General features: G+C 38.8%; 1 protein-coding gene across 1 annotated transcript; it reads left to right on the top strand.

Annotated features, from left to right (window-relative positions):
- Positions 1–19,609: 19,609 nt before the first annotated feature.
- On the top strand, positions 19,610–61,880 carry LOC103018798 (mitochondrial adenyl nucleotide antiporter SLC25A24). Its single transcript, XM_007169493.2, has 10 exons — positions 19,610–19,977; positions 31,982–32,108; positions 35,375–35,462; positions 40,037–40,148; positions 42,112–42,270; positions 44,539–44,691; positions 51,126–51,233; positions 52,721–52,888; positions 59,926–60,076; positions 61,353–61,880. Exons 1-10 carry the CDS (start codon positions 19,795–19,797, stop codon positions 61,535–61,537), a joined length of 1,434 nt encoding a protein of 477 aa, XP_007169555.2. The 5' UTR covers positions 19,610–19,794; the 3' UTR covers positions 61,538–61,880.
- Positions 61,881–72,089: the final 10,209 nt, after the last annotated feature.

Raw genomic sequence — 72,089 nt, 5'->3', positions numbered from 1 at the left:
TTGTGTGTGGATGATTTCCTACCTTTACTGTATGTTTGCCTTTACCAGTGAGCTTCCCCATTCATAATTTTCTTGTTTCTAGTTGTGGCCTTTTCTTTTCCTCCTAGAGAAGTTCCCATAGCATTTGTTGTAAAGTGGTTTGGTGGCACTGAATTCTCTTAGCTTTTGTTTATCTGTAAAGCTTTTGATTTCTCCATTGAATCTGAATGAGAGCCTTGCTGGGTAGAGTATTATTAATTGTAGGTTTTTCAATTTCATTACTTTAAATATATTATGCCCCTCTCTTCTGGCCTGCAGAGTTTCTGCTGAGAAATCAGCTGATAACCTTATGGAGATTCCCTTGTATGTTAGTTTTTGCTCTTCCCTTGTTGCTTTTCATTTTTTCTCTTTGTCTTTAATTTTTGTTAATTTGAGTAATATGTGTCTCAGTGTTTTCCTCCTTGCATTTATCCAGTTTGGGACTCTCTGTGCTTCCTGGACTTGAGCGTTTCCTTTCCCGTGTTAGGGAAGTTTTTGGCTATTATCTCTTCACATATTTTCTCAGGCCCTTTCTCTCTGTCTTCTCCTTCTGGGACCCCTATAATGTGAATGTTGTTCCATTTAATGTTGTCCAAGAGGTTTCTGAGGCTGTCCTCATTTCTTTTCATTCTTTTTTCTTTATTCTGTACCACAGCAGTGATTTCCACCATTCTGTCTTCCAGCTCAGTTATTCGTTCCTCTGCCTCATTTATTCCGCTATTGATTTCTTTTAGTGTATTTTTCATTTCAGTTATTGTATTGTCCATCTCTGTTTGTTCTTTGTATCTTCTAGCTCTTTGTTGACCATTTCTTGTCTCTTCTTGGTCTGTGCCTCCATTCTTTTTCTGAGATCTTGCATCATTGTTACTGTCATTACTATGAATTCTTTTTCAGGCAAATTGCCTGTCTCCACGTCACCTAGTTGTTCTTCTGGGGTTTTATCTCGTTTCTTTGTCTGGAACATATTTCTCTGTCATCTCATTTTGTCTAACTTTCTGTGTTTGTGGTTTCCTTTCCACAGGCTGCAGGATCATTGTTCCTCTTGCTTCTGGTGTCTGCTCCTTGGCGGGTGAGATTCGTCCAGGGGTTTGTGCAGGCTTCTTGTTTGGAAGGACTTGTGCTTGCCCACTGGTCGGTGGAGCTGGTCTTGTCCCTCTGGTGTTCAGAGATGTGTCAAAGTGTGTGTTTAGAGGTGGCTGTACATTCAGGACTTTAGGCAGTCTGTCTGCTGATGGGTGGGGCTGTGTTCCACCCTATTGGTTGTTTGGCCTGAGGTGTCCCAGCACTGGAGCTTGCAGGCTGTTGGGTGGGGCCTGGTCTCAGTGCCAAAATGGTGACCTCTAGGAGAGCTCACGCAAATGAATATTCCCAGGGGACTCCACCACCAGTGTCTTTGCCCCCACAGTGAGCCACAGCTGACACATGCCTCCTCAGGAGACCCTCCAAGGCCCACGGGTAGGTCTGGCCCAGGTTCCTATGGAGTCACTTCTTTTCCCTGAGTTCCAGTGCACGTGAAACCTTGTGTGCACCCTCCGAGAGTGGAGTCTCTGTTTCCCTGAGTCCTGTGGAGGATCTCATGCACTCAAGCCCCACTGGCCTTCAAAGCCAGATGCTCTGCGAGCTCCTCCTCCTGATGCCAGACTCCCAGGCCGGGGAGCCTGACATGGGGCTCAATACTCTCATTCCTGTGGGAGAACCTCTGTGATATAATTATTTTCTAGTTTGTGGCTTGCCCAATTGGTGGGTATGGTATCTGATTATATTGTGAAGGCTTCTTGTTTGTCTTTAGATGTAGAATATCTTTTTTGGTAGGTTCCAGTCTTTTCTGTCAATGGTTTTTCAGCAGTCAGCTGAGATTTTGGTGTTTTTGTGAGAGGAGGTGAGCTCAAGCCCTTCTACTCTGCCATCTTGTCTCCTCCAGCCCTCAAGTTTTATTCTTTAAGAAATACATTTCATAAAGTTATAGCTGCCATAGATGGTGATTCCTCTGATGGATCTGGGAAAAGTAAATTGAAAACCTTCTGGAAAGGATTCACCATTCTAGATGCCATTAAGAACATTTGTGATTCCTGGAAAGAGGGCAAAATATCAATATTAAGGAGAATTTGGAAGAAGTTCATTCCAACGCTCATGGATAACTTTGAGAGGTCCAAAACTTCAGTGGAGGAAATAACTGCAGATGTGGTGGAAATAGCAAGAGAACTAGAATTAGAAATGGACCCTGAAGATGTGACTGAACTGCTGCGATCTCATGATAAAACTTGAACAGATGAGGAGTTGCTTCCTATGGATGAGCAAAGAAAGTGGTTTCTTGAGAAGGAATCTACTCCTGGTGAAGATGCTGTGAAGATTGTTGAAATGACAACAAAGAATTTAGAATATTATATAAACTTAGTTGTTAAAACAGCAACAGGTATGAGAGGGTTGACTCCAATTTTGAAAGAAGTCCTATTGTGGGTAAAATGGTACCAAACAGCCTTGCATGCTACAGAGTAATTGTTCATGAAAGGTGGAGTCAATCTATGTGGCAAACTTCTTTGTTGTCTTATTTTAAGAAATTGTGACAGCCACCTCAGCCTTCAACAAACATCACCCTGATAAGTCAGAAGCCATCAAGATAGAGGCAAGACCATCCACCAGCAAAAAGATTATGACTTGCTGAAGGCACAGATGATGGTTAACATTTTTTTAAGCAATAGAGTATTTTTAATTAAGATATGTACATTTTTTAAGACATAATGCTACTGCATACTTAATAGACTACAGTATAGTGTAAACATAACTTTTATATGCACTGGAAAACCAAAAGACTTCTGTGACTTGCTTTATTTCAATACTTGTTTTATCATGGTTGTCTGGAACTGAACTCACAATATCTCCAAGGTATGCCTGTAATACCTTAGTCTAAATGCTGAGCATATTCATCTTTGTTAATCATAGTTGAATGAGATGGAAATTTCTGGATTAGAATTAGAAGTCCCAGTGGGGTTGGTAGGGGAGGCCAAGGTAACTTTCCAAGCTTCATAGCTCAGGGGAACAACTTAAAATACCTGCCTTTGTATAGTCATATCTCCTCTTGCTCTTAGAACCCAGCTTAGTTTAGGACCCCTGGGCCTCCACACATTCTTTATAGGTTTCCATCACCAGGAAACAAAGTAATCACCTTCCAAGATGCTGCACTCACTTTTAGAAATTTTGGTGTGTGGGAACTTTGTGAGATCTGCCCCTTCAGAGCCTCAGTCCACCAGCATTTTCTGAGCATTCTCTCTTCGCCTCTCCCCCTGGTGTCCTATCTAGTTTCAGTCTTGCTCACAATAGTTTATTCTACACAAAGGGCCCTCTCTTAGAATACAACATTTTGTGGAGATTTCTGATATCTCCTACTGCTGAGTCCTCTGTTCTTCCCTAGGACATGTGTTACAAACACCTATGCCAACTTCTTAGGGAGCTTAGGGCAGCACTCATGCCCATTTTTTTTTTTTCTAAATCAGTCATCAGTTTTATACACATCAGTGTATACATGTCAATCCCAATCACCCTCATGCCCATTTTTGAGTTTTCAGATTTTTGCTGTCTCCTATTTCACTGAAATGTATTTAAGGGTTTTTATTTCCTCTTCCTTTTCCTCGGGTTTCTAGGAGAAATAGGACAACTAAAAACTTAGTATCTACCTCATTCCAGGGGAACCCAGAACTCCAAGTAAGACAAAATATATTCAGTTGAACATTTAGACAGTTTTTCCTTGTATTTGATATTTGAAATAAAGGATAAATAAGCATATTTGTTTACATACATAGAATTGTGCAAATGTGATAACAACAGATGCAGAGTAACACAGAGATGTTGCTTTGGCAGCTCAAATACCACAAGCAGTGCTACCATCAGTGACATTATTTTCCAAAATGGTAAACATTGCTTGGTAACATTCTGAACAAAAGAAGTATAATTTTTCCTTGATTTACATAATAGTTACATTCTTGAAATGTTTAATGAAAATTATAACTGTAAAAATAGATAATAAACAGGTTTTACTTGAATAGATGGTCAGTGGGACATTTAAAAGTCATATATGCAATATTTTGTGAGAATTGTGCATCGCATTTCAGGACATTTAGCATTCCTGAGTCCTTCCTTATAAGGTCAGAGCCACCCTTACAAACATTATGACAATCAAAGGTGCCACCACAAGTCTGTTAAGACTAAACGCAAAAGGAACTGCACATGAGCACAATATTATAGTTGATGACAGTTGCTTTCCACAGGGGTACAGTTTAACAATTCTGAAACCACTATACATGTATACTGAAATTTAACAGTTAAGTAAATGATGGCAGATGGTGGGAGCTACCTTTGTCACTGTTGGAGTGAGAGGTTACAGAAAAACAAGGGCAGAAGGCCTTGTACTGTGCAGTAAGGACTACTGTTGGAGACATCAGTAAGAACTCATGCTTATCTTAATATAGATAGAGATAGTTACATATAGGGAACATTTGTAGTTAGGTGTATTCACACAGGTCAGCATACACATATATATTTCTTTGCATTGTCAGCTGAAATGGCCTCAAAGAAACAACACCCCAGTAGCAGTGAGCACACCTTATGCCCAAATCTTGGTTTCTAATACCATTCTCCAATAAAGGAAGCAGGACTCCTTGTGGAATTAACTGATTCTAGGACTGGGGAAGTAAATACCTATGATAAGCCTGAAGTGTCTTGTAATGCCAGAAAGTAAAGTGCTCACAAATCCAAATAAAACAAAAAACCCACCCACACACACACATTGAAGGAGATGTGTCAAAGGGGCACAGGAGCCCATAGAAAGTGTTCCAAATCACCAAAGCTGGAAAGATTTGAGCAACAAAATGAAGTAGTATTGGATTATAACCCAATATAAGATATTCATGAGTCCATACTAATGTAAATTAATGATTGAATAAATACATAAATGGGGGAGACTAGACAAATCTCCTTTGCAGAAGAATTCCACATAATTTATGTAGATACTTCTCCCTCAACTCCCCACTCATTAAGTGTGGGCTATGCATAGTGACGTCCAAGGAGAGTAATATGGAAAGGGGGAAAAAGTTACTTAGCTTTATTGGAGAAATCTGACAAACATTGTCTCAGCCAGGTAATCAAAGTCAATATAGACTAAGTTATATTGATAATATGTACTACTGATACCACGTGATGAGAATGGCACTTTACCTCTGTGTCTTCCTTCCAAAAATCCCATAATTATGAGAAAAAACATCAGCGAAATCCCAATTGAGAGGCAGTTTGCAAAATTCTTGGTTAGTACTCCACAAAACTGTCAAGGTCATCAAAAACAAGGAAAGTCTGAGAACTCTCACAGCTAAGCCAAGAGAAAGTTAAGGAGACATGATGACTGAATAGAATGGTATCTTGGGTGGGATCCTGGAAACTAAAAAGGACAGTAGGTTAAAAACTAAAGAAATGTGAATAAAGTATGGGTTATAGTTGATAGTAGTTTATCAGTATTTCTTCTCTGTGACACACGTACCTTACTAATTGCAAATGCTAATAATAGGGGGAAACTGGACATGGGGTACCTGGGTATTCTCTGTATTATCTTCACAACTTTCTTGTAAATCAAATCCTATTCTAAAGTTAATTTTTTATTAAAAAATAATTTTAAAATTCTCTCACAAATTTCCAAGTTTCTTCCTAGGAGCTGGTATTACTCTTATTGAACACCTACTGAGTTAGTCCCATACTTTAAGCTCTGATGTCTTCCCTCTCCGTGCTCACTTAGAAAATTTGAAGGTAAGATGGAATGCATACACAGTTTTTAAAGGAATAGCTAAGGACACTGTTTCACTTGCCATGGGGTTTGTGTGAAATATTTTTACTAGATAATTTGATTTTCTGCCCAGTACATAATTGTAGTGATGATACTATTAATTATATTAATAATATTGATGATGGGATATTAATAACAAACGACAGAGTGGGGTAGGGAGCAACTCCTGAATAGTTGAGAGTAATACACTTGGGGTAGGATTTTCAGACCTATTACTGGAAAGACAAGGGAAAACTGTCATTGGTGTGATTTTCCTGTAAGCAATTAGTGTAGTTGACTTTCCTTGCTATCTAGAGTAGGAACTGAGCTTTAAGAAAAGCAATATTGTTCTGTTAGAGTACATACTGATGCCAGCCCCAGCAGATTTTTTTTTCTTAGCAAAGGTAGTTGATCTATAATCAGAGAGGAAAAGCCTTAAGAGGAAGGAATGAATTTCTGACCTGACAGCTGCTATATCTCCTTTAAAATAACTATAATCACTGAAAATATCAGGAAGGAAAGGATATAAAAAAGCCCCTTCTATAAAAGCTATGGGTTCTGTGAATGACTAAAATAAGTCTGGTTAAGGAAGACACAGGGCTGTTTGAAAATATCAAATTTCACCTTATCACTGGAAAAGTCAAACCAATAGAACACTGGCATAAGAAAGTAGAAGATTATGCCAACGGAAGGACCATATGAGTGTAATAACCTCATAGTACAGTAGCCACACCAGGGAAGGATAGAATAAGCATACCAAGAAGTAGTGGTGCAGCAGACACACTATGAAGCAGAAGGTAGTATAGAGACTTCAGTGGAACAGCTCATACAGGTGATCCTAGAAAGAAAAGCCTACTCTAAATTTTGTGGGTCTCTAAAGTTTTTTTAAGGCATTGCGGCACTTTAGCCTGCTATAATTTTTCTTTTGCAAAAATATATATTGCTTAATGCTTTTTTTAAAAAATAAAACTTCCTACAGATTTTTGCTCGTAAATTAAGGAGTTAATTTCAGAATATTGAACTATCCAGAGGAAAAATTTTCCTCAGGTTTCTTCATAGTACTGAGTTAGAGATGTCTAGCTGTCCAAAAAGTATGCAATCTCCCCTTCTTCCTTGAAATACACCTAAAGATTTCTCAGCACCCCTGGTAATTAGGTTGGACATGTGACAAAGTTCCAATGGAATGTGAGTGGAAATGATGTGTACAATTTCTGGGCCTGACATTAGATTTCCTGAAACTGCATGGAGGAGAGCTACCTGTGACTGGAACACCTGTGTAGTACTATTACGTGAGTGAGAAATAATTACTTTTAAATTTGGGCAGTTACAGTTTTGGGCCTATTTGTTAATGCAAGATAGCCTATCAATACATGTTTGTTGTTGAGTATTTAGTGAATTAATGAAAGAAAAATCATATATAGGGCTAATACCCTTTTAAGATGTGGGCATTTTATGTAGGAAATATTCACTTAATGCAAGACAAAGCAGTAAAGGAAGAGAGGAACAAAAAGGACACAAGACACATAGAAAACAGAAGTGGTAGGTGTAAATTCAGCTCTATCATTAATAACATTAATGTGAATTAAACAATCAAAGCCAGAGATTATTAGACTGAATTTTCAAAAAATATCCAACTATATACTGTCTAAAAGGAGACATGCATTAGAGCAAAAGATAACAAATAGGTTGAAAGTAAAATAATGGAAAAAGGGGCATTATATAAATGGCAATCAAGAAAGCTAAAGGGGTTATACTAATATCAGACAAAATAGACTTTAAAACAACAAATATTAATAGAGATAAAGAGGACCATTTATAATAAATAGGTCAATTTATCAGGATGCTAGAACAATCAAAAACATATATGCACCTAACAACAGAGGCCCAAAAGATATGAAACAAAAATTGTCAGAACTGAAGAGACATAGGCAATTCAACCATAATAGATGGACACTTTAATGCACACTTTCAATAAAGGATATAAAAACTAAACAGATCAACAAGGAAACAGAACACTTGAACATTATACACAAACTAGACCTAACGTACGTAGAACACTCCACTCAAAAACAGCAGAATACACATTCTTTTTTTAAAAATTTACTTATTTTCTTAATTTTTTTGGCTGCATCGGGTCTTAGTTGCAGCATGCTGGATCTTCGTTGAGGCATGCGGGATCTTTCATTGTGGCGCTCAAGCTTCTCTCTAGTTGTGGCACACGGGCTCCAGGGTGCATGAGCTCTGTAGTTTTGTGGCACAAGGGCTCTCTCGTTGAGGCGCGCGAGCTCAGTAGTTGCGGTGTGTGGGTTTAGTTGCCCCGCGGCATGTGGGATCTTAGCTCCCCAACCAGGGATCGAACCTGCATCCCCTGCATTGGAAGGTGGACTCTTTACCACTGGATCACCAGGGAAGTCCCAGGATACACATTCTTAAGTGCACATGCACCTTCTCCAGGATAGAGCATATGCTAGGTCATAAAATAGGTCAATAACTTGAAATAACTTGAAAAGGATTAAAATTATACAAAGTATGTTCTCTGATCTCAGTGGAGTGAAATTTGAAATTTCACTCCATTGTGAATATCCTAGGCTATCCTGAATAATTTTGAAGAACAAAGTTTGAGGACTCATACTATATGATTTAAAAACTACTCTAAAGCTACAGTGACAAGACATAGTGGTATTGGCATAAGGATAGGTATTCAGATTAATGAAGCAAATTAGAGATCCTAGAAATAGACCTACACATATATGGTCAATTGACTCTTGATAAAGTGCCAAGGTAATTCAATGGGGGAAAGGACAGTCTCCTTAACAAATGGCTCTAGAACAATTGGATATTCATATGGAATAATATGAACCTCAATGCCCCTACCTTACATGATACACAAAAAGTTAGTTGACGTAGATGACAGCTTTATGTAAAAGCTAAAACAATATTACTCAAAGTATTGTGGATTAAAGTAAGACACAGATTTCACCTCTTTAATTACGGAAGTTTATAATATTCTAATACCCAGTACTTGCATTTTTTAATTAAATAATCTCATACAGTGTCTATGGAAATGTAAATTAGTCCAAACTTACTGAAGGACCATTTGACAATACTTAGCAAAAGCAGAAAAAGCCATAACTGAGCAATTTCATTTCTAGAAATTTATCCTAAGGAAACCATCATGGCTGTTAAAAAAGATTTATCTTTTAGAGTGTTTATATTTTCCATTGTTTATAATAGTGAAGAATTGTAATAATGAATATGTTTAACAAAATATTAGTTTAAATCTAACACAGTACAGTATTAAACAGTTCTTTGAAATAATGATATAGGAGAATGTTAATGACATGGGAAAATGTCTCTACTATATTAACTAGGAAAAGCAATATTCAAAATAGTATATATAATCTGAGATTATTTTAATAAAAAATGGAATATGCAGGCACTTCCCTGGTGGCACAGTGGTTAAGAATCCACCTGCCAATGCAGGGAACACAGGTTTGAGCCCTGGTTGGGGAAGATCCCACATGCTGCAGAGCAACTAAGCCCCATGCGCCACAACTACTGAGCCTGCGCTCTAGAGCCCGTGAGCCACAACTACTGAGCTCATGTGCCGCAACTACTGAAGCCCGCGTGCCTAGAGCCCATGCTCTGCAACAAGAGAAGCCACTGCAATGAGAATCCCTCACACCGCAGCAAAGAGTAGCCCCTGCTCACCACAACTAGAGAAAGCACACGCGCAGCAACGGAGACCCAATGCAGCCAAAAATAAATACATTTATTTTAAAAAATGGAATAGGCAATAAAGCAGTTATACAAAAAAGAAGAGAGAGAGAGAAAGTGAAAGGTTTCACATCTAAATTAAATCTCTGGACAGTGAGATCATGTGTATTTTTTTTCTTCTGTGATTTTCTGTATTTTCCATACAATAAACATGTATCATTTTGTATTCAGAAATCAAAGTGTATAGGTCACTTAAAAATAGCAAAAGAAATTGGTATAAAGGAGAGAATTTTAAGATGGTTGAAAAAATTTTAGTATAACACAGGTAGCTAATGAAGCTTTGCATTTAAGATTAAATGCCTTAATGCATTTAAACAGAATAAAAATGTAAGACTAAAATAGGCATATTTTAATACATTTTTTAAAACTTAGTAATTTTATAATAGTTGATTTTCTTAGTCATCCTCTCTTTCTTATGAATAACCTTTGTTTTCCTAGGGAGAGGATGGTAATGCCTCAATGCAAGTTGAAGTGTTGTTTATAATGTTGTTTAGTTACTCACCCTGTCAGATCACAAAAGGCTACCAGGAAGTCAGTGCAGGATGTTGTGTGGACAGCAGGAAGTTCTTCTGAGGTTTAACAAATTTGGCCAAAGAAAATTCAAACAGGTGCACATAGTGGCCAGCCTTACTCCACTTCATTCATGTGCAATCTGGATTACTTCAGCCAAGATAATTAGGTTGGTCATGATTTGTATAATCCAAATGCATTTTTTGATTGAATGAAACAAATGAAAAGGAATGGTTTCCATTCTCTACTTTTGTTTTTTACTGGTAGTGGTGTTATGTTTTTAGACCAATATATTTATATTTAAAGCAAGCATTTCCATTTTGAAATTTTTTTGAGAGAAGATATAATGACTTTTAGTGTAGTATATCACAAGCAATTTATGAGTATGATTTATGATCCCCCCATATGATTACCTCCAATACAATTCTTCTGTCTGCAGAAGAAGGAACAATAATGTATTGTTCCTCTCCTCTTTGTAGTGTATTATCTCATGATTCTTCCAATAACCCTGGAAGGAGGGAGAACAGACATTTTTAATCCAATCCTGGCCACAAAGAAACTAGAGATCAGATATTTCAGATAAATTTGCTGCAAGTTAAAGACGTTTCTAAGATGCATATGGGAACTAGGGTGATATTTAGAAAGGACATGATTGTTGGAACCAGATAAACATGAATATGAATCGTGACTCTGTTATTTGGGAAAGTCACTCAATCTTCTTGATAGTCAGGTTTCACATATGTAAAAAAAAAAAAAGGGGGGGTTATTAATTCCTACTTTGGAGGATTGTTATGAGACTTAAATGAGAATAATATATGTAAAGCATCTAGAATTTAGGATGTTTCTCTAACAACTGCCTCCATTCATTTTGAAACCAAGCAGGACCCTGCAGGGCCCTCCCAGGTACAGCCCTTCCATGTCCCCTGACTCTTATTTGTAAAAAATCTGTAGTGTCCCAGGCCTCCTCTGAGTCACAAAAATCAGGCTCAAGCAGTTAATGATTAGTCAATAGAGTCACAGACTCTTTAGTTCCTCCCTGAAGGACATAGATAACAGTGTCTGATGCACATTCCTGCGTTGCTTTGCAGTTACTATAACTGCCACCAGAGAGAAAAAGCTAACTGCATGATGACCAGACTGTAGCCATAACATAAGCTTGTCCATCTTGCATCATTCCAAGAACTGGCCTCAAGAAAATGGAAACAAACCAACCCTAGAATTGAAGATTATGCTTGAAACAATCAGGGTGATGCTTATCAGACCACAGCATGACCAATTTCAAGATGATTGTTGGATCTGATTGTGCTGCTCTGCATGAAGCCCCCCACCCCACCTGTGCACCCCTGAAACTCCCCTTTAAAAGCCCTTGCCCCCTGATTGGCAGTGGGAGTTGGTTCTTTGGGACATGAGTCCACCTCCTCCCCAGGATTGTGGCTTCCTCAATAAAGCTATCTTTCCTTTCACCCAACTCTTGTCTCTCAGTATTGGATTCTTGAGTGATGAACAGCTGAACTTGAGTTTGGCAGCAATTTCTCTTAAATATTATACAGTCTCTGAGATAGTTGTAGCTGAATATTTTTAAAATTTATTTTTTATTGAGGTAACATTGGTTTATAACACTATATAAGTTTCATGTGTACAACATTATATTTCTTCTACTTTATGCACTATAATGTGCTCTTCATCAAAATTTAGTTTCCATCCATCACCATACAGTTGATCCCCTTTACCCATCTCACTCTCCCCACACCCACTTCCCCTCTGGTAAACACTACTCTGTTCCCTGTATCCATATGTTTTTGTTTGGTTTGGTTTGTTGAATTATTTTATTTGTTTGTTTGTTTACACTCCACATATGAGTGAAATCATATGGTATTTGTTTTTCTCTGTCTGACTTATTTCACTTAGCATAATACATCCATGTTGTTGCAACTGGCAAGATTTCATCTTTTTATGGCTGAGTAGTATTCCACTGTATATATATACACCACATCTTCTTTATCCATTCATCCATTGATAGGCATTCAGGTTGTTTCCATATCTTGGCTATTGTAAATAATGCTGCAATGAACATAAGGGTGCATATATCTTTTTGGATTGGTGTTTTTATATTCTTTGGATAAATACTGAAAAGTGGGATAACTGGGTCATATGGTAGTTCTATTCTTAGTTTTTTTGAGGAATTCCATACTGTTTTCCTTAGTGGCTGCACTAGTTTACATTCCCACTAATAGTGCATGAGGGTTCCCTTTTCTCCACACCCTAACCAACACACATTATTCTTGCCTTTTTGATAATAGCCATTCTAACAGGTGTGAGGTGATATTGTAGCTGAGTATTTTAAGTATGGAAACAAGCATAACTTGTGGGATGTAATGACTAGGGCTTTGTAACTGTTTCCCAGAGTCACTCTGAACTCATTTTGTGAGGCTGGTTCTTCCCTTGTTCTAGATGAAATTTAGGGCAGATCACACAACTGATCACTTTCAGTTAATGAAAGGTTCTTCAAGGAAGTAATTAGTATGTTTGGCCCAGTGTAGTCATCAAAACGTCAATCTCAATTTAAAGCTAAAATGTCTTCCTCTACCTCTGCTCAGGCCTGTTGCAGACAAAAGGTCTGTGAGGAGAGAGATGGGCATTTTTGGCTTTTCTTTTTTTCCTTCTAGGATTCATTTTCTCTAGTTTGCTAATCCCATCAGTCACAACAGAACAGAAAGGAGAGGAAAGGGCCAGTGGGCCAGTTCTTACCTAATACCGTTGTGAGCAGCACTGAGTTTTCTGCCTTGATATCTTGTGAAACTCTTTCTTTCTCTTATCAGGTCTTTTGCAGGTTCTTTGGAGACCCACCCAGTTACTAGGAAACTCTTTTCTGTAGTTTCTTGGTGGATATCATGTATTCTCCCTGGTTGATCACTTACGTCTCCTTCTTCAATCTCTAGACATCTGTTGGTGCCTCCACCTTTTTTTCTGCTGAAGTTCATTTATCTCTTCAGACAGCCCTTTAACCCTTTTAGACAGGATCTAAGACAACTCCACCTTGGCTTTCTTTTCACAGCCCACATCTTTTCACAGGGGAAATATTCACATATTCTTTGTTTCAACAAACTCTGAGAGTGTAACTTGCCTAAGGCAGCAGCTTCTCTTTCACTTTATTGTGAGAATGGTGAGCACACATTTCCTAAGCATGAATCAGATACCAGTTCACTGTGTCTTCAAAACCGATGAGATTTATATCAAACTTTTCAGGTAGTCTCACTAAAGTTCCTTGCCCTAGGCTGCAGGTGAGGGACAGGCACCCTTTTCCCTGGGTGGGAGGTGGGGCTGAGTCGAAGGGGCAGTGTAGCAGCAGCTCTCTCTAAAAATCCTCTTCTAATTGAACCCCTTTTACCCTCAATGTGCGTGAGAGGGGTTCAAGGGCCACAAAACTGACTTCTACTACTACTTCCTTTGAAAATTCTGCTTTATGGCCTTGCATTTCATTTTGTCTTAGGATGTATGCTGTCTTGGTATCTTAGTTAAATTTCTATTTAACAGCCTGTTAATTATGCATTACTTTATATAAAATGTATGTTCCTACAAAGTTGCTTATAAATTTGGTTTTTAATTGAATCCCATTTTGCCATTGACTTAAATAAGTCAGTTTCAGAGATGCTTTATTTTTCTGATTTGTTTTCAAATGGAGCTGACTTTTGAACATTTGACAAATTATATATAATCTGATACACTGAAACCTAAGTCAATTAAATTTAATAAGACAAATCTATTTGTACATCTAGATCCTCTTCCAGAAAATGCACTTCTCCACTTTCTTATTTGGATTCACTGGGAACTGCAATGCATTGACATAATCCTGGGCCCATGGACATTGTTAATTTCTCCAGTGGTGAGCACCTAACCTAACCTAAGTCAAGGAGTCCCTCATGAGGATTTAGAGAACTTAGTACCAGAAAGAGCATTACAAAAGGCTGTCTCTGGTGCCTGAGGTAGTAAGATATAAAACTGGGAGCTGTTAGTTACAACCATGTTTCCTACTATGTGAGGAAAACTGATCTGCAGTGTGGGAGAAGACAGAAGCAGGAGCACAGATGGGAGCAGAGACACAACATTCAGAATCTTGAGGCTGTTCCAGTTCATGTTTCTTGTTTTACCTGAGTTCCAGCTGTAGTCCTTCTCTTCTTGCATAAGTTAGCTCATACTGGGTTTCTGGCAGTTGGAGTCTCCAAACACTTTCTCTTTAGAGTCTACTAAGTTTCCTCAAATATTTTTTTTTGAAAATAGAAAATATGAAATTAGGGTATAATATGACTAAATTTATGTACACACACATAATATAATGACTTATACAGAGTCAACATCTAGAACACATTTGAAGACATTAAAGGGGAAGGTTAATTAAAATGAACAACAATAACAAAGAAGAATCAACATTACAACAACTTTAAAAAGCAGTACATTTTGACAACAGAAGGTTTCAAGGTTTACAAAATGAACTTTAACCATCCCTTGCCCTTTTTTGTGTAGCACAAAGTTACATTATATACTTCAGGGCTTAAATAGATGATTGAGTCACTGAGAAATCATTCACAGGGATTATAAAGTTCCTGACTCCATATGAAACTTTGATTTTGTTATTGATAGTAGGATGCTGATGCAATAAATTGTGTTTGCAACATATAATTTTTAAGATAACTATATTACATTTTTTCTGTTGATTTACTTTAGTTTTATTGGAGAGCATAGTGAGTGAATATGGAAAGAGAATATTTTTTAAAAAAGAAAAAAATATGTTGTGTTATACCCAGGTTTTAAATAATAGTTCTGTATTTTTTTGTGAGTATATTTTAGGAATCCATAACTATTATACTGATGACTAAAAAAATAAAGACCCACTAATCTTCCTTCTTTCCTTTGATCTCCTCCTGCCTGCATTTCCCTCTCTGTTTTTACTAGTATTTATCCCAAAGCTATTCTTCATCTTTAAGTTGCAGCACCCTCTACTGAGTTGGTAGCAACATTACATTGTGGCTATTTTTCCAATAGTGGATCCTTTTCCTTCGAAAGGAAAAATAACACTTTGAAAATGTACTAAAAAGATGGACTTTCTGCAAATTGAATTGCTTGCAGACTACTTCAAACTTATTAAAAAGATACAAGTACAGTCACATTACTACAAAGAAACAAGTGATCATGAGTTTGAAGGTATTATGAAAACACAAGCAAACAATGTAAAAGACATTTAATTTTTGAGTATATATAGCAATGAGGTATGAATGAAATAAAAAAAGCAAAAAGTCCCATTTTAAATATGAGTTATGAACATTTTAAAATGAAAAATGTGCATTTGAACTTTCTCTCTGCACAGTAAAACTGTTAAAATGAATGTTGGAGGAGCAAATTTTTATTGTTCTGTAGATTCTTAGTTTTATTGTTATTTACATGGCCCAAATTTCTTCCAGTTACAATATCCTGGAGGTATGGTTAAGTTATTTTGTCTCCTCTGACTAAATTGTACGCTCCGTGAGTACAGACACCCCTCTATATTTCTGTATCTAAAAATATTTAAAACCATGAATTCACACCAATACCACTAATTCAAATCCAACACTATAGCGTTCATTCTAGCTTTCCTCTTGGCGTATTTGTAACTCACTTCCCTGACAACAAGAAGCCTAGCTCTCATTATCCTCAGTATATTTATTTATTTGCTCTATCCTCTTGTATGTAACTAGTCTCCCAACCATTAGACTGCTGCCCTGCTCAGCTTCCTTTTTTCCTTGAGCTTTGATCCATGCTGGGCAGCTTTCCTCAAGGCTGCCTAATAGCTTTTAACTGGTGATACCAGGAGGAAGAGAGGGAGGGAGGGAGGGAAGTAGGGAAGGAGATGGAGGCTTTACATACAAAAACATAAGTATAGAATATTGATACAATTTCCATGATTATTGATTCTTCAATAGATGTGCAATTTTTTCCCCTTCACTTTCAATCTATTGGTCTTCAGGACAAAATTTACACAAATGTTCACAAACTGAAGATGGTCTGAACACAGTCTTTCACGTAATTATTTTCAAAGTGATGAGGTATGTGGTTTTGAATCCAGTTTGAATTTGACACAACTGGTTTGAAATGGGAATTATTTACATGATTTAATAATAATGGCAGTTTTTCAGTAATTAAGTGCCATGTTTTTGTGATTGAGAGTTGTCTGCATTTACCTTTTGGGGGATTGGAGATAGTGGATAGCCTGAGCAAGAGACAGAATTCACCTTCTTATCTGGATTTCTGTCTCCTAAATGCCTTGGAAAACCTGGGGACAATATCCACTTATCTTAATGTTATAAATGAGTCAAAACTTAAAATGATTATTGTTCCCCTAAAGACTACAAGAACATTCAAATGTAAAACTCATTGTATGATAAAATTGTCTTTCCAGTGATGGTTTTACAGTGAGCCAATCAAACTCTTGGCCCACTTTGTGATCACTTAAATTTGAGACAGCAATGACCAGGATTTTGAAATAGGATCAGGTCTTTGTGGACCAGCTGAGACTTTGGTCTTATTGGAACTAAGTGTTCCAGTAAATAAAAAGGGTAAACTTGTTTACCAGCTAAAACTCTGAAAATCTAGAATGATTATTCAAGCAGATCCCCCTAACTATATGGTATTCAAAGTAGGTGTTGAAAGAGGTCTTTGAAGACCAAAGTAGATGAAATTGATTAAGTTCAAAAGTTGTTCCAGTGGAAGACAGTAGTACTTGAGAAGGCTAGATGCTGGGAAAAATGGAAGCAAGCTGAACCCCAGACTTCTGTCCTGACCATGGAAATAAATTGGGCTAAGGAAGTGAATGAGTTCAGGGTTTCTGCTCTTGACCTGCGTAGGAACACTGGTCTTTGAGAATTACCAGCATACAAGTGGGTAGGGATGCCTTCTCTCATGCAGATGTTTAAATATCTATGTAACATTTTCTTTTCTCATGCTTAAAGTTGCTATTGTTAATTATACCTTTATTAGGTGTGGTAACAGTGTTTTCTTAACTCATTGCAGTTACTTTTATTTAAAAAATTAAAAATGAATTATTAGAAAATTGAAATAAAAAGACGAGCCATGAGGTTTTCTTTTTATGTACTAGATTCAACAAATAGGAAATTACTCTATCAAACTGCTGTAAAGTTTCTAAATGCTTCCTCTTAATCTCTGACTTACCTTGTTGTGAACAGGTAACAGCTTGCAGTCTGGCACCAGTGTGCAAACTACACTTTGAGTGGTATTACTTTACGCCAGCAGAGCTTCTTAAACCTGAATGTGTGAAAGATCACCTGAGGCTCTTGTGTAAGTGCAACTCTTATTTAGTAGACCTGGGGTGGTGGTGCTGAGATTCTGTATTCCTAACAAGCTCTCAAGTGATACTGATGCTGCTGGTCTGCAACCACGCTTTTGTGTAGCCAGTCTTGAAGTTTATGTACTTGATAAGCTACTTTGATTTTCACAGTGATCTTTTGAGCTAAGAATTCTTATTCCATTTTACTTATGTTTAAGTCAGATTTATTGAGGTATATTTCCAGAGAGTGCACAGTGCTGTGCATTTTAACAAGCTCATACAGTTGCATAAACACCACCATAATCAAAACACAGAACAGTTCCATCACTCCCTCCCTGCCCCTCAGCACCTGACAACCACTGATCTGTTTTCCGTCTCTAGAGTTTTGCCTTTTCTAGAATGTCATGTAATGTATGGTTGCATGCATCAGTTCATTCCTTTTTATTGCTGAGTAGTATTCCATTGTATGAATGTAACACAGGTTGCTTATCTGTTCACCCATTTAAGAAATTTTGCTTATTTCTGGGTTTTGGCAATTATGAAGAAAACTGCTATAAACATTCTTGTACAAGTTTTTGTGTGAACATAAGTATTCTCAGTCAAAAATTTGACAGGTAATTCCTCTATTTACTCCAAAGAAAGAAAAGAAAGAAAGAAAGAAAAGAAAAAGAAGAAGAAGAAAAGACATTTAAGTCTGAGATGACCTTTTCAAGCAGCTTCTCTTCAAGTACAGAGTGTTCATCGCAGGGATTGAAAGAGGTTTTTAAAGACGGATAGAAGATTTGATGACGTTTGAAAGCCTTTCCAAAGGAAGAGGATAATTCTTAACAAAACTAGAAATTGTTTAAGTAAAATAAGCAAACAAATTGGTTTCAAGATGATTTTACTAAACAAGCAGTCCTCAGTTTACAAACTCTAGATTTGCATATGTCTTAAATATATAAAATAGTATGAGGGAAAGTAAATTCAAGGTCTGAGTTCCTGGATTTTTTTGGAACTAGTTTTTGTTTAGTGTTTCAGAAAGCGTGGGCAGATCCTTATTTATAGTACAAATACAGATCTGTATCTCCTGCAGGTAACAGGAATACAGTGATAGTTTCTATAAGCAGCTGTGGATGAACAGAGAATTATTACAATTAATATCTCATCTGATTGGCACTTGAGAGTGTTAAGATCTTTCACATACAATATACAACCTTGTTGTTATGAGACAGATATTCATACTCTCATTTTACTGAAGAGAGAGGCTACCCAGGGAGGTTATGCCACATCTCCAAGTTTACACAGCTGAAGGATTAGGACCCTGTCTGGTATTTTCTTTGGAGGTCCACTGTTCCTTCGCTTATCCCATGTTATGCAGTAAGAAGTTCTGTCTTTCCTGGGCAATAAACCCCAAGCCTTGTAACTGCATCCATCTTGAGAGGGAGAGGCCTGAGGTTTTTCTAATATGTGTTGATGGCAGATGCTCCCTAAGATTTATCGGGGCAGATCACACTAAGCTGTAGAGCGAAGTAATCCCTCTTTTTACCGCCGCCCACCTGGATGGATGTTGATAGTTTCTGCAAAAGACCCTTGAGTGCCCCCCAACCTCGCGCCCAGTTTTGTTGAGCTATAATTATATAATACCGTATTAGTTTTAAGTGTTCCTTTTTGTTTCTTAATTGCTTTCAGATTTAACTCCTCTGCTTCTTAAAGCTTAATTCCCATCCCAGGTGAGCAGCCACCCAACTCTCTCATTTTTTGTGAATAGAAAACAGTCCCAGAGATGTGTAGTGTCCGCGGAGTTGCACGAAAAAGTGCGAGATCCGTGCGAGACAAAGCCCGAGAAGGCCCAGTGTCCCTGCCGAGAGGACTGTTTCTGGGCAGTTCGCCAGGGCTCCAAGCCCGAAGGGAAGGGAGCTTGAAGTTAAGTAACCTGAGCTTCAAGCTGCTCCCCCAGTCCTCCTGTTCACACCCCCGCCCCCACCTCCGTCCCCCGCTCCACCTTTAATACGCTGATGCAGAATCCCACAACCTCCGGGGACTGGCTCCTCGTGCCGCACCCCTGACAGCTCCACTAGGGACGCCGCAGAGCTCACCCCCCAGGTCCCACAGCCCCGGCCGGGCCGCACCCCGCAGCCCTTTCACTTCCGGCCCGCTCCAGGCAGCGCCTGGCCCGTCCCCCGCGCCTCTCGGGGAGGCGGGCGCCGGGCGAGCTCCTCCCCAGGCAGCAGCGGGAGCGGCCACGCCCTGTGCGCCGAGCCGGCCTCGGGTGGGGACTTGGCTCTGTTCAGCTTGCGCGCCGCGGGCCCCTTACAGCCAGGCCACGCGCCCGATCAGCCCTCGGCCCCCCTGACCTCCCTCGGCTGGGCCGGCCCGCGCCTCCCGGACCATGCTGCGCTGGCTGCGGGGCTTCGTGCTGCCCGCGGCGGCCTGCCAGGACGCGGAGCCGCCGACGCGCTACGAGACCCTCTTCTACAAGCTTGACCGCAACGGGGACGGCGTGGTGGACATCTGCGAGCTGCAGGAGGGGCTCAAGAGCCTGGGCATCCCCCTGGGCCAGGACGCCGAGGAGGTGGGTCGCTGCGGGGCCCGAGGGCCGGGAGGGCTGCGGGGACTCTGGGCGCTGCCAGGACGGAGGGCGGCTGCCCGCGCCTCTGCAGGAAGTAGCTGGGACTGTGGCTTCCAGCCCGCGAGTGGCTTCAGGAGCTCGGCAATGGGGTCAGGTATCCCGGAACGAATGCGCGTCAGGATCTGAAAGGCTACCGGTACTTTTCCAGAAAAATTAGTGCAGTGGACACTCTGGCTCACTCTAAGAATTTAAAATCCTGTGCCCAGTACGTTTGCTCTGAATGCATCCCAGGCCTTTTTAAGCCTATGCAAAAATTTAGCCACTTTTTGTTTTCTGGTTTTTTTTTAGCTCTCACACTTCAGTGGGCCCCAAGTTCTGTAAAGAGTCTCACATTTTGTATCTCTTCGAAGCTGCTTTCTTACACCAGCTAGTTTGTCTACTGTTTCAAAACTGTTTGAAAACCAGTGGTATGTTTCCCCCAACTTCCCGTTGAGGAGAGGCGACGTTCCATTGTTTAAGACATTCTTAATGCCCTAAGTACATACGTTGACCTGAGGGGTTGGCCCGTCGTATGAGCAATTTCAGCTTCTCTGAGTCATTTTAATTGTGTCCCTGAAGTGCAGCCCCTATCAGCAGAGATACTTGGAACCTCTCCAACCCCACTGAAAAGTAGGACACTTTGGCATTCCCTATCCCAAGAGAGAAAGTGATTAAGCTATAAGAGCCATAAACTGTTTTATAGTAGTTATATTTTAAGCTACTCATTCAATGTCTTTAGTAGTTACAGGCCTCTTCAGGTTACTATTTCTTCCTGAGTCAAATGTAGTAAGTTACAACTTTTAGGAAACTGCCCATTCTGTCCAAGGCTCATAATATTTATATTCACTTGTGATTTAAAAAAAGTTCTGACTGTATCTGTAGTTATGTTCTCTGTTTTATTCCTGATATCTCCCCCCCACCCCCGCTTCCCCTTCAATCTTGCCAAATCTTTTTTTCTTGCCAATCTTTTTTTTTTCCCCTTCAACCTTTGTCTCTTTTATTCATACACTGAAAGAACCAACTTTTGGTACTTTTTGCAGATTGTCTCCGTTTTAAAAATTTTCTTCCATTAACTTTTGTTTATTTCCTTCTACTTTCTTTGGGTTTGCTCATTTGTCCCTTTTCTAATTTCTTGAGTTATTAATAAATGCTTGATTTATTAATTTTGAGCTACAATATCACTTTAATCACTTCTTTAGTTTCATCCCGTAAGTTTGTACTTTTGTTGTAATTTAGTTCTAAGTATTTTCTAATTTCCAATATGATTTCATCTTTGACCCATGAATTATTTAAATGTGTGCTTTAAATTTCCAACTATATGCTTTTTTGGTTGGTTCTTTGAAAATATGAATAAAATAGACAAATCTCTGGCAAGACTGATTAATAAAAAGAGAGAGGAACTCAGGAATAAAAAATGTCTTCAATTTTCCAAAATTTATATAAGAACAAATTATAAAATAAGTTGTATAAAACTGTGTGTATGCAAACATATAGAACAGGATGGCGTATATTTGTCACACACATAATATATGTATTCTATACATACACATAAAATATATTTTATACCTACATACATATACATAGTATCACTCTGTGCTCATGCCAGATATTATTAACTATTCCCAGCACTCTTTTTTGATGGGTATATTCTTCAATTAAAGGTTAATAATGATTACTTCTGGATGGTAGGCGTTAAATTACCTTGTTACTTTTTTCTTCACAATTTTTGTATTTCAATTTTTTAAAATGATCATACATTATTATTTTTATGATTAGGAAAAAATAGAGTTGTTGTTTTTTTTTTTTAATAAATATCACCTCCTCTGGGATGAGCTTTTCTGGACCACCCTCTATAGAAGAGTTGGTCTCACCCTGCTATTTGTAGATCTTTGTCTCCTGTATCGCTACTGCTATAATTTTCAAAAGGTACTATTTTTATTTATTGGCTGTGCCTTCCACTAAGACCAGACATCTTGAAGATGAGGGTCATGTCTCAGTGATCTAAGCACAGTGGTACAAAAAAATTTAAGGCTGTGATTTGAAATACCGTAAACAAGACAGTGGGTCATTTGAAATAATTAAAAGAAAAAAAAATTTAACTGTAAAACAGTTGTTAGTGCTTTTAAAACTAAAACCAAAAACTCTCCTGTTGCTAGATACCTAGAAATGTTGGATAAAATAAGATAAATATATAAAAGACTTTTTTTAGAACAGTTTTTTGTTTACAACAAAGTTCAGAGGAAGGTACAGAGATTTCCCATACAGCCTCTGCCTCTAAACACCACATACATAGCCTCCCCCGTTGTCAACATCACTCATCAGAATGGTACATTTTTTACCAAAGGTGAACCTACATTGACACCTCATTATCACTTTAAGTCCATAGTTTACCTTAGGGTTCACTCTTGGTATTGTATGTTCTATGGGTTTGGACAAATGTATAATGACATGTATCCATTATTATAATATCATATAGAGTATTATTACTGCCCTAAAAGTCCTCTGTGCTCTGCCTATTCATTCCCACACCCTGACCACTGATCTTTTTATTGATTCTATAGTTTTTCCAGATAAACATCTTTTTACATACATAGATGAGCTTGTAAGAAAATAAGAAAAATCTAGTCAAACCACCTGGGTTTAAATCTTGGTTCTGCTACTTACTAGTTAACTTTGGGCCATTAAAAATATCTTTTTAGCTTCAGTTTCCTCATCTGTGACAGAGGTAACATGAGTACTTATCTTGTAGGGTTATTGTGAAGAATAGATGAATTAAAATAAGTAAAGTATTTAGAATAATTCATGATACCTAATAAGTAATCAATTAGCCTTTAAATTATCTAAAACTGTTACTACCATCACTTTTGAAAGAGGGGTGTCAAAATTTCCTCTATGATTGTACATTTGCCAACTTTCCTTTATAATTCTGTTGATTTTCCCTTTTATTTTAAAAACAGACTATATAATGGACTATACTGCTAGTGTATTCAAATTTAGCATTGTTTTAGCTTCCTGGTGAATTGCTCCTTTCATCATTACGCTTTCTTGCCTACCCTTATAGCATGGTTCCCGCCATATTTTACAAATACCTGAGTCATTGCACTAGCCAGGGTGTTCCCCTCAAACAGCTTGTTTTCCCAGGTCACCGCTGGGAGATCTTCAGCATTTGGGCTCCCACCTTGTACAAGGCATCATCCTTGCCCCATGTTGCACTCAGGGCTCTTTGCCTGCTGGGCAGTGAATGAGCCAGTTCCCAAACCCCATGTTCTCACCTCTTGTCTTGGGCTACTGCTGGTGCGAACTGTGTCATTTCTGGTTCTCCTAGGAGCAGAAACCAAGATGGGATTGGGTGTGCAAAAGAAGGGTAAGGGAGAGGAAACAGGAGTGGGTCGAAGGGGGTGTCTTCAGACCACGATACAAGTTTAATGCCTGTTAGAAGAGCGCAAGAAAAAAGAAGGTTTAGGAAGAACTTCAGACCAAAGCATAGTTCTTAGAAAGTCTCAACTAGGCTAACGGGGAGTCACTGAGGAAAGGTAATCTGTTAGGAGAGTCCTGCAGAGGCTGCCCCGTGCTGTACTAGTCATTGGTCGGAGCAGCCCAGGGCAAGCGTGGCCTTGGAGTGAGTGCTGCAGTGGGTCCAGAGGTCCAAAGGTGTGGCAGGTTGGCTGTCAGTCACCTCTGCTCCTGCAGCAGGTTCGCCTGTGGAGCGACCTGACCTGGCCTCCACAGGCCACTCCATGGCTCCCACAGATGTGCTTCTCAGCATAGGTTTGGGGAGTGCTCCCTTATTGTTCTCAGCCTCTCTTCCTCAGGGAGGACAGTGGGACAAACTACAGTCCCCATTGCTTCACTTGGTCACAACTGGCACTCATGATTTCCCTTCTTGACTGTCTATTTTAAATTCCACTCACATTGAGCTAGAATCTCTGCAGGTCTTTGTGACTTACCTGGTGGTGTGACCCAAGCTTTCCTTTCTGCAGTGTCTGAGCTTCTCAGGCCAGTGTTGCTGCATGTGCCCATTCACAGTTATAACTGGGCATCCCTGGAGTCCACGTGGATCATCTGAGTTCCATAAGTATTCCTGTCTGTCTCTGCGGTGTGGAAGCAGCCGTGCTTCCTGCTGATCAGGGCCAATTTACACCTACTAAGAGGAGGACTTCTTTTCTTGCCTGTTGGTCCCTGGACACAAGGAGTTACAAATGTCCAGGTGAAAGTTACAGCTTGTAGTTCAATGGGACCCTCATTGTGTTCCCTGACAAGAGTATATCTATCCTGCTTGGGGACCAGAAGCTAACCCTGCAGAGCCCAGAGTTGTGGGGGCGGGAAGCAAAAAGTCCCCAGTGGGTCATTGGGAGTGATAGTAAGTGGGACCGCTCCTGCTTCCACCTCTTAGTTCCTGGACTCATGTATTCTTCCTTTTGGGGGCACAGAGCCACATGGTAGTTCTCTGATTTAGTGTACATAACGGCATCCCAAAGGGTGGCAACCCATTTTTGCCAAATATTGTCTCCTAGGTGGTGCTTCGGCTGTGCTTTCAGTAGGACATTCCAGCATTCTGTGAGGTTGGCTGCTTCCAGATGGTGTGGGGTGTGAAATGGCCAGTGGATCCAGTGGTCTTGGGCCCATGTCCACACCTCTTACACTATGAAGGGATCCCCTGGTCAGATGCTGTGTTCTGTAGGGATTTCATGCCTGTGGCTCAGGCATTCCACAAGCCCCCAGATAGTGGTGCTATCTGAATCGTTGTGGGCAGGAAAGGGAAACCCCTACCTTCCTCTGAGGAAGACCCAGTGCCCCTTACACCACAGGAGGCACCCAATATAACTGACTTTCCACCGAGTGACCAGTTGGCCTTCTTAAGGATTAGTGTCATGTCAGGGCCAGGCAAGGGCCAGATCATGAAAGGCATTGAGGACCTGCCAGGTGGTTTGGACTTTTATCATTTAAGTGATGGGAGCACTTGAGAGGTTTTAAGCAAGAGGGGACACAGGCAAACTTATGACTTAGGAAGATCACTCTGGTGGCTGTGCAAAAACAGGAGGAAGAGAGGGTGTGGAGGCAAGCCTGGGCGACAGTAGCCAATCAAATACTTGGAATTAGGGTTACATGGTCAGTCTTTATGGGGGAGAATTTCAGAGGCATAGGTCAAGGGTTTGTATAATGTCAAGGATTGGGGAGATTACCCACTTGAGTATCTAGAAATGAGAACTATGGGGTGATTCTTCAAGGGAAGGTTTCAGGATAATTTGCATCTAAAACAAATACTCAACCTAAAGTGAAATCTCTATAAATTTCTGTCTGACTTGATCTCATCTCCATGTTGCCAGGCTTTTGTAACGAATTTGGCATGTAGAAGAGAGCAAATTTCTGTTTAAGTTCCTTTAGGCCTTAAATGGAAAGAATGTGGAACATAATAAGGAATACAATAACTAATTGTTACTAAGTGTTCCAAAAGTATACAGGGAAGGGAAAAGACATCAAGGCAAGTCCTTAGACAAAATTAAGAACTAGCTAGAGGCGAACTCACTATGGTTTCTTCTGATATGAATGACCCTGCTTTTCCATGTGTTTCCAAATCTCCTCATTATGAAATCAGTGTTTTAGAAGAGATAAAATTCACATTAAGTTCTCCTACGACTCAGGAATTGAGAGCAGAAGGTAGTATGAGGAACAAGGAGATACAGTAGTTATTACTAATTTTCCCATAAGAATCTAGTAATCCTGTCTGCTTTTTGGAGTATTTTCCATTGTTTCCTCCCTCCTCCCTCTTTGCCTCCCCCTCCTCCTCCTCATTGTTTTTCATCAAAGCCCACATTAGAACATTTTAAAAGGCAATCCCAATGTTTGGATGTCATTTGAGGTACTCTGAGGAAAAAAATTTCAGAACATCAAAGAGCAGAAGAAATAATCTGAATTTTAATTTACTGAAATGGAAATCAGAAAAATAAACTGATGATGAAGAGTCAGCAGTTTTAGCTGGAAGTATGCTTATTTTGGTTCAGTTTAGGCTTGGAAGACTTCAGAATAGTGTAGGACCAAAAAAAAAAAAATCTGGATTTAGAATTAAGGCAATAAAATGATGAGATGACCAAGTCTATGTTTTGCTCTCTTCTATCAGTTCTATAAAATGCTGTTAGTCTGTTTTCTTTATTCAGAAGTCTGGCTGTGACTTCTGTCTCTTCTACTTGGTCTTTAGACTCTTGCGCCTGCCTGGATGTCTGTCTTCTATGACTCTTTGTGACTACTTGCATTCTCTGCAATGCCCAGGGAAGGATCATTCCCTGTGGACTGTAAAATTCTCTTTTGTTGGAGAATTCCTTGTTGATTGGGCCACAGCACATCTTGTGAAACAACATTAGATGTTTGCCACTGCTCAGCAGCTCTGGGGAGAAACGTTTATTGCGAAGCTTGCAGTAGTACTTATGACTAAGCATGGCATAATCTCTTTCTGGCAAACCCACGGGTAGTTCAAGGACATGGGATGGTCCTCTTTGTGTTTTCAGTACTTGACATGATGAGTAAACAGAACAAAAACTGACAGATAATGGCTTGATTAGATTACCTTTATGAATTGAAAAAATTTTATTTTGGGGGAGCAGTTTTATGTTCACAGCAAAGTTAAGAGGAAGGTCTAGAGATTTCCCATATCTCACCTGCCCCCATGCATGCATAGCCTCCCCCATGATCAACATCTGACACCGAGTGGTAACATTTGTTACAGTTGATGAACCTACATTGACATATCACCCCAAGTCCATAGTTGACCTTAGGTGTTGTATATTCTATCAGTTTGGACAAATGTATAATGATGTGTATCCATCTTTACAGAATCATACAGGGTATTTTTCACTGCACTAAAAATCCTCTCTGCTCTGTCTATTCATCCTTCCACCCATTTCTCCAACCGTCTGGCAACCACTGATCTTTTTGCTGTCTCTATAGTTTTGCCTTTTCCAGAATATGATATTGCTAGAATCATACAGTATGTAACCTTTTCAGATTGGCTTCTTTCACTTAGTAATATGAACTTAAGATTTCTCCATGTCTTTTCATGGCTTGATAGCTCTTTTCTTTCTAACACTGAATAATGGTCCATTGTCTGGATGTACCACAGTTTACTTACCCGTTCACCTACATCTTGGTTGCTTCCAATTTTGGCAATTATGAATAAAGCTGCTACAAACATTTGTGTTTAGATTTTCATGTGGACATACATTTTCAACTCCTTTGGGTAGATACCAAGGAGCATGATTGCTGGATTATATGGTAAAAGTGTGTTTAGTTTTGTAAGAAATTGCCAAACTGTCTTCCCAGGTGTACCATTTTGCATTCCCACCAGCATGAGAGTTCTTGTTACTCCATATGAATTTTAACATTCAAGTTTTTAAAGAGTACTCCATATTTTTAAAAGTAACTTATGTAAAAAGTGGAATTTTGACTGTGAAACTACACTTCCACATTTCCAGTGGAGCCAGATGAGGGACCACAGGTATGTGTATAGGGAAGCCAGAGCTCTCAGTGGTTACGGAAAGTGGCGATTAAGAAGACGCCATAAACATTGTTTATGAGTATCTCCTGGACCCCAGTTGACTTAACTTCTGCCCATTTTGAGATTATCCTCCCAAGTGTGCTGCCAAAATCTGTACAGATGGAGATGGGACTCTGTCTGTTCAGCAGCCTTGCTCTGGAGCCACTGAAGATACTGAGTGAAGATAAGGAACTGGGGGAGAGGATCACAGAAGGAAAGGCCCACATAGTCAGATTTTCATTCTGGTCCCAAGCTTCATTACAGTAATTCCCAAGTGCCTTAACCTTAGAAGAAGAAGTCTTAGGTGTGACCAGACAACTTAAAAAAAAAAAAATGTTGGACCAACACCACCAGTCATTATGGCCTCAAAGTCCATGTCTCAGAACTCCCCTACCCACTTTTCTCTAAAAAGAAGTTCTACCTTTAGAGACAGACCTGTGCGGAGGCCTCTCAGGAAGCTTCTGGAGAAAAGGCTCTTCCTGGAGTGAGGTGGGAAACAGGGAGTCTGATTGGCTGATCTGGGAGTGGGGCTGGAACTCCATGGCCTCACACTCCAGGCCTGACCTCCAGCACCAACCCTTCCGAGGCTCCCAGCGCATCTCGTGCCTCTGCTCTGGAGCCGTTGTGATGAACCGTCCCCTTTCCGTTCTGTACCTGGCCCGGGGGCTTTGGTTTGGTAGCAGAGAGGCGGCTGCTACCTTAGGTCTTTTCCAACTCGGCCTGTGGTGGGCAGAGATCACCATCCTCCCTCTCATTTCCACCTCGGGGAGACTAATGGGGGTCACAGCGTGGACCACCCGAAGCACTTCTGTTGCCAGAGACATCCCAGATGGATGCCTTCTATGAAGAACTGTTTTCGTATCTAGACCATAATGAAGATGGGACCCTGGACATCCTTGAACTTCAGGAAGGCCTGCAGGACATAGGGGTCATTCAGGATAAAGGGAAGGTGGGCTTCAGTGGGACTGTGGTCGGAGAGACGTTGGGTCTGAGTATTCTGGAGGGGCCTTGGGCAGAGAAGGGTAAAGCCAAATTTACACGTTCCCAAGCTTGATGCTGGGCCGCACTATAGTTTTCAGGTCTATTACCAACATTACTGTATGAAGAATAACAACGTTATTAATACTCCTCTCAAGCATTTTTCTCAATTTTCTCCCTGGCTCTAATAACACTTCTAAATTCAAATTGCTCTCAAGATGTTGGCTGCAACCTTGTTTTTGGAGTCACCTTGTTCAATGTACTCACCTGTTATTAGTAGCCTAGATGTGCATTTAGGCCAAAGATGCTCTCTTCCCACTTTGGGGAACTGGCATAATCATTGTGTGTTTTGGGAGTTGTGTGGTAGTTGGAAATTCTCTAATAGTGTATTTTGGTTTCTGTTCTTGGAAGGAGGGCAATCAGTCTGAGTGGCTTGTACTCTTGGCATTTCTCCCATGCTGCTGTTTCCTCATAAGGTGCCTTTATCGTCAGACTTTTGAAGAATGAGCTTGGGCATTGTTTCCTTTGCACATCTTTTCCCCAGCAACCTAGATGAGAGGATACTTCTCAGTATGCAGTGCCTAATGCATATTTCTATCAGTGTATTTCCAAGTTATTTTCTGTTCAGAAGTTATTATTGAGTATAATTATTACTTTCCAATTATCTTTGCTCTTTGGATGTTTAACCCAATAGATGGAGATCCATGAGAGTTAAAGACTGGCAAATTCATTGAAGATAATTGGCACTTTATGCTCAAAAAACTGTCAGATGAGTTCTGTCACGTTAAGATTTGGTAAAACTCTTCCTATTCGCCATGTGAACTTTGGGAGTCTATTTTGATCATTCACTTAGTCATTGATCAGTTGTATTTTGAGCACATTCTACATGCCAAGCACTGTGTCCTGGTTTCCTCATTTGTAGCATCAGAGGCCTGGACTGGATGTTGTCCATGGACCAGAACAGTCCAAAATATTATCTCTGTAAAGTTTACTTGGATTTTTAAATTGTGTTTTTCCTTTTAAACCTAAATGTCCTTCATGCTTTTTTAAAGCTACTCTTGTACTTAGATTTTCACATGTGACTTGTATTGATATTTGTTTATTTGATACAAACTAACCTTTCATAAGAAATTCAGGATTATGCCATAAACAAGTTTAACCCTTTAAAACACATTTCTTCTTTATCAAAACAAATTTTTTTGCATATTTGTCTTTTGTTTTTGGTAAGAGGTGGTGTGAGCCATATAAAGGCTTTTTATGACTGATGATGTCTCACATATCAAAACTCTGGCAGTCTCTGCACCAGCCACATAGAACCTTATATTTCAGGGAAACTGATGTGGCTTTTCCTCAGGTGCTGGTGACATCTCTAGGAAGTTTTGATGTGAGTTTTCTCCCCCATGTCTCCAGCTTCCCTAGTAGAAGTTTATTTATATAGAATGAGAATTCAATTGATTCTTTAAATATAGAAATGGTACTTACATACTGCTAAGAAAGAAAAGATACAACTTTTTATTCTGATAACAGATTTTTTGAATGATACTTGATATGGTTTTTTTTTTTGCTGTGAAAGGTGAGAGACTGAATACGCAAATAGACAGTGGTTAGACCATATTTAAAATTGAACTTTGAATTTCATAATGTGTGCAAATGTCAAATCACTATGTAGTACACCTGAAACTAACTTAATACTGTACGTCAACTATATTTCAATTAAAAAAAATTTGAACTTTGACCTAGGACCTACCCAGAAAACTACCCCTTGTCTATAATAAACGATCCAGGAAGCCAACCCGCTATAAGTCAGACTTACTGGAAGCCAGAATGCTATCTCTAGTGACAGTCCAGGAAGCTAAACAATAACTTGTGTAACAGTCAGCCCCAAATGGCCAGAAATTAATTGATAACTGACATTTTCCCCAATTTTTGTCCCTGCTTCCAACTTAGGACCAACCAGAGAAAGCCAAATATGCCCCCCTAACCAATCACACAGGATGCCCCACGTTTGCTTTAGCCCACCTACAGTTTTCCCAGTCCAACAGTCTCCAATCAGGGCACACCCCAAAACTCCTTTTTTTTCTACTATAAAGCTTTCTCACTCTTCTTCCTGCCTTTGAGCCAAAATACAAGTGACAGTGGTTGACTTCCTTGCTATAGTTTTCTCAGGATAAACAGCCTTTCCTTTTCTCCTTTGACTGGTCTTTATTTCCACAGAGGAATAGGCAAGAAAACTCAAAAGTCAGAGTCATTAGACAGTTGTAACTCTGGGAATCTTTATTTACCGTAACAAAGGCTAATGAAACATGGGTAAAAAAATCAGGCTGTTCAAAGATAGCGTTAGAGATGTCCTTTAACTTGTAATTTCTAAAATGATAGTTGTTCACTGTTATTTTCATTGACCAAAATATAAACTTCTTAGATGAAACTTCAGTACATAAATGGGGCCCCAGAATGCTGTGACATTTTCTCTTGGATTATGCAAATCTCAGTATATGTGTTGAGTAATCAGAAAATAATTTCCAGATGAAAATCATCCTCAATCTAATTTGTGAAAGTAATTAAATAGGAATAATTATTTTTCAGTGACACTACAAATGTATTTGCTTTTAAAACTGTAAATAATAATTGATGGCATTTAGGTTGCAGATAAGAGAGTCCTAGTCATCCTTGTTTAAACAAAAAAGGATAGAATTCTTTGTAGATACCCTTTATTAGTTTGAGGAAGCACCATTCCTAGTTTGCTCAGAGTTTTTAGTCACAAATGATATTGAATCCATCAAATGTTTTTCCGCATTTATTAAGGTAACCACATGACTTTTCTTTTTTATTTTGTTACTGTGGTAAATTACAAGATTAAAAAAAAATATGTTAACCTAACCTGGGATTACTGGAATACATTTATTTTGTGTATGTATGTGTGTCCATATGTAGTGTTATGTATATACGTATTATGTACATATGTATATGTAATATATAGTATTATACATGTACATATGTGTATGTATAATACATATAGTATTATATGTGTATATATATAGTATCCATTTATATATTGTTGTATTCATATAATTATATATATAGTATTATCAATTTTATATATTGTATCCATATATATTATGTATATATATATTATGTGTGTGTGTATATCAATACATATATTTGTGTGAAATAATATATTATTTCTTTCTCAAAGGAATGATTTTTCTTAATAGAGATAGACAGTTTGATATGACAGCTTTTTATAAGAATCATCTTTAGGAAAAGATTATTTAATTTTGGAAATTAAAGGGAAAAAATACTATTTTAAACATTTAAATTTAGGTCAAGATTTGTCTTCTATCTTAGGATTTATAAAATACAAGTCTTAATAGGAAAACAGCCAATCTGCTTGACGTGTTTGTACAAAAAATCTAATATTTTTAACCCATATAAAAATATCTCTAATTTTTTCCTTTTTTGTAGAAAATTTTTACTACTGGTGATGTCAACAAAGATGGAAAGCTGGATTTTGAAGAATTTATGAAGTACCTTAAAGACCATGAGAAACAAATGAAATTGGCATTTAAGAGTTTGGACAAAAATAATGATGGTGCGTCTTTCTTTTCTATTTATCACCAGCACATCTCATGCTTCCAAAAGTCTAAAACAATGTATATTTAGTCAGTCTACTTTTAGATGATAATTATTACTTGTGTTAATGCTTGTTTTTCTTAGTAATGTGATTTTTATATAGAATGTTTTTAGTGAAGAAAAGTTATATGTAGCTTTGCCCAATGAATCATAAACTGTGAGTAGGGCCTTTGTAATATATTAATTATGGAACCTTATACTGATTTGACTTAAAACTATGGGTTAAAAATAATAGTTATGTTTTTTTGCTCTCTGGGCAAGAGACTTATTTTTATTCTTACTAAGCATAAGTATTATATATTCTAAAATTTAAACAACTTTCAGAGTATCTTATATTTGATAGTCTTTTTGAAAGAATTACATGTGATCAAAGAAGATGCTCTGATTCTGAAAGTTAGAAAAGAAAACAGCAGATAGACGTTTAAATATATACCTTCTGATTGGGATTATAGTTTTTCTATTTAGATTAATAGCTTGGAGTCCCAGTCATGTGGAGCAAGAAGTAAGGGCCACCGTAGGAGAAAGGGAAGAGCTATCAAACCCTTATCACCAGAGGCAACCTTTGGTAGGAAGAGGGCATTTATTTTAAAAATGTATAATGCAGCCTCAGACCCCTCCCCACACATGAGTGGTCAAGGCCATTTCATTCAAGATTTGTTATTCAAGAAACAAGTTAAACAAATAAATTGAGAGACAATATGGTTCATACCAGGGATAGGCAAACTTCTTTGTTTTGTAAAAGTCCAGATAGTATTTTAGCTTATTGGCCGTATGATCTCAGTTGCAGGTACTCATCTCTGCTGTCACAGTGCAGAAACAGTCATAGATCATATGTAAATGAGTAGGCATGGCTGTGTTCCAATAAAACTTTATTTACAAAAGCAGGCAACTGGCCTTATTTGGCCAGAGGGTTATAGTTTGCTGATCCCTGATTTTTACTGAACATTAACTTCAGTTAGACTCAAGGCAAGTTCCTTCAAACAAAGAAACAACTAAACCCTTTGAATGGTTTTGATGATCGTTCAAATCTGTGACTTGGCTAGGAAGAGCTGAGTTTGTGGTGGAAAGTAGTACCGTTAGAATATTTGTTACCACCCATAAACCTTACATTGTATGTTCCAAGTCTACCTTAGTCCAATCTTGTAGCAAAATTCAATTCTTACAATCAAATTTATTTCTTCCCACAAACTTTCATCCCACCCTGAACCCTCTAAAGTTCAGCTGCAGAGAAGGGACTGTCTATATACTGTTAGGGCAGGCAGTTGCTGGGAGATGAAGCTACCTCAGGATCATCTCCAGGTAAGTAGAGGCCAATCGTTCAGTATGTACAGTATGCACGTATCAATGGTCCATTTCAGAAAATTCTAAATGAACCAGAAGAAATAATTAAAGGTGAAATATTTTTATTTTATTTTTTATTGAGGTATAGTTGATTTATAATGTTGTATTAAAGATGAAATTTGTAGTAAATACAAACAGTTTCCCCTCAGTTTATCTTGTTTTTGTATTTAAAAACACTTTTTCATTATAGGTTCATACTTTTGTTTATTAGACTTTCTTAAAGCAAAGCATATACAGTCTGTCCTCATTATTCATGAATTCTGTATTTGAGAATTTTTCTACTTGCTAAAATTTAACTCCATAAGTAACCCCCAAATCAATACTCACGGTGCGTTTACAGTCGTTCATGGATTTGCACTGAGCAGCCACAAATTTCATTTGCTTGGTGAGCACATTTCTAGCTGAGATAGAAAGAGGCGATGCGCTGTGTTCTTGTTTTAGCTTTTTTATTGTAAACAAGTCCCTCTGCAGTCTCCTTGGTGCCATGTTTTTTGCATTTTTGTGCTTTTTATTGGTGATTTCACTATTTGCAGTGGCTCCCAAGAACAGTGCTGAAATGGTGTCGAGTGTTCCTAAATGCGGGAAGGCTGTGATGTGCCTTTGGAAGAAAATACGTGTGTCAGAAAAGCTTCACTCAGGCATGAGTTATAGTGCTGGTGACCATGAGTTCAATGTTTATGAGTCAATAATATATATTAAACAAGGTGTCTTTAAACAGAAACACACAGAAAACAAGGTTTTGTATTGACTGGTTGATGAGAATATTGTGACCAGAGGCACAGGAGCCTAACCCTGTATTTCCCTTAGGAACAGTGGTTCGGTTCTTTAGTTCTGTGTTCATGGTGACCTTATAGAAAGTAACTACAGTGAATAATGAGAATCAACTGTACTTCTTTGAGAGTGCAATCATAAAGGAGATTGTTCAGAGTGGTATTTGAAAAATTTCATGGCTAACAGGGTGACGCCTCTAACTGCTCTTACATTGTCCGGATTCTCATGCTGCTCCTTTCCTCGCCCTGGAAGAAGTCTCTCCAAACCCTATCATTCCTTCAGAGTCCTTCCATTAAAGGGAGTCTTTCCTTTCACCACTAACAGTAATTTTTGTGTTCCTCTCTTCCTGGAGAACTTTGCTGTTAATCCTGGTTTGGCATCAGACCCTTTGGTTTGTTTACCTGTTCCATGCGTCTTCGTCTTAGGATCCTCATGAGTCTGTGGGATGCTTGAGGGAAATGCAATCTTACATTTATTGCTTATGTTTTCTCTTTCTTCTTCTCTTCTGATTCTTCTCCTTTCTATAACATGCTCTAATTGCTCTTATAATAATAATTTTCCTACTTCCATCATCCTACATCATCCCGCTTTATTTTTATTGCCAGATTTCTCAAAAGAATATTCTACACTCTTTGGCTTCATTTAGTCATTTTCTACTTTCTTTTAACTCAGTGCCTTACATCTTTATGTATAATAAATGCTTAATCATTTATTAAAATGTAGAAATGCATACTTTAAAATTAATAGATCCTAGCTTAATTGAATTTACCTCAAAGTCAGAGTATCTTGATTTGAATCTCAGTTCTGCTCCTTCTTAATGCCGTTTCTTGGTAAGGCCATGTAAGCTCTCAGTCTTTTCTTTAGATGGAATGTCATTATTTACCTACAAGGCTGTTATGATTTTTGAATAAAATAATGTGTGTATATTTGTTTAATGTATTTGTTGAAATTTGAGTTGGTGTTGCAGTATGTTCTTAAGCAAATCTATAGCTCATCTAAATTCACAATTTTACCTTAATCAGTTCAAGGCTCTCCCTTATAAAGTGAGGGATTTGAAATTCATGATTTCTAAGGTCTTATCAGTTCTGAGTTTATAATTTTGATTTTTTAAAGGAAGAATTGAGGCTTCTGAAATTGTCCAGTCTCTCCAGATACTAGGTGTAACTATTTCTAAACAACAAGCAGAGTTGATTCTTCAAAGGTAAGCTCTTCCTCTATTGACAGTTGTTTTTTTTTTTTTTTTACTTTTAGTATCCTGTATTAGAGATCTGCCTTTGTAACTGTGGCTTAAAACAAATCCTTGTACCTTACCATTCCTCACTATGTACTTTCGATATCTTTCTCCCCTTTTTCTCGCTTTTCATTTTGTGTGTACACATATACCTAAAGTGTAGGAATGGGAAAACTCTTTCAAGGCTTCCAGGGCTGGTGCAGTAGAAGAAGCTCTGTTTTCCCTTTTACATGACTCCTTTACCACTCACACAAAACACTTCACTTCTGAAACTTCTGGTCACTGAATATGTGGGGTTTTTTCCCCACAACAAGCAATTCTAGCTGACACTAGCTGGGTGTCCTACAGCGTAACTCAATTCTAACATTGTCTACCTGGAGGTAGTGTCAGATCCCACAGATTAAAGACTCAGTTTCACAAGACTGCTGTCCACTTCAGATACCAATCGCAAGGAGTAGGTCCCCAGATTACCCACATCTTCTGCCTGACTTGACTACACATCAGAGGTTCCCGTGACCTTCTCCCTTTTGGGTTCAGTTACTTGCTAGAGGAGCTCACAGAACTCAGGGAAACATTTACTTATGCTTACCAGTTTATTACAGGATATTATAAAGGATACAGATGAACAGGCAGACAAAAAGATGCGTAAGGGGAGGCCTGGGAGGGTCCTGAGCACAGGTGTCCTTGCGGAGTTAGGTGTTTCACTCTGCCAGTGTGTGGATGTGTTTGCTAACCAGAAGCTCCCTAAATCCTGTGCTATTGAGATTTTTATGGAGGCTTCTTCATGTAGGCATGCTCAATTATTAACTCCATTTTCAGTCCCTCTCCCCCTCTGGAGAATTGGGGTGGGATGGGGGTGGGAAGGGGGCTGAAAATTCCAATCTTCTAATCATGACTTGGTTTTTCTGGTGACCAGCCCTCATCCAGGAGCCATCCAGGAGCCCACCCAGAGTTGCCTCATTAGAACAAAAGATGCCCTAGTGCTCTTATCACTTAGGAAATTACAAGGGCTTTAGGGGCTCTTGCCAGGAACAGGGAACAGAGACCAAGTTATATATTTTCTTTTATCTCACAGTGTTTTAAAAGACAGAATCTGATTGTGTTTTCAGTAGTGGAAATCACGGACCTTCCCTTGAGTGCTCGGCCGTCAGTGTGACTCATATACCTCCAAATGTCAGCTTCCTTTCTGCCATTTCACTGTCTCTTAGTATACTCAAAACTGAATTCATGGGAGAGAAGTCTGAAAGGTGCTGATTGAAACAGCTGAGGCTGAGTCATCAGAGTATGAGAATAGGAATCAGTTGGTTGAAATACAGCCTCCTAGTTCTACTTTTTCAGTAGAAGATATGGGTGGGGAGTAGCTGAAAAAGGTAGGCAGTCGCTCCCAAACATGTGTGCTTCATGTATCTTTATCTTCCGCTCTCAAGTAAAAATCCATTTTCCTTTTAGGCTTTCATCTCCATCCCTCTTTCCTCTAATTTTCTTATCTCTAGTTCCCTCTCCACATTTATTGAGGACCTTGGCACTTGTCAAATAGTCATTTTCTCTTTAAGTCCTAGGAAACTTCAGTATTCGTGCTGGTGACTCCTCTTTCTAGCGTCCATGTTCCTTGCCTTCCTCAACACACCTGAGACTTTTATTCCATTTTGCTTCAGCAGCCCACTCCCTCTCAGGATTGTATCATAACTTGTAGCCACTCCTCGTCTGAAGTCTTAAAAATCTGTATCCTACCTTCTGACCCTTCTTCCTCCAGATTCTACACTGTCTTGCTCCTATGGTACTTGCATTTTTTTTTTTTTATTATGATGTGACAATGTAGGTTCATTCTTTTATTTATTTATTTATTTATTTATTTTTGGCTGTGTTGGGTCTTCGTTTCTGTGCGAGGGCTTTCTCTAGTTGCGGCGAGCGGGGGCCACTCTTCATCGCGGTGCGCGGGCCTCTCACTGTCGCGGCCTCTCTTGTTGCGGAGCACAGGCTCCAGACGCACAGGCTCAGTAGTTGTGGCTCACGGGCCTAGTTGCTCCACAGCATGTGGGATCTTCCCAGACCAGGGCGCGAACCCGTGTCCCCTGCATCGGCAGGCAGATTCTCAACCACTGCGCCACCAAGGAAGCCCGGTACTTGCATTTTGACTTACAGATCTCTGGCCCCTTCATTTCCATCAGTCCGTCAATCTCCTCTTGATCGATTCCTTCTACCACTCTTACTAACTTTCCCTCAATCCTGAACCATCCTCTCAGTTGTTCTCTTTGCCCCAGCATTTGAGCTATGAAACATTTCTAGAGAAAAATGAAACTATACAGGCCCAAGAATAACCAAGACATTCTTGGAGAACCATAAGGAGCTGGGGGCCTGCCCTATCAGATATCAAAGAGTTGTTATAAGCTGTAATTAAGACTTAGTGGTATTGCTACACAGATAGACAAGTTGACAAATGGAACATACCATCCCAGAAACAGACCCATCTATATTTGGGATTTGTCACATGAGAGAAATAGCTTTGCAAATCCCTGGGAAAAGGAGAGACTATGCAATAAATGGTTCTGGTGCACCTGGTTATCCATGCAGACAGAAATACAGTTGGGTACCTGCCTCACGCCATGCACAGAAATCACAGACATAGAAAACAAACTTATGGTTACCAAAAGGGAAAGGGAGGGTAGGAAGGATAAATTAGGGGTATGGGATTAACAGATACAAACTACTATACATAAAATAGATAAGCAACAAGGATTTACTGTATAGCACAGGGAACTATATTCAATATGTTGTAATAATCTATAATGGAAAATAATCTGAAAAAATTATACATATAACTGAGTCACTTTGCTGTACATCTGAAACTAACACAATATTGTAAATCAACTGTACTTCAATTTAAAAAAATCAAACTAAATGTGAAAGTTACACTGCAATACCTTTAGAGGAAAAAGAAGCAAATGTCTATATCTCAGTATAGGGAAGAATTTATTTTAAAAAAATACAGAAGTCAGTAACCATATATGAAAAGATTGATAAATCCAGCTGTATTATAATTAAGAGCATCTATTCATGGACACTATAAATAAAATGAAAAGACAAAGAGAAGGTACTTGTTAATTTATAACTTGAAGGATTAAATCAACTATATAAAGAACTATACATATTTAAGAAAAAGACACAACCCATTAGAAAAATGGGCAAAAGATATGAATAAGCATTTCACAAGGGGAAAAACATGAATAGCAGATGAATATGATGAGATGCTCAACTTCGTTAGTAAGTTGAAGAGAAACGCAATTTAAACCCCCAGTGAGACTATCTTATTTAAGAAGTTTGTCAACACTAAGTGTTCTGTGGCTTTAAGCTGCAGAGTTTGGAATTCATTTATTCATTCAACAAATATTTGCTCTGCGCCAGGCACTGTTCTAGACACTTTGGTCATATCAGTGAATAAAATAAAAAATCCTTGCCTTGTGGAGGATGCTTGCGTGCGTGTGTGGGGGGTTGAGGGGTAGGGTCAGACAATAAACAGTTGCATTAAAATAGAAAATAGCGATTAAAAAATAGAGCTATAAATATTTTAACCCAGAAGAATAGTGTCATAAACATCAGTAGTAACTAGGACTCTTATGCAAATATGGAATGTTAACACCTGTGTGCTGGGACAATTGAAAGTTTAAGTGTAATTTCATGTATGCAATCAAAGTTAAAAGTGGCACTGGAAAATATAATCATAGATATCTGAAAATAGCGTTTTATCTGACTGCCATCTTTATGCATCACTTTCACGCAAGTCATAGAATAAATATAAAATTCAGAGGAGGCACCAAAACTGTTTTTCATTAATTCAATAAATAAGTGAGCACTTTCTTTGTATTGCCCACTTTAGATGCTGGGTCTACAGTAGTGAACAAAACTGTCAAAATCCTGGGCAGTTTAAAGTTGCTTTTAGGAAAATAAACAGGTACAAATGACATTATTGCCAAGAACCTATTAAAATAAGCAAAAAGTTAATGAAAAATATCCAAGGCTACAATATGTTAATTTTAAATGTTGAAGATAAGGTACCAGGATTTCTTAAGACTCAGAAGGCCCAATCACCAAGTTTGATTTTATTTTTTACAATCATTGGTAATTTTCTTAGCTTAGAGAAAATTGGGGAAGGAAATTGATAGTGTATTTTGAGTATATTCTGAAGTCACATCCAAATGTTACAACAGAACATTAAGAACTATCTTCTTGAGCCAGTGTAAGAGAAAATGGATCATAAATTCATTCAATGCTACCCCCCAATTTTATCTTCCAGCATTAGTGTTTGATAGCTCATTGACTTGGAGTTTGACAGAGCACCAAAAGTAGCCTTTAGTGAGACCTGTAATTTGGGGGTCTATTTTTATCTAAATGATTAAAACAGATCATCAAATGCTTGTTGCCATTTCCAAAAACCTTTTAAGAATATTAAGTTGGAAGAGAAACTGTCATTCTTCAACATGGCCAATAATGTTAGTTTTATTTATACATTTAATTTTGTTCTTTAATCAGCTTCTTTTTGTTTTCAGCATCGATGCTGATGGGACGATGACAGTGGACTGGAATGAATGGAGAGACTACTTCTTATTTAACCCTGTTACAGACATTGAGGAAATTATCCGTTTCTGGAAACATTCTACTGTGAGTACGCTTTATGTATTAATTTATACTTATTTGGAGCTATAAGCAATTGGTATGGTTATCATCCAAGAGCACTGTGTAACACTTATGGGCCATGGTACCCAAGTCTCAATAGCTCTTTTAACTTGTAGAGTTCTACGTATTCTGTTAAGTGTATACTCAGAGTATATTAAAGCTTTTTTTTTTTAAATTAATTAATTTAATTTTATTTATTTTTGGCTGTGTTGGGTCTTCGTTGCTGCGGGTGGGCTTTCTCTAGTTGCGGCGAGCGGGGGCTACTCTTTGTTGAGGTGCGTGGGCTTCTCGTTGCAGTGGCTTCTCTTGTTGTGGAGCACGGGCTCCATGCACGCGGGCTTCAGTAGTTGTGGCACGCGGGCTCAGTAGTTGTGGCTCGCGGGCTCTAGAGCGCAGGCTCAGTAGTTGTGGTGCACGGGCTTAGTTGCTCCACAGCATGTGGGATCTTCCCAGACCAGGGATCGAACCCATGTTCCCTGCATTGGCAGGAGGATTCTTAACCACTGCACCACCAGAGAAGTCCCGGGGTTTTACTTTTTATAGATAATATATTGCCTAAATAATCTCAGTACCTCGTGGTTGATAATGACCAAAGATCCCTTCTGAAACTTGCTTGTTCAGTCAACCACCTACATTTATCTCTGGCTTAAGGCACCTATGATAATAATCATGGAAGGTTAAAAAATCTTTGGCTCATCTGCTTAGTACTGCACACCTATCCATCTGTATTCTTCTAAACTTTCAAATTTTAATTAAATTTCATTAATATCCTACTGAAATATCCTGGGGTAAATGAAATTCATTTCATTCTACAATCTGTTCCTGAAAACAATGGGAACTCTGAGGGAATTTTTATTTTTCTAATGGGCTTGACTTCCATACGTATTCCTGGATTTCAGTACATTTTATATGCACTAAATGAAGCCTAGAGTTCACATTGTTGCTAGTAACAATGCCTAAACTTACCTAGAGCATTGTAGAATTATTGGTGACTAATACTTTTCAACTATGAGTATAAAATAATACTATATTTGTAGTTCAGTTGCCTTGATAAATTTTATACTTATGTGAAGTCATATTTACATAATCAAATTCTTATTGTATCTTTGAAGATAGTAATAGTTGAAACTAAAATCATGTATCCATTTTATTGATAGTAAAATGAAGAAATAGAGCGTTACTACTATAGCAAAACTCCTTACCCTGACACTCTTACCTATAAAATCTTTTACACTAGAATCATTTAGATAATAAAGTTGTAAAAATATTATTATAGAATTTTGTTTCTGTCAAGCTATGTTTGTAACCTATAGTAATATTTAGAGAAGATTGGAAGGTAGATCATTTTAAACAATACCTCCCTGTAAGCTAAATTTTATATAGAATCTATTGCATGTTTTAAATGACAAGTCAGATTTATAAAAATATTTACAGACAGTCTATATAGGAAATGAGTTTAGGGATACTCAAATTACAGTTTTAATTTAATTTTTATTTACATATTTAGAGCACATATCATGTTATAAAGTATAATGTGGATATAATTTTGAGATAAAGTGTGTATCTTTGAAGAACTGACAAATTATTTTCTTTCTGTAGCTAAGGATTCACTACCTCTGATCAAATGCTGCTCTTTCATTCTGACTTAGACCTAGAAGAGAAAAGTTATTCTGAATCTATTAAGAAAAAAGTTGTAATTGTTGGTTTTGTAAATTTGTAATTACTGTTAATTTTCATTTCTTGTGGACTGATACTGTACTTCATTTAGTGTGAATAGGCTACTTATAATTGCCTATATGCTCAGATTGGTTCAGTATAGTACTTTCTAAGGATTGAAACTGATCTTAATTATAAAATAATATGTAATTCTTCTTTCAAAGAAGCAAACCTTCTGGAATGATCTGTCTTTAATTGATGGAGCCTGGGGCTCTTTCTTCCATTTTAACAGGGTATTGACATAGGAGATAGTTTAACTATTCCAGATGAATTCACGGAAGATGAAAAGAAGTCGGGGCAGTGGTGGAGGCAGCTTTTGGCAGGAGGTGTTGCCGGTGCTATCTCTCGAACAAGCACTGCCCCTTTGGATCGTCTGAAAGTCATGATGCAGGTGAGCTTTGCGATCTTCTGTCTAAGTTTGTACAAAATATCCTGAAACAATGAGAAATATGGTGCTTTGAAAAAAGTTTAAAAATTTCACAGTGATAGTCATACCTTTAAAAAGAAATCTCTCAATTTTATTGCTATTAATCCTAAATTCAGTCCATGTTAAGTATTTCAGTGTTTGACCAAACCTTAAATTGTTGGTACATGGGAGTGATGAACTTTTAATCTTGGCTTTCTGTGACGATTCAAATGTTTAATTAGAAAAGAAAATCTCTAGCCATTATTGTAGGGTTCTCCTTAAATTACTTATATTTTCCTTATATTTTATGTTCTTTCTCAAAAGAGGGTTTTTCTGAAATCTAGACTCTTGGAAGAAGGATGTAACTTAAAAAATTATTCTAAAGCTGAGGTTGGCAGGAAAGACCTGGGTTTATAAGCTGACTTTCCTGTTTACTAGCAGTGTAGCCTTGGCTGGTCAGAGTGGAAAGAAAGAGGGAAAGGAAAGGATTAATATTTATTTGGTGCTCATTATGGTAACCCATTTAATCCTCTAGTAACCCAGCATGGGGGGATTTTATCCTCATATTATCTGTGGGGAACACAAGGCTCAGAGAGTTAAATAACTTTTCCTTTACAACAAATTAGACAAGGAATGGAGTATTTCTGGCTCTAAAGCTCATGGTTCTCACACTGCATGAAACCCCTGAGGCCTCATTTTCCTTCATTCTAGAATGGGAATAGGAATATCTAACAAGGGTGGTTGTAAGAATTAAATAATGTAAGGTATGTGAAAATGCCTGGTAGGCTGGAACACCCTGCTAGAATATACTAGCTGCTTAAAAAAGTTTTTTAAAAGTTGTGTTGTTATACCTATGGTCAGCACTTTTTATATGTGCCCTTAGATTTCTGTACAAAATGATTTCTGACAATATTTTAAACTAGCATCCATTGAGAATGTACCTACATCTCAAAATAGGTTTAGGGGTAAAGATACTGCTTTAAAAAAAAAGGAGAAGGAATTGGCCTGTATGTTTTTCTTTAGGAACAATAGTAAATTGACTTTGAGAGAGCTTGAATAAGCATTCATCTTTTCCTTTGTCATATTTTATTGTGAAGTTTATTTAAAATAAAATGGATATATTTAGACTTTAGTTCCTGATAGTTCAGGGGTTTCCCCAAACTACCTTCAGATTCATTAATTCACAGAACTCACTGGAAGCTTTTATACTCATGGTTAGGGTTTATTACAGTGAAGGATATACATTAAAATCAGCCAAGGAAAGAAGAGCATAGGGCTTCCAGGGAAGTACCAAATGCAGAGTTTCTGTTGTTTTCTCCCCAGAGAGTCAGAATGTATTATTTCCTGACATTGGCGTGTGACAATATGCACAGAGTTGCACACCAACCAAGGAGGCTCACCTGACTCTTTGGTGTCCAGAGTTTTTATTGTGACTAGATCACACACTGCCCTCATGGCTGACCTTTAGTCTTCAGCCTCTCCCTTCCTCCCTTCTTGTTTTTTTTTTTTTTAATAGTAGCCACTCATTTTGTGTAAGCAGAAACAATCAGAAGAATAGCTGACTTCTTTAATTACTTTTGGTTTATTAGATTTAGTCAGTTTTATATAGAGGCAAGCATAATGTCTAGTTTATTTAAACAACTATCACATTGGTAGTATGAGCCAGGTAATTCATTGATATTCACTGGGTTAGGCAGTTGGTACATGAGACTTCGAGATAAGCTGTAGAAGTTACAATTTTTATTTTTGGTGTCAGGCTGTGTGTATTCTATTCTCTATGGCTCTGATAAACATAACATCCAGATTGTTTTGAGTCCCATTTATATTTCATGTCAGTATTACTTCTCAGGGGGAGGGATAATATATTACATTCAGTATATTTTTCTAATTTTTCTTACACTGAACTTGCTCATGTTCCAAAGGGTGTTCCATAGCCTAATAAATAATAAGTTGGTTCATTTTATCTTAGGAACGTTGTTCATAATTTTACTTTTGATCATGCCTTCTCTGTTTGCTTTCCCACACTGAGGATTACGATTTTTCTTAGTTTTAGATTCAGAGTCAGGATTCTAAAATGATGGTAACAGTTCTTCCCATTATATATTTTCTCAACCTTTTATATTCTATTTTCAAATACATCTTCATGCAGTAATAAATAATACTGAAGAAAAGAGAGTGGATTGTATGGTTACTTTAGAAATAGTAATAATAACATCCCACCAGTATTTAATGTCATTTTGCTTTTGTTTTTAGGTCCATGGTTCAAAATCAGAGAAAATGAACATATATGGCGGCTTTCGACAGATGGTCAAAGAGGGAGGTATCCGCTCACTTTGGAGAGGAAATGGTACAAATGTCATTAAAATTGCTCCTGAGACAGCTGTTAAGTTCTGGGCATATGAACAGGTAATAGTTATTACCTGTGGAATTTGTTAACAAAGGGGAGTGAATGAACTGATTCAATAACAATTATCATACAATGCTTTTTAGATTATTATTTTAATACATGATAATTTTCCACGTATACTCTATGAGGAATTTCTCTTATAAGAGATTAGACTAGATAACCTCAGAGATCCCTCATGACTCAATTCTGGGATTCTGAATTTCATATTACTTAAAAAGACTTTTGGGTTCTTTTCTAAGTAGCTCTTAAAGGAAGCGTAAGATTTTAGCTTATTCATTTTGAATTCAGAATAGAAGCTGCACACTCACATAAGTTTTTGTGAAAGTATCCCCACCCAGCATCTGGAAGGAAAACTTTTAAGTTGAAGTCCTTTGTGTAATTTGACATTGCTATAAAATTGAGTTGAATTTAGAGTGAAAGCTCCATGAAGGCAGGGGCTTGGCTTCTTCTCCATGTACTCCAGCATTTAGACAGAGCCTGGCGTGTGATAAGTGCTCAGTAAGTGTAGAATGAGTGAGTGAATGAGTAAATGAGTGAATGCATTTTCCTCTGAATCAACTTCTCTGTTGGCTTAGATTGTTTAGGATGCTTAGATATTAGGATGCTGCTTCAGCATAACTTGGTGTTAAGAGGAAATACAGTAGTGGATTTTAGAGTTTGGCTTCTCTTTGTCATTAGCAGAATTGTCTAGTTAAGCACGCACAAAATTATTCTTTCCACTATTTCTTCCATCATTGTTAACCATAGACAATAAGAACCTTGAAATTTAACCCCACCTTATATTTTGTATTATTTCAAATAGATTTTTGATAATTTTGGAGAACATTTTGTTCTTGAGCAACAGAATACTCTTGAGAAGATTACAAAGTCTAGTGGTGTTTTTTTCTTGGCTTAGGAAATAGAGAAGCAAAGAAAACACTGAAGAAAATCTAGCCTCCATGACTTTAATTACAGCTTATCTTTGGGAAGTATATTTTCCTTCTGTGAATGTTTGAGGATACATATCACGACTAGTAAGGGCTAGCATTTTAGATACCTGTAGGTTATTCTGATCACATACTTGGATTTTATGATAGGAAAACCAGACCCTAAAATAAATAAATATTCAAGTATAAAACCATTATTCCATATGCAGGAAGTCAGTATTTTTGAAAGTCCGTATTATTGCAAGCAAATGTATGTATTATACTTTATGCTACTTAGCAGATTCTTACCTTGAACACTACCAACAGGCATCCAGCCAGGCTCCTTTCTCAGGCCTCTTCCCAATATTTTAATTTCTGCATGCTAACTTTTCTTAGAGATCAAGAGAAAGCTCTCTGCGCAGTGTGGTATAGAGTTCTTGTGGTCTCTGGGACTTATTATGCCTGTCCATTTTCTGCCCCCTGCTGAAGGTCCGTTCATCCCTCAGGGCTCTCTTAAGCCCAGCTTCCTATGAGAAGCATTTCCTAAGCATCCCAACCAAAACCGATGCCTCTCCTGCCTGGTTTCCTTAGAGTACTATTTTACAGAATATCTAATTTTCCACCGGATAATGGAAAACCCATTGTTTTTCCCAGTGAGTTGTAAACTACCTTGGGATAAATGTTATGCCATATATATTCTCAAATTTCCCAGAGTACCTAACTAGCTCACTTCTGTATTCAAGTAGGTCTTGTTCATTGAATAACTAATAGCTTAGAAAATGAAGAAAAGGATATTTTCAGCCTGGTACGTAGCTCTCTTAAACACATCAACATGGGATAAAGCTGCGGTCCATTTGGGTCCTCATTGCCATAGCAGTTCAATTGTATCAGGAACAGGGTGGCAGTACGGTGTTGTGTTCTCATGGTTTCAGCTGCCATCTGCATTCTAACTGCTTTCCATTCTAACATTTTTCTCTTCATCTCTATACCTGCACATCCACCTGAGCACTGCATATCTGTGCATGTCCACTTACATATCCCAGGGGTACTTTACAGTCATCCCTCCCCCACCCCCCGCTCCAGTGACACACACACACACCATTCCTCTTCCTGTAGGTCATATGGTGGTGAACATCTTTCAAGACTTTGCTCGGGAGTTATTTCCTCCAGAACATCTTCCCTTTGTTTCCCTCTGTTAGCACTCTCACACTGAATTCTGATGATCTCAGTACTTATCTCTCTTCTTAAGGAGACTGTGAGCTTCCTTAGGCAGGATCTGTTTTCAGGTGTGTGTTCCCAGCACCTTGCCCAGTGCCAGTAAATCCTCATTGAAGGAGCATGAGTCTTTCTTTTTTTTTTTTAAACTTTGGGTTTTATTTATGGCTGTGTTGGGTCTTCGTTTCTGTGCGAGGGCTTTCTCTAGTTGCGGCAAGTGGGGGCCACTCTTCATCGCGGTGCACGGGCCTCTCACTATCGCGGCCTCTCTTGTTGCGGAGCACAGGCTCCAGACGCGCAGGCTCAGTAATTGTGGCTCACGGGCTTAGTTGCTCCGCGGCATGTGGGATCTTCCCAGACCAGGGCTCGAACCCGTGTCCCCTGCATTGGCAGGCAGATTCTCAACCACTGCGCCACCAGGGAAGCCCCTGAGCATGAGTCTTAAGTCCATTAAGATGAAGGGGAAGATGGGTATTTGAGCAGAAGCAGCAGCCTGTGGACAGAAATGTTGGCACAGGAGAGCATCACTCACTAAGGAAGCTGAAGGTGGTTCACTAGGCTTAAGTGTAGTGGAGTGTGTGTCTGGGAAGATGATGATGAAAGCAGGCTGGACAGATAGGCAGGAGCCAAATGTGATAGGAGTCTAGATTTTATCCTGAATGTGGTGAGGGGGTTACTGAAGAATCTTACGTAGGAAGTGGAATAACTATATTTACATTTAAGAAAGATCAATGTGGAAAAAGAGTGGAGAGGTATTGGAAGAGAGTGAGGCTGTACTTGAGGCAGGGAGACTATTTAAGGAAATATTTCAGGAATTCAGGTAAGAAATGATAAGTACCAGTATAAGGAGACGGCTGTAGTGATTGAAGAAAAACCGAAATGAACTGAAAGCTATTTTGGGTAATAGAAACAACAGAACTCACTGAGTGAATGTAGAGGTGAGAAAGAGGAATCCAGGGTGATACTCTGGTTTCTAACTTGAACAACTAAGTATGTACAGAATACAATAAGAGGAACAAGAGGAACTGATTTTGAGGTAAAACGACAGGTTGCATTTTGGACATGCTGGGTTAGAGCGATTTCTGTAACACGTACAAGGAGCTGTCCAGTAGGACAGGGAGGTTGTGATTGAGGTGAAGCCTTTGGAATGGAGCCCACAGGAAGGCTTATAGAATGAGAACAGTTCTGGGGACATGCCCAGGGAGAAGTAGGAGAAACTTGTAGAGGAGACTGAGAAGGAGCAGTCAAAGAGACAGGAGGAAATCCAGAGAAAGCGATGGCCCAGAAGTCAGAGGAAGAAGAGGGTTTCATGAAGGGTCAAATACTGCAGGGTACTAAATACAATAAAAAGTTTATCTTTCAGAATTTACCGGCTCCGAGACAGGAAAGCTTGGTATAAATGTTTCAGTGAAGTAATGAGACGAGAAACCAATTGAAATGAGCTAAAGTGAACAGGAGGTGAAGAAAACTCGACAGTAGACACCTTTGTCAGGAGCTTGACTTCAGTGAAGGGAAGGAGAAAAGAAGAGGGAGAGAGTGATAGGTTAGAAGGATGTTGGGTTTTGGTAAGTTTTATTTTATTGACATGCCTATGGCTGAAGGAAGCATGTCAATACAAAGAAGGAGGTTAAAAAATATAAGTGAGAGAGATTGACGACAAGTGCAGCAGATATTCAGAGGAAGTATGTGTGTGGAGTAGGGAGTGGGGGTGGAGGGGCTGGGGGAGAAATGGGTACTAACCAACCTGCTGGCAGGATTAGCCTTTGACTGTGTGGAGGACTCTTCTCACGTCAGCTCGGGAAGAAAAAGATATAAGTGGATGCGGGTGATTTTGTGGGAAGTGGGCAGGAATACCAAGATATCCTTGCCTGGTAGCCTCTCTGTTCTTCCTTGAGTTCCCAAGAAAGGACTTTTTTTGAGAATGAGGGAGGAAGTGGTATTGGAAGCTGGAGGAGAATGGAGAAGGTTGAAATAGGTATTCTAACAAATGGAGAGAGAGTTGAGATAGGATGGATGGAAAGAAAGAAAAAGAAAGAAACAAAATTGAAAGAAAGGAAAGGAGGGAGGAAGGAAGGAAGAGAAGGAAAGAAAAGAAAAGAAAAAAGAAAAGAAAAGAAAAGAAGGAAGGAAGAAAGAGAGAAAGAAAGGAAGGAAGAAAATTGAAATCCTGAAAAGGATTTCAGGCTGGCTGTGAGAGCCCAGCTAAGTCATCTTTGAGAAAGTCATTCTGTGGCCTTGAGCAAGCCACTTAAAGTCTCTGTGACTGTTACCTCCTTTCTGGGGTAGGAATTAAGCTTGGTGACATAGTGTTAAGCACCTGTCCCTTTGCCTAACCCTGTACAGGCTCTCTGTCCTCAACTCTTCCCTTTGTGCATTGTATGTTCTGGGGTGCAGGAGCCCCAAACCCCTACACTTCAAATATTTATTCACCAATCACTAAAGAGTACTTTTGATAGGTGCTTTTGGGATGGGGGTACATGATGTAAACAATGTATCTGAGGTTCCTGTTCACATGCAGGAAGGTTTTCAATACATTATATTTAATGATTGTGATAATCTGACATGCAGGAAAATTAATAGGGCCCACGCAGAAGGGAGTTTTGGTTAACATTCTGGTGCAGTTCAGGAAATAGAGCCTGTGGAAACATTGATCTTTGGGGGTAAGCGGATATCTGCTATTTGGGGAACTTTGTGAAATTATAATATATTTAATTTTTATCATGGGCAGAGAAACACAGTTTTACTAGGAGAAAGTATTCCTGTGTTTTTGCATTGGGCTCTTTGGATCCCAAGGAACAGAGACTGGCTGGCTCAGGGAAGCAGGCTGGAGGTGGGGGTCGCTGTGGAGGTGCCTGCGGCATTAAGGGGAGGAGCCTCAGGAAGTGCGGGAAGTGGAACCTCACTGACCTGTCCCTTCTCCATGTGTCTGCTTCTCTATTGCTTTATCCATTTCTCCCTCTGGTGTCAGTGCCTAATTACACCTGTAGACCCACCTCACATTTCTAGGAGAAGGAATCTGGTTCGCCTGGCTTATAACCACAGTCTGTGTTCGGACAGAGATTTTCTCTCCAAGTTGTAGAAAGATAATATTGAATATATTAGTAATAATAATAACAACAACAGTAACATTTACTGAACATTTGCCATTTGCCCAGCACTGTGCTGTGTTACATGTATTATCTTATCTAATTCTTTCAACAACCCCGTGAAACTGGGGTTATCACAGATGAGGAAACTGCATGTGGACATGTTCATAAACTTGCTCAGGGCCACAAAGACCTAGGGTTCAAGCCCAGGTCTGCCTGACTGTGGAGCCCATGATGTTAACATCCTGCCCTATTGGTATTTCGGCTGCATTTGTGCCAGATTTCCCCATTTGGCCAGATCAGCCATGTCGGTTGCTTTAGTACTGGTGGGCCAGGTGGGCTCTGGGGTCGACATGTTAGTATAGTTGAATGTATTACCTACAAAAACTGTTTTGCTAAGTTGTTTTGTTAATATTTGTCACTTATTTATTAGTTTTACTTACACTGGTGAAAATAAACTCATCTTAAAGAAAGGAAAACTATGGGGAAAATATCTAAAAACTGTGAACACTTTATTAACCTGTGCATCTGAGGAAGAATGTTGTTATGAATCTGTTTTAGCAAAGGAGCTACCGGGTCCCCTCTGTGGGCCATCTGTGTTTTGTGGAATTCTAACTTGAAAATCACTGTCCAGTAAACTGAATGTATTAGCATTCAAACCTTGCTTTTCTGTTAGATATGGTTAATGCAGTGTGTGCATTTTGAGAAACATCATATTGTCAATTGATTTCTAGGAGCTGATTTGTATTTTTGTATTGTCTTAGCTTGGCCTGCCATAACAAAATACCATACGCTGGGTTGTTTAAACAAAAGTAGTTTATTTCTCACAGTTCTAGAGCTGGGGAGTCTGTCCTCATGGTGCTGACCAATTCGGTTCCCGGTGAGGGCTCTCTCCCTGGCTTGCAGATGGCCACCCTCTCACTGTGTGGTCACATGCCCTTTCCTTGGTGCATACAAGTTGGGGGGGGAGAGAGAGAGAGGGGTGAGGGGTAGGGAAGGAAGGAGGGAGAGAGTGAGCATGTGTGTGAAAGAAAGTGAGAAAGAGAGAGGGGCCCCACCTCATGATCAAACCATAATTACCTCCCAAAGGCCCCAGCTCCAAATACTATCGCATTGGAGGTTACAGTTTCAACATATGAATTTGTCGGGGGGTGGGGGGAAGGGGTGGAAGAACACAATTCATTCTGTAGCAGGTATTAATGTGCATTTAAAACTTTATTTATACAGTACAAGAAGTTGCTTACTGAGGAAGGACAAAAAGTAGGAACCTTTGAGAGATTCGTTTCTGGTTCCATGGCTGGAGCAACTGCACAGACATTTATTTATCCTTTGGAGGTAAGTACCATTGTGAAGTCTGATTGCATTAATGGTGTTTGTATTATTATCTATTGCTGTGTAACAAGTTATCCCAAGATTAACAGTTTAAAACAACAAGTATTTATAATCTCGTGGTTTCTGTGGGTCAGGAATCTGGGTGTAGCTTAGCTGGGTTCCTCTGGCTCATGGTTTCTCACAGCCTATGGCAGGGTGTCAGCCGGGCTGCAGTCACTGCAAGGTTCAACTGGGGATGGATCTGTTTTCAAGCTTATTCACGTGTTTGTTGCCAGGTTTCCCTGGCTGTTGGTTGAAGATATCAGTTCCTTATTGCAGGGTCCTCTCCATAGGATGCTTGAGTATCCTCACAACATGGTAGCTGGTTTTTCCAAATCAGTTATCAAAGAGAGCACCCAAGATAGAAGCTGCAATCTTTGGTCACATCTGCTCTATTCTGTTGGTCACAAAGACCGCCCCTGGTAGAGTGTGGAAGGGGACTACACATGGTGTGAATACCGGGAGGCAGGGATAGTTGGGGGCCATCTTGGAGGCTGGCTCCCATAGTGTTGATAAGAATTATAACACCCATTCCTCTCCAAAGAGTTTCTGTACCATAAAGTTCGTAATGGAACCTTAGAATTTGATTAGGTGATGGTAATCCTAACTGGACATCCTTTTATTAGAGCATAGGTTAGCAAACCATGGACCTGTGGACTGTTTTGTACAACCCTTGAGCTAAGAATGGTTTTTATATTTTTACCTTTTTAAGGTGGTTTAAAAACAACAACAACAAAAAAAACAAAACCAAAGAATATGCAACAGAGACCTGGTATTTCAGTCCTGCAAAGACTAAAATATTTACTTTATAGAAAAAGTTTGCCAACTCCTGCTTTAGAGCAAGAATAATATTGTTGATGTGGATATCTTTATTGATATGACAAAGCATTTTTCAATAACTGGTAAGACTTAAGAAATACTGTTAGTTTTCACCTTTGTGGTATGCATATTAATATAGCTTTTCTTGCAGGCATCTTAATGTGATTGTTCATATTACTCCACACACCCCTCAAAAAATATCCTAATTCAATACCTAGGCTTCCTCTTGTATCCTCCATCTCAGTTAATAGCATCACCTTCCCTCTTCTCTGCTGGCCCCATCCCGAGTTCCAAGCTAGAAACACTGGGATCATCCTTTACGCTACCATTTCCCCCACCCTCCATATCTAATTCGTCACAATTTTGTTAAGATGTCAATATATTATCTTCTCTCTATTTCCTCTGCCACTGCCCTAATTCAGATCATCTTTACAGCAAAAGGGGTCTTCTTGGCTCTGGTCTTAGACCCTTAAGAGAGATAATATGTGAGAGCGAACACATCAACATACTGGACAGTCATTTGAGTGACAATATATGCTAGATATTTGTTCTTCGTAAAGTTACTTCTTTTGAATTCTGTGATGATAGCGTTGATGTGAATAATAATATTCGTTATATTCTTTCATAATCAGGTTCTGAAAACCAGGCTGGCTGTAGGCAAAACTGGACAATACTCTGGGATGTTTGATTGTGCCAAGAAGATTTTGAAACATGAAAAAATGGGAGCTTTTTACAAAGGTTATGTTCCCAATTTATTAGGCATCATACCTTATGCAGGTATAGATCTTGCTGTGTATGAGGTGAGTTTGTAGCAATCTTTTGAATCTGAAAATGTAGTTAAATAGTTCTCATTGTTAGAATTTGAGTTTATATAGAGAGGTGTATATGTACCAGGAAACAGTTTGTGACCAAAAGTAGATTCAAGGGTGTGTTCTTTGATCTTTCTTTTCAAGTTCCTTGAATATGAGATCCCATATGCCTGTGGTCACTTTTGTATTAGATTTCCTTGTTAATTATCTTTATTAATGAAGAGAATACTCTCACATTCAGATATAGTTGTTCACTTCTCTAGCACCATATACACAAATAAAATAAAAATAGATTAAAGACCTAAATGTATGACTGGATACTATAAAACTCCTAGAGGAAAACATAGGCAGAACACTCTTTGACATAAATCACAGCAATATTTTTTTGGATCCATTTCCGAGAGTATTGGAAATAAAAACAAAAATAAACAAGTGGGACCTAATTAAACTTAAAATCTTTTGCACAACAAAGGAAACCATAAACAAAACAAAAAGACAACCTACGGACTGGGATAAAATATTTGCAAACGATGCTACCAACAAGGGATTAATTTCCAAAATACACAAATAGCTTAATATCAAAAGAACAACCCAATCAAAAAATGGGTAGAAGAACTAAATAGACATTTCTCCAAAGAAGACATACAGATGGCCAACAGGCACATGAAAAGATGCTCAATATCACTAACTACTAGAGAAATGCACATCAAAATTATAATGAGGTATCACCTCACACAGTCAGAATGGCCATCATTAAAAAGTCTACAAATAATAATTGCTGTGGAGAAAAGGAATAATACTGGTGTGGAGAAAAGGGAACCCTTCTGCACTGTTGGTGGGAATGTAAATTGGCACAGCCACTATGGAGAACAGTAGTGAGGTTCCTTGCCAAATTAAAATAGAACTGCCATATGATCCAGAAATCCCACTCCTGGGCGTATATCTGGAGCAAACTCTAATTTGAAAAGATACATGCACCCCAGTGTTCATAGCAGCACTGTTTGCAATAGCTGAGACATGGAAGTTAACCTAAGTGTCCATCAACAGATGAATGGATAAAGAAGATGTATTTATACACAATGGAATATTACTCAGCCATAAAAAAGAATGAAATAATGCTATTTGCAGCAACATGGATAGAACTAGAGATTATCATATTATGTGAAAGACAGAAAGACAAATATCATATGATATCACTTATATGTGGAACCTAAAAAAATGATATAAATGAACTTATTTACAAAACAGAAATAGACTCACAGACATAGAAAACAAACTTATAGTTGCCAGAGGGGATAGTGGGAGTGGGAGGGATAAATTAGGAGTTTGGGGTTAACATATACATACCACTATGTATAAAATAGTTAACAACAAGGACCTACTCTATAGCACAGGGAACTATATTCAATGTCTTGTAATAACCTATAATGGAAAAGAATCTGAAAACAAGAATGTATAACTGAATCACTTTGCTGTATACCTGAAGCTAATAAAACATTGTAAATTAACTGTACTTCAACTAAGAAAAAAGGTTATTACAGATACAGTTGTTCAGCTTAGCAGATGATATTAGGGATTTTTTTGAGGAGAGAGAAATAAGCAGAAATGGCACATTTTCTTTGGTTTGTTAAAATTTAACATTGATAAAACCAAGAGACTGATGTAGGTAGTACAGATTCATACCTTGTACTTGTCAACCTGAAGAAACCTAGGAGGCAATAATCAGACACAATGCATTTATTTGGGATCAAAGAATTGCAATTCGGTACACACAGATTTGGGTATCAATCTGAACAGTGTCTGCTAGGGAGTAAAAGTCAGGGGTTTTTAATGGCAAAGAAAGGAGGTTTGCATTACAAAGAATTTTAGTTGGAGCTGAAGGCAGAACCTAGTTGGCTAAACATGATTGATTGCTAAGGCTATCATTAGAGGGAGGTAAGAGTTCGTTACTGTGACAAGTTGCAGGTGTTCTTGCAGAGTCCTTGGACTATGTGTGGTGTGGCCCAGTTCATACGTTTATGGTTCCACCTGGTGAGACAGGCATACGGTCCACCTCTTGAATGGCCTTCCAGCTTCATTTTAAAACCCCTTGACATAAGTGACTCCATCTTATGTCACATATCCCCCTTTTGATCAAGATCATTCTCTAAAAGCATTGCCAATCAACTTACAGATTTGCTTTGTCTCACATTGCTGGGATGGACCTGTCCCAGAAAGTCATGTCCCATGTCGGGGGGAATTTTTAATTTCCAGTGGTTATTTCAAGGAGTCAGTGTCATAGGGTTAGACCATTGGGCAACAGGGAGGCACAGGAAATGACTCCTAGGAGATTTGGTGGCTTGTAAGGCAGTTGTCCTTGTGGCCTGATTAGCCAAGTTATTTCTTTTGGTTTCATCTGAATTTAATTTTGCATGCCCAGGTACCCTAATGATGGCTAGGACAGATGGAAGTTGGATCGATTCCAACAATTTATTGACCCAATTTTCATTCTTAATCTGGCTTCCCCCTGAGGTTAAGAATCCTCTTGGTTTCTAAAGCATGCCAAAGTCATCAACTACCCTAAAGGCAAAGCGACAATCTGTATAGGTATTCACAGTTTTACCTTCTGCTAGGGTGCAATCTCTAGTTAAACCGTGGAGCTCTGCCTGCTGGGCTGAAGTAGCGGTCAGCAGTGGAGCTGCCTCAGTTACTTCAAAGGAGCAGATGATTGCATACCCAGTACAATATTTTCCTTTGCCATTTTTCAAACAAGAACCATCAGTAAGCCATGAAATCTCAATGTTAGCAACAAGGGTTTCTTGTAAGTCAGCTCTAAGGGTTAATAACTGATCAGTCAGGGTCAGACAGTCATGAGGAGTTTTGTCACTAAGTAAAGGGAGATGGGTTGCAGGGTTGAAGTTGTTGTAGCGGGAAAGGGTTATGTGAGAAGTTAGTAATGATATTTCATGTGGGGTAAGACAGCTTGCAGAAGGGTGTTGAGTGTGATGAGAATTGTGCAAGCCTCCTACCACATGGGGGAACATAGATGGTGAGTGGAGAGCCCATAACTATTTCCTCAGTTGATGCTGTAAGCGCTGTTGCTGCTGAAATAGCTCTCATGCTGGAGGAAGGCCTCTGGCTACAGGTCTGATTGTTGAGTGTAATATCCAAGGGGTTGGTGTTGAGCTCTGTGCCTTTGAGTAAGCGCTCCTAAGCCATTTCTCTTCTTTCGTACATGAAGTGGAAAAGGGGAAGCTAATAATCAGTATGTCCTAAAACAGGGGACTGCAAAGTCCACCTTTCAGGTTCTGGAGCCCTAAAGACATTTTCTTCCCACTCTAAAGGATCTGGTCTTTAAGCTTTGAGAGGCTGGGCAACTAAAAAATTAAGTATCCAGTTTCTGTAGTATCCAGTCAGCCCGAAATATCTTTAAAGTTGTCTTTTGGTCTGTGGCTATGGGAAATTTAAGACACTTTGAATCCTATTAGGGTCTTAAAGGAGTCCTTAAACCGAGATCAAGGGTCCTAGGTATTTGACCTGTGTTTGAACAAGTTGTAATTTCTCTTTAGAGACCTTTATGACCTTTAGTTGCTAACAGCTTGGGGAGATGGACGCTATCTTGCTCACTTGCCCCGTTGGAAGAGGAGCAAGGAAGGTCATCAACCTATTGAAAAGGATGGACACTTACAGAAAAATGACAACTGCTAAATCTGCTTTTAGGATCTGTAAATTGTAGGAAAGGCTTTTAGTCTAGACTTGTGGCATGACAGTCCAGGTGTATTGTCCTTCCCACATGAAAGCAAATAAAATTTGACTTTCACAATCCACAGAAATGCTGAAAAAGGTGCTACAGAGGTCAGTTATGGTGAAAAGTTTACTCTGTGTAGGTATTGCCATTAAAAGGGTATGAGGGTAAAGGGCAACTGGATGATGATTGATGACAATGTTATTAATAGCCCTCAAATCTTGGACAAATCTCCATTCTCCTCTGTGCGGTTTCTTAGTAAGGAGAATGGGTGTATTACAGAGACTAGTGTAGGGGACTATGAGGTCTTGTGTTTTGTATTCCTCTGTGATTGGTTTAATTCCTGCCAAGGTCTCAAGATTTAAAGAATATTGTTTAATGTTAGGAAGAGGCTGACCGCGGTCAATTTGAATTTTAATTGAGGGAGCCAAATGAACCTGCCCAACGTGGGTTGTGGATTTTGCTGAGTCTCTCAGGGACTTTTTTGAGTTGTCAGTTTACGTACGTTACCTTCCAAGCTTGTCTTAAGGGCAAAAACTGCTGATAGGGTTGAGGAGCTTGGAATGCCATCAGTTGTTGAGGGGTTGAATTAATTTCAAGGATACTTTCCCCTCTTGGGAAAAAGGGATACAAGTATTGATCTCTCTTCAAGTCTCTGCTTTCGGTTCCTTTGGGTGTATACCTATCAGTATACAAAATTGCTGGGTCATTCGGTAATTCTGTGTTGAGCTTTTTGAGGAACAAACTGTTTTCTGTAGAAGCTGCACCATTTTTCATTCCCACTAACAGTGCGTTTTTCTGCATCCTTGTTAATATTTGTTAGTTTCTGGTTTTTGATAGTGCCCATCCTAACAGGTGTGAGACAATATCTCATTGTGCTTTTGACTTGCATTTCTCTGATGATAAGTGATGTTGAGCATCTTTTCATGTGCTTTTTGTCCATTTATTTATCTTCTTTGGAGAGATGTCTATTCAAGTCCTTTGCCCATTTTTTTAATTAGGTTACTTTTTATTGTTGTTGTTGAATTGTAGGAGTTATTTATATATTTTGGATATTAACTCCTTCTCAGATATATGGTTTACAAATATATTCTCCCATTCCATAGGTTACCTTTTCACTCTGTTGATTGTTTTCTTTGCTTCACAGAAGTGTTTAAGGGGATGAAATCCATTTGTCTATTTTTGCTTTTTTGCCTGTGCTTTTGGTATCATATCCAAGAAATTGTTGCCAAAGCCAATGTCCTAAAGCCTTTATCCTGTGTTTTCTCCTAGGAATTTTATAGTATTAGGTCTTATGTTTAGGCCCTGGATTTATTTTGAGTTAGTTTTTTGTATATGTTGTAAGATAAGGATCCAACTTTATTCTTTTGCGTGTGGGTATCCAGTTTTCCCAGCACCATTTTTTTTTTTTTTTTTTTAATTTTTGGCCCCACTGCACAGCATGTGGGATCTCAGTGCCCCGACCAGGGATCGAACCCATGCCCCCTGCAGTGGAAGCACGGAGTCTTAACCACTGGACCACCAGGGAAGTCCTCCCAGCACCATTTGTTGAAGAGACTGTCCTTTGCCCAGTGTGGGGTCTTGGCACCTTTGCTGAAGATCATGTGCCCATGTATTCAAGAATTTATTTCTGGGCTCTCTATTTTGTTCCATTGTTCTATGTATCTGTCTTTATGCTAGCACCACACTATCTTGACTGCTGTTGCTTTGTAATATACATCGAAATCAGGAAGTGTGAGGTCTCCAACTTTGTTCTTTTTCAAAGTTATTTTGGTTAGTTGGGGTCCCTTAAGATTCTATTTGAATTTTTTTCCTATTTCTTCAAACAATGTCATTGAAATTTGAATAGGGATTACATTGAATATGCAGTTTGCTTTGGGTAGTGTATTAGTATGTTTGGGCTACCATAACAAAATACCAGAGACTGGGAGGGTTAAACAAAAGAAATTTACTTTTTCGCGGTTCTGGAGGCTGGAAGTCCAAGATCAGGGTTCTGGCTGATTTGGTTTGTGGTGAGGCTCTCTTACTGGCTTGCAGACAGCTGCCTTCTTGCTATGTTCCCAGAGGGAGAGGGAGAGAGAGTTGAGTGAGTGAATTCTCTGGTATTTCTTCTTATAAAGACACTAATCCTATTGGATCAGGACCCCACTGTTATGACCTTGATGTTGCCAGAGAACCTTCATAAGGTGATAGAATTTTGAGAATATCTATAAATTGAGGGGTACAAAGCCAATAAAGAGGAGGAGACAAAAATAAATAAAATAAATAAGTAAAAAATATATATACAGTGAGATCTGAGAGGCAAGGAATGATAATGGATCCTAGGATGTAGAAGAAAATGATTATGGGACACACAGAGAGGACTTATAAGATCATGTATATTTTATAGGATTTTAAATTAATTGTTTTAAAAGTGCATTTTCCTATCTCTCCCCCCCCACCCCATTCTGGTGTTAATAGTGTAAATAGTTGCTTAGTTTCTAGTGAATCACTTCTCTTTTCTCATTTTTGTAGTTCAGACATGGTTGTCTTTAGCCTTATTGTCTTTATTTCTTGTCATATTACAGTACTAAATTGACCTTAAATAAGACACTTAAATATAATCTTTGTTTTCAAATTTATAGAGATATTCTTGTTATATAATTGTAAGGTCCAAGTATGCAGTTAAATTTTATCTTAAAATATTTAAACTAGAATATAATTTCCCCCACATATTAGCATATATTTTAATACTTCAGATATTTTTTATTTAAAAAGTAGATTATACATTTCTCTCAATTAATTGCCTTCTAATGGAAATACAAAGACCTAGGATAATAGGGAAGAAGCATGGCCTGAGGATCCGTATGCTTGATTCAGCACCCTTGTTTAGAAAACCCCACTGAGACTAATTTTCCTCATTTCTAAAATCAGAAGAATAGCTCCACCTCAGATCTTTTGTAGGACTGAATGAAATAACATAAGTGTAAAGTACAAAATTAGCTGCAGTTTATAGTATTATATTATTTTCATTGATAAGCACCGTAGGAAATGTTGTTTAGATCCTGGTCTGGTGTGCTGTTGATCTTCACATTTAGTTAGAAGAAGATGAGCACCCAGTCACACCTCTCATGTTTTGAATCCCCTGTGGCTTCCCCACCTCTCTACAGAGCTGCTGCTTCCTACAGTGGCTGTGCCGCCCAATCTTGCAGAAATGTATCCTGTCTCATAAGGATGAGAGTAGCTGTGAGAACGTTCACGTTGAGTGAAAGCAGTTGTAACGTTAGTTGTTTATTATTCTTCTTCTTTTCTGTTTCTCTGGCAGCTCTTGAAGTCCCATTGGCTAGATAATTTTGCCAAAGACTCTGTAAACCCTGGAGTCTTGGTGCTGCTGGGATGTGGGGCCTTATCCAGCACCTGTGGTCAGCTGGCCAGCTATCCCTTGGCTTTGGTGAGAACACGCATGCAGGCTCAAGGTGAGTTTTGGATAAAAGGATGGCACTGATAATGTACTGCATCAGTAACATGCTTTTGGAACTTCAGGTTTCACTGAGACAGCAGAGTGTGGTTTTAAGATAGTATTTCTCAACCTGTTTTGCATTATTGCCTCCCTAAGGAGGCTTTTTAGAAATTCTTTTCCAAATCAGTTCCTCTTCGTGAAATTTTAATACCACGGATACTCTGTGCATATATTGTATGTATATCTGTGGTTTATGCACAGGGTAAGATTTTCATGCTCCCGTTGAGAATGCATGTTTTAAGAGTACAGTTGGCCCTTCATATTCGTGGGCTCTGTATCCATGGATTCAACCAACTCTCGATTGAAAATATTCAGGAAAAAGACTCCCAAACTCCAGAAAGTTCCAAAAAGTAAAACTTGCATTTGCCATGCAGTCCACTCTTTACATTTGTATTTACAGATCATCTACATTGGAAGTACTGGTTAATTAATGATTGACTGCTTGGTTGGGGGAGGGTGGTTGGTACTTGGAAGAGAAATCGGAGATAGAGGCATCTCGATGCTCAGGGAGTACTGTTCAAAGAAATGGTAGTGGGTGAGATTGGCCAGGGATAAAGCAGAAAACGAAAGAAAGGCGCAGAATGAATACTACTTTAGCATAGCCATAAAAGCCAGCAAATCATAAGAAAAGAGAATACTCAGTCGGACGGCAGGAGAGCCAGGAGCGCGCTGTGTAATCAAAGTCGAGGAGACAGTGTCACAGTGGGGAGGAATCACAGTTCCGAAGTTGTAGGTCCCATAATAACAAACAACTCCAGCCACCACTTACCGAGAATTTGACACATGCCAACTGCTTTACATATGCTGCTACTGACTCTTTCAACACTGTGCAGTTTTCATGCCATTTACAGAGGAGAAAGACCATCAAGCTTTCAGCTCTCCCACTTGCTAGCTAAGTGTGTTGGGACAAGTTTCTCTATCTTTTTAAACCTCCAATTCCTTACTTATTAAACGGGTATAATAACACTTACCTTAGAGGATTGGTATATAAAGTAATTCGCTCAATATCTAACACAGAGTAATCACTCATCTTTGTTATAATCAGGGCACTCACCGTTAGGTGCCATACAGGGAGAAGTATATAAAGGGGGCACTTTCTTGGGCCCCTTGGAATAAATTTTATCCTTTTATTCTGTTCGTTCTAGAAAATCATTCTGAATCATAATTGCATATAGTCATAATAAAACATGCATGAATATTAAATTAGCCTGGTTTCTTTTTTAATTTTCTAGCCATGGTAGGAGGAACCCCACAGCTGAACATGGTTGGGCTCTTTCGACGAATAATTTCTAAAGAAGGATTACCAGGACTTTACAGAGGCATCACCCCAAACTTTATGAAGGTGCTCCCTGCTGTAGGCATCAGTTATGTGGTTTACGAAAATATGAGACAAACTTTAGGAGTAACTCAGAGCTGAATTTTTTGCTTTAGCATGATTATGGAAACTTCCAGCCATCTCCAGAGTGACCTTTTCTCCTAGAATTGCAACAAGTCCATGGCAAAAAAGAAGCTGTATTTTTTTTTTCACGAAAGGGAAGAGCATATCATTGGTAACTTCAAACATTTGGACTCAATTTTATACATTCAGAAATGCTAAAAATCATTGTTTTGATGAGCTCATACAGTTTTGAAAAGGCAATAAAATTATATTTTTTCTTATTGGTCCTTTCTACAAATCTCTGCCTGGAATCCTAAATCTGAAAAAATGTACTTGCTTGAACTAAATTTGCTTTGTGTGAATTATAAATCTTTGATCTTTATTTTGGTTGGTTCAAGTTTGTGCCAGTTCCTTTATACTTAAATATCTTTTTCTTAAAAACAAAATGATCGGAAAACCTAGAAACTTAAATTGTTTATATATTTTGAATGTCTTTATAAACTTCTTAAAATTTCCTTGTAGGATCATTCATGGAGAATCATTGCATGAAAACATAATCTTACAGCAGCCAAATAGGTATAAGGTCTATATTCTTTGTTTAAGCTGAATAAGAATGAACATAAGCGGCAGAACTTCAAGGCATGTGAATACCCTAGTCCACTCATATGATTTTTGTGTAAGGAAGAGTGATAAAATATTATTTATTTCAGTGAGCACTTCTCCATTTTTCTTGTACTGTTATTTGGTTCCCAGGATGACACACTGATTGTCAGTATATTACTGTTAAATTATTGACACAAGGCAACTTAATTGAAAAATTCTGTTTACTGTTATTGCTTTGAAAAGCACCAGGAAACAAAACCCTTTTACTTGTATCAGTTTCTGAAGAGCATCTCTCTTCTCTTTGTCCTTTGTTTCCTACTTGAATCAGACTTCCATTTTAATCAGGAAGGCTTCTGGGGCCCATTCTTGGTTATCTCAAATTTCTTAATTACATGCAGTAGGTTGATCATGGGTGAATGGCATTCTCATTTCCCCCTCACTTTTAATTTATTTGACCCTGCAATTCTCAATTTGGGCAACACAAAGCTAGGAGAATAGTATATATTAATAGTAGTATATATTAATTTTATATATTTGGTACTATAAGTGAAAGGCCCAATTTACAAACATGTACTTTCATATTTTTTCTTGCCCCCCGCTTAGAAACACATTATGATATAGGAAATTTGATTTATAATATTGATAGCATGTTTTTATTTTACTGAAGCCATTTTTTGTAATCAACTATCTTTTCTGATTTGTGTGATTAGGACTTAGAAAAATATTTATTAGTTGAAGTTATTCTTATCACTTTTCAATTTAGTTCTTTTTTTTTAACATCTTTATTAGCGTATAATTGCTTTACAATGGTGTGTTAGTTTCTGCTTTATAACAAAGTGAATCAGCTATACATATACATATATCCCCATATTCAATTTAGTTCTTAAACTCAAGTTTGATTTCTAGTAATTTGTTATAAATTGCCAACATTTTAATGGAAATCTAGTGACATAATAGGCATTTACTTTATTTGAACCTACCTCTCATATTTTCTGAACCAGAGAGAAATGTTGGACTTGTGTTTGTGAAGCATATCCTAACATATAGTTTTCATTATATTAATTATACCTGATAAATGTCTTAGTATTTTTATAATACATATGATAAGAATGGGACTCTATCTTCAGGGTGTTTGTACTTTTGAGTGATACATAAATGACAATATTAAGGTACATGATTAGCTCTTTTTTCACTTGTAAAATTATGGAATGAGTAAAATTTCAAGCTACTGAAAAATATTCATTGTTCATTATGAATTTACATTGTTTGCTCTTTCACATTTGTAAGGAGTGAATGTGATTTATCTGTGTATCTTGTATCTTTTGAAAAGAGCCCGGAGTTGAAGATAGTTCATTTCTGGCATTACTGCATATTTACTTTCTGTTTATATTAAAAATACATATATGTTTGTTTTTGAAATGTCTTGTTTCCTCGTTTAAAAAAAATAGTGTAACTAAGGCAAAAAAATGGCTGTGTCATGCAGTTTATATCACTGGCAGCAGTTTGAATAGTCTGTATAGTATTACTGAATAAGACCCACTGTAGTCTTTCCAAATATTTTGGCCTTTTCTGAACAGCCACCACAGTTATTACCTCTGTCATACCTTTTGGTATAAGATGATGTTTTTCGTGATGTCCAAATTCCACATTTACCATTCAGGGTGATACCCCCGGGGCTCATAGTGCCAAGGTGAGTCCAAAGTCACGGGGCTGCTTGGCACATGTCGGTGGAGTACCAGTTTGTCTTGAAGTTGTGGGAAACAAAAGCTAAGTAAGTTTACTGGTAAGTAATTAGAACAATTTTATAATGCAGATTATGCAACTATAAAGAGTATAAAATTTGATTCTAAAAAATAAAATAAAACATAAGACTGCCAAGAAATTCTGCTTTCCAACTTGAATGCTACCCGGCCTCCAGGAAAAACGTGTTTGCCCTCCTTGGCTCTCAGGGACCCTTTATTAGAAAAATGTCACCAATTTGTTTCTTACACATTTGTCTTGTATCCCCATCCAGAGAGTAAGCTTCACGTGAACAGGCATTGCATTTTATACTATTTTGTTTTTTGAGCTTTACATCAGGTCACATGGATAAAAGTATGGCATAGGTTCCCTATGCCCAAATAAGAATTTTCCCAGCTCTTTTGTTCTCATGGAATTTCTTTGTTTTGAGAAGAGCACCAAACGAGTAATAATATCTGTGAAGAGGAGCAACCAATAACCTTCCTTTTCCTCCTTTGCCCTATTCCCTGCTTGGGAGAAACACAGAGCAGACTGAGCTCATCAGATCGCTCTCCGGGAGAGCATGCCCTGCAAAGTTCCGTCTGCCCTCCTGCTTCCATGTAGGACAGAGCTGTGCTGAGGTCCAAGCTGCCTGGGCCTGGACCTGGACCTGTTGCAGCCCTCTGACCACAGTGCAATTGAAGACACCTGTTCACAGCCTTCTGGTTTTTTTGTTTTTTGTTTTTTGCTTGTTTTGTTTGTTTGCAAATTTGCATGTTCTCTGGTTGTCACTGGGCTCCACAAGCCTATACTCAGATGCTCGGCCATAGCCACTGCAGCATTGTTGTGAAAGCAGAAGTGCCCCAAGCCTGGGCCACTTGGCATTTATTCTGTAAACATTCACTTGCTCATTGGTTCTTTCAGTGAGAATTTATTAAACACCTACTGTGTGTCAGATACTTTTAGAGGCTGAGGACACAGCATTGAACAGGACTCCATACTTTTCCTAATGGAGATTATCTAGTGGAGACGGACAACAAACGAAGTAAGTAAAATACGTAATATGTCAGATGTTGATAAGTGCAGGAGGCAATGCTGGGGCCGAGGTGGCAATTTTAGGCCGAGAAGACCTTGCTGAGAAGGTACTGTTTGGATAAAGGGCTGAAGGCACGGGAATGGGCCCCACTGGTGTCTGGGAAGGGCATTCCAGGCAGAGGGAATGCAGGTAAAGGCCGTGGGTGGAGGGAACATCGGGGAGGTCAGTGTGCCTGGAGTGGGGTGAGCAAAACGGAAGATATTAGGCGATGAAGCCACAGAGGGCTGGAGGGAGGCCTGTCTGCTGAGCACTTCCGGTACTGCAATAGCCACAGTTCCTTGGTAATGTTTCCTAACCAAGATTCAGATGTCTCTCCTCTGGGGGTGGGAGTCTCATTATTGGAAACATCATTGGAAAACCTTGCAGTTTCTGTAACTGTCGTGTCCATCACACACACAATGGTTTTCCCTGAAACTGCTGTCCCAACATAGTGGCCCTTTTCCCAGGTGGCATGTCCATTGGCTACTCTTTGCCTTTCCTTCTCTGGGGAGGATTTTAATTTTTAAAAAGAAAAATTAACTTAGAGACCTTAAAATCTTTCTAGATACTTTCCTAAGAATTAGAGAACTTGAATCTTAGCAAACCAACAAAGCTGTCATTGTGCTCACCTCCTTCTCTGACCACCTTGTAACTGCCCAGGATTTATTTGTTTGTTTATAATTTATACAAATTGTACAATATTGAAAACAATCCTTTTATTTATTTTTTGTTAGTTGATATTGTCTTGCTTTGAATTTACTTCCACCAAGTCAAGATAATAGTAACCGAAGAAGTGATTTGTATTTTGTTACTTTTAAAAGAGGGCCAGGGATTTTAAAGCATTATGAATTACTCTTTCAAACCGAACCTTATCGCAGATCCTTGGTATTTGCTAATCAGGTGTGTTTTCCAAGAGTTTACACTCATCTTTTTATACACCATTCTGCAATACAGTCACGACCATGGATTCAGGATGAATTAGCTTAAATTCCAGCACCTGTAATCAATGTCAGCCGCAGATATACATCACTCAACCCCCAGGGGAGGTCCCCACATGAATCTTAGTGTGCCAACTGGGATGTGCAAAAAATGTGACATTTCTGAATTTTCTTTAAATTAGCTTAAATCCAGCTGGAAGCTCCTATACCACTCAGTGTTGTGCCAGTGACCTGGGATCTTGGCCACCTAGGGACAGTGGTCATGGTCTACCAGTTGCTGCTAAAGGGCCCTTTGTTGCAGCCTGTATGGTCCCTTGGACCCCATGGCTGTGCTGTGCTTGGCATGGGGGTAGTTGGTAAGACATGGGGCATCTGTACCTGGGGTCTGGCGTTTCCATTCTGCAAGGGTTAGGAGTTGAATGTGAATCTCTCCTTACCTTGGGACCCACCAACCTATGTCTCCTTTCCAGGCCCTGGGTTTGTCCCTTTTTCTTTTTGCTCTTAAAGGCACCCATCTGCTCATCCCCTGGGACTCCTGGCATCCTCTCTGCAGGTAGGTTAGATGCTTGCAAAAGACAGAAGAGCCTCTGATTGAAAGTGACTTCTGTTTTCCACTTTTAAAAATCACTGAGGGAAGGAGATATGAAAGCCCTGCCTCCTTGTCTGAAATGAGATGAAAGGGAACATATAAGGAGAATAAATACAAATTAGTCTTTCACTCAGTTTTCTTGCTGTAGGCTCTCAAACCACCTCCTGCCCCTTGTACTCTGTGTCTCAGGAATGAGCATTATTGTGCCGCAGAGTGGTGGGCTCTGCTCGCGTGAAACAACACATCGTTCAGCCTACTGAATCTCTAAATCCCCAGAACGTTACTGATATGTGGCATTGTAGCCTCACAGCCAGATGGTTCAGTAAATAGTGTCCTGAGTGAAAAGTCAACAGTATAATTGAGAGCTGACACTTTTCAAGGAGATGGAAGGAGATGGGAAGGAGAGGAGATGGACAGAAGAGGGTAAAATTAATTGTAATGTGGAAAAGGATGATAAGATTCTTCAGAGTTAGAACTGTTTCTAAATCTGTTTTGTTCTTGGATGATTTAGGGAGTATGAGTGTAAGCCCTCAGAAGACATGGGTGATAAGGTGCAAGTGTAGACTTACAGGTAATAATGACTTGGGTGCTTGAGGCTTTTACAGTAGAAGAATCTGCAGGCAAACTAAAGGTGAGGAGAAGTTTTAAAGTCCATCCGTTTGTGATTTGTTCCTCCTCTGATTTTGTTCCCTTCCCTCTTTACTGTTTATAAAGATGTCCCTTCTGGAGAAAAACGAGAAAATCTTCCATAAGGTAATAAAACTATATCAAGGAGAGGAAAAAGTCAGTAAACAACTGAAGAATTTTGCTGTAGTTTGAAAATTTTGCTATTTCATATGTTTGTTTTCTTTAACTAGTAAAAATGTATGGCTATTGTTTTAGGGAATACTGACCAGATTATGAGAGATGCTCCTCTCTTTGCCAAGCCTTAATCATTCACTTATTTTTCTTACAAGGCAATGACCACAAAGATTCAGAACATCAAGAGCCATACGTCGGCCAAGAGTGTTATTCAGCAAAGTTCTTTCTATTTTTTTATGGTACTATTAACTTATAAGCAGATGGTGACTCCTGGTGAGGTATTTCCCTCCCGTTTTCAGAATTCCCAGCAGTGGCGTTCCCCTTGGTCAGGAGGGGCAGGAAGAAGGACCTGGAGAAGTTGGTTCAGTGCAGTGCTGTGGACATGCCCTCAAGGTGAGAAGTGAACCGACAGCCTTATTTATCACCATGATAATTGCTCATGATGTTATTCAACTATAGAGTTGCCCATTTGGGGCACCACGGGCCATAAATATGTTCTCTAGTCACTAATATAGACTTTCCAAGTATCAAGCATGCCTAATTTCTGAGAGAGAGAGGGGGGATTGACTGATGAGTTTTTTTTTTTGTTTTTTTAAAAATAAATTTATTTATTTATTTTTGGCTGTGTTGGGTCTTCGTTTCTGTGCCAGGGCTTTCTCTAGTTGCGGTGAGCGGGGGCCACTCTTCATCGCGGTGCATGGGCCTCTCATTATCGCGGCCTTTCTTGTTGCCGAGCACAGGCTCCAGACGCGCAGGCTCAGTAGTTGTGGCTCACGGGCCCAGTTGCTCCGCGGCATGTGGGATCCTCCCAGACCAGGGGTCGAACCCGTGTCCCCTGCATTGGCAGGCAGATTCTCAACCACTGTGCCACCAGGTCAGCCCAGACTGATGAGTTTTGCAGCCCACTTCATGCCTTCCCTTGTTGAGCTTGTATAAATTCTCTCTTTAAAAACAAACAGCACAGCCTTTGGGAACACTCGTACAATCAAGCTCTTCCTTTCCCAGGTGGTTGGATAGTCGTATAGCAAATGGCTAGGAGCCTCAGCCCAAAGGGACAGTATTTTCCAAGGATTTCTTGCCGTAATTTACCCTTTGTCTTACTCACTGGCAACAGAGGAGTTACAAACTCTTTAAGTAGATCCTTGTATTTGTTCCATCATCCAATCAATGCAAAGTGAAATGGGAAGGCTGGTTTTTACCTGTGGTGGTGATAGCACAGGACCAGTAAAATAGGGACACCTGGCCCACAGAGCAAGGCTTCGAGGGTGCTGGTCATGGGAGCTTTACCCACAGCAGCCCAAAGACCACCATTCCCAAAGTATAAACTGTTAGTGCCTAGTTATTGATTTAATTTTAACACTATGGCCTATCTGGCATTAGCTTTTCACTTAGGGCCAGATACGATTGTTCAGTTTCAGATGATTCAAATTAAGATTATCTACAAAGTGAGGTAAGGCCAAGTTTACCTCAGCCTGTTGGGTCCAAAGTTTACACTCTCGACTCTCATAAAGTGTAATCCAAATGGTATATGCTCCTTCTGAGGGGCATTATTTTTTGCCGGGCAATAGAATGGTGACTTTACCTGGGGTGGGGGTTGGTCTCTGTATCCTTGTTGATTGCGGCCCTCACGAGGATACTGACAGCTTTGGTTGGGTAAATTAAATGGACACATGTACATAATTGCCAATTTAATGTTAGAATGAACAGTCCAGGCTTTTCCCTGCTCCGGGAGGAGTCATCTACTTCAGTGCATATTTCTACTTAGAGCAAAGCAAGGTATTTTTATGGAACCTCCAGGATTTCCAAAGTGAGCCAATAAGTATGTACCTTATACCAGCTGCATATATAATATGTACAAAGTAATACAGATTAAGGAGGAAGTTACAAATTTAATAAAATTGTTTGGAAGAACAAAAGTAAACTAATTTTTAGTAAGGAGACATTATAACTTCTCAAGCAGATGTTCTTAGACATAAGTTGAGTCTTCGAAAGTAATATTTTTTACATAGCCTTCTTGACGTATAATTGACGTTCGATAAACTACTCATATGTAAAGTGTATAATTTGATGTGTTGACGTATCTATTTACCCACAATCAAGATGATGAACATACCATCACCCCTAAAAGTTTCCTGTTGCACAGGAAATCACTTATCTGCTTTCTTGCTATCACTATAGATTAGCTTGCATTTTATAGAATTTCATATAAGTGTCTGGCTTCTTTGACTCCGCATACTGGTTCCTTTGTGTTGTTATATGTGTCAATAGTCCATTCCTTTTTATTGCTGAGTAGTGTTCCATTATAGGGATATTCTACTATTTGCTTACGGACCCTGACCTATTGATGAGCATTAGCGTTGTTTCCAGTTTTTGGCTATTACAGATAAGCCGCTATGAACATTTATGTACAAGCTCTGTATGGACATATGTTTTTTTTTTTTTTTTTTTTAATTTTATAGCTACTTTATTTATTTATTTCTTTATTTTTGGCTGTGTTGGGTCTTCGGTTCGTGCGAGGGCTTTCTCCAGTTACGGCAAGCGGGGGCCACTCTTCATCGCGGTGCAGGGACCGCTCTTCATCGCGGTGCGCGGGCCTCTCACTATCGCGGCCCCTCCCGCTGCGGGGCACAGGCTCCAGACGCGCAGGCTCAGCAGTTGTGGCTCACGGGCCCAGCTGCTCCGCGGCACGTGGGATCCTCCCAGACCAGGGCTCGAACCCGTGTCCCCTGCATTAGCAGGCAGACTCTCAACCACTGCGCCACCAGGGAAGCCCTGGACATATGTTTTTAATTTATCTTGGGTAAATACCTAGGAGTGGCATGATTGTCCCACTTGTTCCACATCCTTGCCTTTGTGGATATTTCTCAATTTTAGCCACTCTAATAGGAGTTATGTTATCTTATTGTAGTTTTAATGTACATTTCCCTAAAGATATGTGCTTTTTCTTGACACCAGTTTTAGTAAAAACTGTGTTTATGAGTGTATACATATGTCAAGGCTTATCAAATTATAAGTTTCATCATGGTTAAGTGTCTTTTCAGATATTTTGACCATTCTGGGGGGTTGTTTGCCTTATTTTGGAGTAGTGAGAGCTCTCTCTCTATATTGTGTATGAAAGTCCTTTTTCAGATATAGCCCAACCTGGTGCTTGTCTCTCCACTCTCTTAGCTATGTCTTTGAAGAGCAGTTTTTAATTTTGGTGTAGTCCAATTTATCAATTTGTTCTTTTTGAATCATAGTATTATATCTAAGAAAAATTTCTTAGCTTTTAAGATTTTCTTAAAATTTTAAGAACATTTTCTCCTGTGTTTTCTTCTAGAAATTTTGTAGTTTAAAGGCCTTGAATTTAGGTCTATCATCTGTTTTGAATTAATTTTTGTGTATGGTGCAAGGTATGGATTGAAGTTCTAGCTTTTGCTTATGAATATTCAATTGTTCTGGTACCATTTGTTGAAAGGACTATTCTTTCTCTACTGAATCACCTTTGTACCTTTGTTGAAAATCAGTTGTCCATGTATTTGTGGGTCAATTGTTGGACCCTATTCTGTTCTGTTGATCTATTTGTGTATTTTAATGCCACACTGTTTTCATTACCGTGGCTTCATAAGTCTTGAAATCAAGTACTGTAAATTATCCAAACTTGTTCTTCTTTTTCAAAGCTGTTTTGGCTATTCTAGATCCTTTGCATTTCCATAAGAATGTTGGAATCAGCTTGTCAATGTCTACAGTGAAGCCTGCTGGAAATTTGATTGGGATTACATTGAATCTATAGATTAATTTGGGGAGAAATGACATCTTTCTTAAGATGTCAGAAGAGAAGGCATCTCTCTCCATTTATGAATTAAAAAAATTTTTCTTGATAATATTTTGTAGTTTCATAGCAGTATGTGTGAATCTAGCAAAAAAGTCATAATATTGAGTAAAAATTGCAAGTTGTATAAGAATACTTATGATATGTCACCTTTCATATAAGTTTAAAAAACCCACCACAATTAGTTACCAGTATAGTATTTAAAAATAACATATAGTTTAAAATATAGTTTTAAGAAAAGCAACATTCAGATTAGTGGTTGTTGGGTGGGAGGGGGTTATAATTTAGGGGCTTTCTGGATATTTCAGCAATACTCTTACATCTTAGGCTGAGTAATGGCGACACATCATATTTTATATATACATATATATTTTTATATAGAATATTTCATTGAACTATTTGAGTCAAAACTGTAAAAGAGCTGTGTAATTTCTAATCTACTTAAAGAAGACAAAGGAAAACATGAGAACTTAATCAGCCTGACAGAATTGAGCAAAGGGGATGTAAAAGGAACAGTGAGAATGTGTTATGTACATATCACATGTGCCTGTGTCTATAAAGCTTGTAAATGCACAGATAGGATCTCTACTGAAACCCACAGTGTTATTCTCTGGGGCAGGGAGTATCATGGGTGGGCTGTGCGTGAGGACTTTCATTTTTTAATGGAGACCTACATATTGTTTGAATTTGTGCAACTAGTATGTTTTACTTTTATAACCTTTAAAACCATAAAAAGCAAAGTGAGATTGTATTCTATGTGACATTTTGTCATCTTAATTGCCCTGGTCCTGGGCTTGTCTGCCTTCAGATTTATCCCTTGCCCTTCCCCTGCCCTGCTCTGTATTCCTGGGTGTGAGTCCTCCAGGTAATGTTTCCCAGGCTCTCAGGTCTGCTGCTCCCAGGGGCAGCTGGCCAGTGGGGGCACTGGCAAGAGACTGGAGGGCAGAGGAAGAGGGAAGCCAGGGTATTTCTCCCCCAGCCTCTGCCTTTGGAAGCACCTCTGGCAGCACACACATCTAGACCCACCATTGCAAAGTTCAGAACACCAAGGGTAA

This window comes from Balaenoptera acutorostrata, chromosome 1 (assembly GCF_949987535.1).
Source record: "Balaenoptera acutorostrata chromosome 1, mBalAcu1.1, whole genome shotgun sequence".
NCBI lineage: Eukaryota > Metazoa > Chordata > Mammalia > Artiodactyla > Balaenopteridae > Balaenoptera > Balaenoptera acutorostrata.
This window is presented reverse-complemented; position numbering and strand designations above follow the sequence as displayed.

What these genes read in the sequence shown, in the direction of transcription:
- LOC103018798 (XM_007169493.2), top strand. Translation starts at nt 19,795, where the DNA reads ATGCTGCGCTGGCTGCGGGGCTTCGTGCTGCCCGCGGCGGCCTGCCAG. An exon ending in GTCTGAAAGTCATGATGCAG is followed by an intron (nt 42,271 to 44,538) that starts GTGAGCTTTGCG and finishes TTTTGTTTTTAG; the next exon opens with GTCCATGGTTCAAAATCAGA. An exon ending in AACACGCATGCAGGCTCAAG is followed by an intron (nt 60,077 to 61,352) that starts GTGAGTTTTGGA and finishes TTAATTTTCTAG; the next exon opens with CCATGGTAGGAGGAACCCCA.